The following is a 72,089-nucleotide window of genomic DNA, read 5'->3' as shown; positions in this document are numbered from 1 at the left end:
ATCTTGATTCCAGCTTATGCTTCATTCAGTCCAGCATTTCTCATGATGTACTCTGCATTTAAGTTAAATAAGCTGGGTGACAATATATAGCCTTGACATACTCCTTTCCTGATTTGGAGTCAGTGTTGTTCCATGTACAGTTCTAACTGTTGCTTCTTGACCTGCATATAGATTTCTCAGGAGGCAGGTCAGGTGGTCTGGTAATCTCATATCTTTCAGAATTTTCCGTAGTTTATTGTGATCCACACAATCACAGGCTTTGGTATAGTCAATAAAGAAGAAGTAGATGTTTTTCTGGAACTCTCTTGCTTTTTTGATGTGCCAGTGGATGTTGGTTATTTGCTCTCTGGTTCCTCTGCCTCTTCTAAATCCAGCTTGAACATCTGGAAGTTCATGGTTCATGTACTGTTGAAGCCTGGCTTGGAGAAATTTGAGCATTACTTTGCTAGTGTGTGAGATGAGTGTAATTGTGCGATAGTTTGAGCCTTCACTGGCATTGCCTTTCTTTGGGATTAGAATGAAAACTGACCTTTTCCAGTCTTGGGGCCACTGCTGAGTTTTCCAAATTTGCTGCCATATTGAATGCAGCATTTTCACAGCATCATCTTTTAGGATTTGAAATAGCTCAACTGGAATTCCATCACCTCTACTAGCTTTGTTCATAGCGATGCTTCATAAGGCCCACTTGACTTAGCATTCCAGGATGTCTCACTCTAGGTGAGTGATCACACCATCATGATTATCTGGGTCATGAAGATCTTTTTTGTATAGTTCTTCTGTGTATTCTTGTCACCTCCTCTTAATATCTTCTGCTTCTGTTAGGTCTATACCACTTCTGTACTTTATTGAGCCCATCTTTGCAGGAAATGTTCTCTTGGTATCTCTAATTTTCTTGAGGAGATTGCTAGCCTTTTCCATTCTATTGTTTTCCTCTAGTTCTTTGCATTGATCACTGAGGAAGGCTTTCTTATCTCTCCTTGCTATTCTTTGGAACTCGGCATTCAAATGGGTATATCTTTCCTTTTCTCCTTTGCCTTTAGCTTCTCTTCTTTTCTCAGCTCTTTGTAAGGCCTCTTCAAAAAATCATTTTGCCTTTTTGCATTTCTTTTTCTTGGGGATGATCTTAATCACTGCCTCAGAGTTCTTCTGGCATTCTGTTTATCAGGTTTAATCCCTTGAATCTATTTGTCACTTCCACTGTATAATCCTAAGGGATGTGATTTAGGTCATACCTGAATGGTCTAGTGCTTTTCCCTACTTTCTTCAATTTAAGTCTGAATTTGGCAATAAGGAGTTCATGATCTGGGACACAGTCAGCTCCCAGTCTTGTTTTTGCTGACTGTGTAGAGCGTCTTCCTCTTTGGCTGCAAAACATATAGTCAATCTGATATCGGTATTGACCATCTGGTGATGTCCACGTGTAGAGTCTTCTCTTGTGTTGTTGGAAGAGGGTGTTTACTATGACCAGTGTGTTCTCTTGGCAAAACTCTATTCACCTTTGCCTTGCTTCATTTTATACTCTAAATTTGCCTGTTACTCCAGGTATTTCTTGACTTCCTACTTTTGCATTCCAGTCCCCTATAATGAAAAGAACTTCTTTTTTGGGTGTCAGTTCTAGAAGGTCTTATAGGTGTTCATCAAACCGTTCAACGTCAGCTTCTTCAGCATTACTGGTCAGGACATAGACTTGGATTACTGTGATATTGATTGGTTTGCCTTGGAAACAAACAGAGATCCTTCCGTTGTTTTTGAGATTGCATCCAAGTACTGCATTTTGGACTCTTTTTTTTTTGACTATGATGGCTACTCCATTTCTTCTAAGGGATTCTTGCCTACAGTAGTAGATATAATGGTCATCTGAGTTAAATTCTCCCATTCCAGTCCATTTTAGTTCATTGCTTCCTAAAATGTCAATTTTTACTCTTGCCATCTCCTGTTTGACCACTTTCAATTTGCCTTGATTCATGAACCTAACATGCCAGGTTCCTATGTAATACCACTCTTTACAACATCAAATTTTACTTCCATCACCAGTCACATCCACCACTGGATGCTGTTTTTTCTTTGGCTCCATCTCTTCATTCTTTCTGGAGTTATTTCCCCACTGATCTCCAGTAGCATATTGGATAGCTACCGACCTGAGGAGTTCTTCTTTCAGTGTCTTGTCTTTTTGCCTTTTCATACGTTCATGGGGTTCTCAAGGCAAGAATACTGAAGTGGCTTGCCATTCCCTTCTCCAGTGGACCATGTTTTGTCAGAAGTGTCCAAGATTACCCACCCATGTTGGGTGGCCCTACAGGGCATGGCTTATAGTTTCAATGGGTTAGGCAAGGCTGTGGTGCTTGTGATCAGATTGGTTAGTTTTCTGTGACTGTGGTTTTCATTCTGTCTTCCCTCTGATGGATAAGGATAAGAGGCTTATGGAAGCTTCCTGATGGGAGAGACTGACTCAGGGGTAAACTGGGTCTTCTTCTGATGGGCAGGGCTTTACTCAGTAAGTCTTGAATCCGATTTTCTATTGATGGGTGGGGCTGTGTTCCCTCCCTCTTATTTGACCTGAGGCCAAACTATGGCGGAGATAATGAAGATAACGGGACCTCCTTCAGAAGGTCCCACGCATGCACTGCTGCACTCACTGCCCCCAGCCCTGTAGCAGGCCACCACTGACCCATGCCTCCACTGGAGACTCCTGGACCCTCATGGGCAAGTCTGGGTCAGTCTCTTATGGGATCACTGCTCCCTTCTCCTGGGTCCTGGTGCACACTAGGTTTTGTTTGTGCCCTCCAAGAGTCTGTTTCCCCAGTCCTGTGTAAGTTCTGGCAGGTCTATGATGGGGTTAATGGTGGCCTCCTTCAAGAGGGCTTATGCCATACCCAGATACCCAGAAGCCCTGTCCCTGCAGTAGTCCATTGCTGACCTATATCTTCACAGGAGACACTCAAACACAGTTCTTTGATAGTACTGTACAAAGTAACTATTAATACCTTATGACAAAAAATAACTTGGGGACACTGAATTAATTTGCTAGAGATCCAATGAAATACTCATGAATAACTCTTAATTTTAAAAATTAATAATAGTCCACTGAAATTCTATGGCCTTCCCCAGTGACTCAGCACTAAAGAATATTCTTGCAATTCAGGAGCCACAGGAGATGTGAGTTCAGTTCCTAGTCTGGAAGATCTCCTGGAGGAAGGCATGGCAACTCACTTCAGTATGCTTGCCTGGAGAATCCCATGGACAGAGGAGCCTGGTGGGCTACAGTCCATGGGGTCACAAAGAGTCGGACATCACTGAAGTGAATGAGCATGCAGTCATTGAAATGATGTGCCTAAATAATTTTTATATTAGCACTGTCTATAAGAGCAAAACATTGGAAACAGTGTAAATAGTCATCAGAAGAGGATCCCCATTAATTCAATTTTGATCCATCCACACACTGGGATATTATGCAGCCTTTAAAATGAGTAAGGACATTTTCTAAGTGTGTTACCAAAGTGAACAACTAATAGGGCAGATCAGTGTGGCTGACACATGCTACATTTGAATGTTTCTTCTATGCTGAGCTCTGGAAAAATGTAGAGTAACTGTTAATAGCTGTTGCCTCAGTCTGGGTAGTAAGAAGGATTAGGTGGTAGAGCCAGGAGAGTATGTCTTGATTTCCACTGTAAACTGTCTTGTACCTTTTGGAATTATATATCATGCATCAAACAAAACAAAATGAGAAAGCATCCTCAATAAAGATGATATTAATACCATCTTACATGTGGGACTCAAAAGGTGACATGTATACATTGCAAAACCTCTATTTCTTGTCTATCTTCTACTTCTTCTGTCTCCTTGACTCCCATACCTCAGTTCTCTTTTACCAAATTTTGCCCAGTGGGATTAAATTGAAACATGCAATATATATATATTAAAAAAAACAGATAAAAATATTCCTCCAAAACCAGAGAAATTGAAAAACAGAGCAAGAAAACATATTTTTCAGAATTAAGAAAAAGCTATACAGAAGTCAATCTGAATATGCTGGGCTTTAGGAAAAGATCTTATAACGAGGAAAACATTACTGTTTTGTCTCCATTGGCACAGATTTTTTTTTTCCTCTAAAATTTTGCACTGAATGCTTACACAGAGGCAGTTATGGGGTAGGTGATGCCCACAGAACATGTATTCTCAAGAATGGTGTGGAAGGAACTACCAAATAAAGATGATTTCTCTAAAACTAATGACAGTATAGAAAGAGGTTGGGGACATGCTTGCCCAGGAGAGGCTTATGTACTTACTTTTTAGTGGCGAGACAGAGCATTTTATGATTATCTTAGTTCATTCTGGTTGCTACAATAAAAATCTCATAGACTGGGTAGCTTATAAACAACACATTTATTTCTCAAGGTACTAGAGGTTGGAAGTCTGAAGTTACAGGCAGATTTGGTGTCTGGTGCAGTTCCATTCCCTGGTTCACAGACACTGTCTTCTCACTGTCACTTCCCATGGCAGAAGGGGTTAGGGAGCACTCTCAAATCTCTTTTACAAAGAGTGTTAGTCCCATTCATTATGACTCTGCCCTCACGACATTAAAAGAAAATGAAAATGTTGGTCGCTCAGTCATGTCCTACTCTTTGTGGACTGTAGCCAAGGATTGTAGCCCTCCAGGCTCCTCTGTTCACTGGACTGTCTGGGCAAGAGTATTGGAGTCAACTGCCATTCCCATCTTTAGGGGATCTTTTCAATCCAGGGATCGAATCCGGGTCTTTCACATTGCAAGCAGATTCTTTACCATCTGAGCCACCAGGAAAGCCCTCTCATGAATTTATCACCTCACAAAGGCCTCACTTTTTTTTTTTTTTACCATGCCATGTAGAACTAACACCCCACCCCCCAAAAATGTCCTTTTCATTATAGGGGAATGGAACGCATAAGTAGGAAGTCAAGAAACACCTGGAGTAACAGGCAAATTTGGCCATGGAGTATAGAATGAAGCAGAGCAAAGGCGAATAGGTTTCTTCCAAGAGAATGCACTGGTCATAGCAAACACCCTCTTCCAATAACACAAGAGAAGACTCTACACATGGACATCACAAGATGGTCAACACCAATATCAGATTTATTGATTATATGCTTTGGAGCCAAAGATGGAGAAGCTCTATACAGTCAGCAAAAACAAGACTGGGAGCTGACTGTGGCTCAGATCATGAACTCATATTGCCAAATTCAGACTTAAATTGAAGAAAGTAGGGAAAACCACTAGATCATTCAGGTATGACCTAAATCAAATCCCTTACAATTATACGGTGGAAGTGAGAAATAGATTTAAGGGACTAGATCTGATAGAGTGCCTGATGAACTATGGATGGAGGTTTGTAACACTGTACAGGAGACAGGTCTGTACTTGCAGACAGACCATCTGCAAGAAAAAGAAATGCAAGAAAGCAAAATGATTGCCTGAGGAGGCCTGTCAAATAGCTGAGAAAAGAAGAGAAGCTAAAGGCAAAGGAGAAAAGGAAAGATATATTCATTTGATTGCAGGATTTCAAAGAATAGCAAGGAGAAATAAGAAAGCCATCCTCAGTGATTAATGCAAAGAAATAGAGGAAAACAATAGGATAGGAAGACTAGAGGTCAGATTAGAGATACCAAGGGAACATTTCCTGCAAAGATGGGCTCAATAAAATACAGAAGTGGTATGGACCTAACAGAAGCAGAAGATATTAAGAAGAGGTGGCAGGAATACACAGAAGAACTATACAAAAATATCTTCATGACCCAGATAATTACCATGGTATGATCACTCACCTAGAGCCAGACATCCTGGAATGTGAATTCAAGTGGGCCTTATGAAGCATCACTATGAACAAAGCTAGTAGAGGTGATGGAATTCCAGTTGAGCTATTTCAAATCCTGAAAGATGATGCTGTGAAAGTGTTGCACTCAATATGCCAGCAAATTTGGAAAACTCAGCAGTGGTCCCAGGTTTCAGTTTTCATTCTAATCCCAAAGAAAGGCAATGCCAGTGAAGGCTCAAACTACTGCACAATTGCACTCATCTCACATACTAGTAAAGTAATGCTCAAATTTCTCCAAGCCAGGCTTCAACAGTACATGAACCGTGAACTTTCTGATGTTCAAGCTGGTTTTAGAAAAGGCAGAAGGATGAGATCAAAAGGCCAACATCTGCTGGATCAACAGAAAAGAAAGAGAGTTCCAGAAAAACATCTACTTCTGTTTTATTGACTATACCAAAGCCTGTGACTGTGTGGATCACAATAAACTGTGGAAAGTTCTGAAACAGATGGGAATACCAGACCACCTGACCTGCCTCCTGAGAAATCTGTATGCAGGTCAGGAAACAACAGTTAGAATTGGACATGGAACAACAGACTGGTTCCAAATAGGAAAAGGAGTACGTCAAGGCTGTATATTGTCATCCTGCTTAATTAACATATATGCAGAGTACATCATGAGAAATGCTGGGCTGGAGGAAGCATAAGCTAGAATCAAGATTGCTGAGAGAAATATCAATAACCTCAGATATGCAGATGACACCACCCTTATGGCAGAAAGTGTAGAAGAACTAAAGAGCCTCTTGATGAAAGTGAAAGAGGTGATTGGAAACGCTGGCTTAAAACTCAACATTCAGAAAACTAAAATCATGGCACCTGGTCCTATCACTTCATGGCAAATAAATGGGAAGCAGTGGCAGACTTTATTTCTTTGGGCTCCAAAATTACTGCAGATGGTGACTGCAGCCATGAAATTAAAAGATGCTTACTCCTTGGTAGAAAAGTTATGACTACCCTAGCCAGCATATTAAAAAGCAGAGACTTTACTTTGCCAACAAAGGTCCGTCTAGCCAAGGCTATGGTTTTTGCAGTAGTCATGTATGGATGTGAGAGTTAGACTATAAAGAAAGCTGAGCGCCGAAGAATTGATGTTTTTGAACTGTGGTGTTGGAGAAGACTCTTGAGAGTCCCTTGGACAGCACAGAGATCCAACCAGTCCATCCTAAAGCAGATCAGTCCTGAGTGTTCATTGGAAGGACTGATGTTGAACCCTAAACTCCAGTACTTTGGCCACCTGATGCGAAGAGCTGACTCATTTGAAAAGACCCTGATGCTGGGAAAGATATAAGGCAGGAAGAGAAGGGGCCGACAGAAGATGAGATGGTTGGATGGCATCACCCGCTCAATTGACATGAGTTTGGGCAAATTCCAGGAGTTGGTGATGGACAGGGAGGCCTGGCATGCTGCAGTCCATGGGGTTGTAAAGTATTGCACATGACTGAGTAACTGAACTGAACTGATGTAGCATATGGGATCAAATCCCCATATTTGATCCCCAACTAGGGATCAAACCTGCATCCTCTGCATAGGAAAGGCAGATTCTTAACTACTGGACCACCAGGAAAGTCCCAGGCCCCCTTCTTGATACCACCACACTGAGGGATGTAAACATTCAAATCATAGCAATGACCTTGGAGGGCTTCCCTGGTGTTCAGCTGGTAAAGAATCCACCTGCAATGCAGGAGACCTGGATTCAATCCCTGGGTTGGGAAGATCCCCTGGAGAAAGGAATGGCTACCTACTCCAGTGTTCTGGCCTGGAGAATTCCATGGACTGTATAACCCATGGGGTTACAAAGAATCGGGCATGACTGAGCGACTTTCATTTTCACTTTCAATGACCTTGGAATGAAAAGCTAGAAAAGGAATAAACACATCCATCAGGGCTTTTTTATGTTGACTATGCCTTTTTTCTTGGTGGTCTGACATTTTCTAGTATGAAAATAGCCATGTTTTTAGGGTAATCTTCAAGCTAGAAGAAATAAAGTAGACTAAACAGTGGCAAGCTTTCACTTTGAATAACGAAGTTGGTAATGATAGTGATGATGGTAGTGATGTTGAAGTTGATACTTGTGACAGTGATGCCTGAGGATGGGTGATAATTATGATGGTGATAATTAGTGATAACAGGTAATGATGATGGCTGTAGTGATAATGGTGCTTGTGATGGTGATGAGGTAATGATGAAGGTGATGGTGTTGGTGATGATGGTGACGGTTGGTGATGGTGATGGTAGTGAGGATATCTCCCATTTATTTCTTAACATGCACCAATAATTTCAGTTACTCAATTTCATGGCTACAGTCACCACTCACAGTGATTTTGGAGCCCAAGAAAATAAAATCTGTCACTGCTTCCACATTTTACCCTTCTATTTGCCATGAAGCGATGGGACCAGGTGCCATGATCTTAGTTTTTGAATGTTGAGTTTTAAGCCAGCTTTTCCACTCTCCTCTTTTACCCTCATCAAGAGGCCCTTTAGTTCCTCTTCACTTTCTGCCATTAGAGTGATATCATCTGCACAAAATTTAGCTGAAAACAAATGCCATAGCCTCTCTTAAGAAGTAATTCAATGGACTGGGACTGGGAATTGCCCACAACCCACAACGTATCTCATCATTGCCCATAGGGCTTAGAACATCTGGGTATACCTAAGTTACACCTGCAAACATCACCAAATCAATACATGTTAGCTTAGAAAAGACTGATAACCAGTTGTTTATTGTCAAGTTCACATAAGAGGAACCTCCCCCCACCCTATGTCTCTGGTCAATATATTGATGCCACACCGTTCCATTTATTCTTGTATCACACAGGGTCTTTTGACTCCAATCATAGTGTCAGGAACCCAACTCTTAGGTTCCTGGGCAGATCACACAATACATCTGGGCAAGGGTTAAAAGCAAAGAGGGGCTTCCCTGGTCATTCAGTTGGTAAAGCGTCTGCCTGCAATGCAGGAGACCTGGGTTCAATACCTGGGTTGTGAAGATTCCCTGGAGAAGAAAATAGCAATCCACTCCAGTACTCTTACGTGGAAAATTCCATGGACGGAGGAGCCTGGTAGGCTACAGTGCATGGGGTTGCAAATAGTCAGACACGACCGAGCGACTTCACTTTCTTTCTAAAAGCAAAGAGCACCACCCAGAATACTTTTTTCTTTTCATTATTGTTTGAAAAGAAGTGGATTTAAGGCATCAACTGATGAGTAGTTTAATAAGACTTTTGCTTTTGTTCACTATCTAGACAGCAGAGAAATCCAGCTAATCTTGTAGGTAGTCTCCATCAACAATCCAGTTCAAGATGTTCCCTTCATTCTTTATCATCCTTTTGAACATTTTCTTGGAAATCATGGTGCATAGTGATACTCACTCAGGTGCTTTGCCTGTTCTTAAACCCATCTAAACAACTCTGTAGGAAGAGGCAATAGATTTTGTATTATAAATAAGAGACTCCAGCTGTCATTTTCATGGTAGATCTCAAAGTACATTGAATCATCTTACAACACAACCTGCTCCCATCAAGTCTTCTTTGGCAACAGCTTATGTGGACCGTGACTTGCTTTTTGCCTTTTCATAGAGTCCCTTGGATCTCAAGGAGATCAAACCAGTCACTCTTAAAGGAAATCAGTCCTGAATATTCATTGGAAGGACTGATACTGAGGCTGAAGATCCAATACTTTGGCCACTTGAAGTGAAGAACTGACTTATTGGAAAAGACTCTGATGCTGGGAAAGATTGAAGGCAGCAGGAGGAGGGGAAAACAGAGGACGAGATGATTGGATGGCATCACTGACTCGATGGACATGAGTTTGAGCAAGCTCCAGGAGTTGGTGATGGACAGGGAAACCTGGCATGCTGCAGTCCATGTGGTTGCAGAGAGTTGGACACAAATGAGCAACTGAACTAAACTGAGATGACTTGTTTAGATGCCATCATTCAAGGAGGTTGGACTTGGTATTGGTTTCTGTTGTTGCATAATCAGTTACTAACAATGTTAATGGTTAAAACATTTATCATTTATTATTTCTCAGTTCCCAGATCTTAAACCTAGACACAGTGACTGGGTATAATCCTACAGGCTAAAATCAAGGTATCTACCAGGCTGCATTCTTAAGTGGAGCTTGGTGCCCTCCTCCAAGTTCACATCCAGTTCCTTGCAGTTGTAGGGCTGGGTTCCCAGTTTCATTGCTATCAACTGGGAGCTGCCCCCAGCTCCTGCAGGCTGCTCACAATCCTTGCCATATGGCCCCTCCTGTCTTCAAAGCCAGAAATGAAGACCCACTCTTCTGTCAAATCCCAGCTACACTTCACCAGGAAGAGTCTAATCGCTTTTGAAGGCCACCTGATTAGGTCAGGTACACAGAGAATAGTTTGCCTTTTTTATTGCCAATGGTGCCATCTATATAGCATAGCCCAATCATGGGGTGATTGTCTCAACATAATCGCAAGTTCCAGGGATGATATAGGACATGGCATCAGAGGACTAGGTGATTAGAATTCTGAATTTTATGTGTTACTGAGATACATTTGTTCTTCTGAGACCTAGAGGAGTAAGGTGAAATCTCTATGAGTAAAGAATCATCCTAATGATGAGGTCATTCACCCAGATAAAGACTGGACTCTTTAGACAGGAAACAAGAATGGGGAGATTGGGACTAAGATAGACAGAAGGGACAAAGTAGGCTCCTTCTCTTGGTTTTTACTTTGAGAAACTTGAATGTCTAGGATTTCACTCCTGGGTAGTGTTGGTTTGAGATGGTCTCTGTCATTGGGCAGAACCTGGGCTCTGGGCAGAAGGAGACCCCTGGGGGGCATCACAGGCTAAAGATGAGTGATCTCCATTTTATAAGCCAGAAATTGATAAGATACTGCCTACATGCTTTCTCTTTTGCTCTGTCCTTGCTTCAAGAAATCTTTTTGAGCATTATAGCTGTGCAACCACTTACAGAAGAACACACATGACTTAAAGGAAGAACAGTCACTCCTTGAAACTAACAGGCAATAACAGACATTTTCAGCCAGAATTGGCTTGTGCAGGTCCAGATTTCTTTTATGACCAGCACAATCTCTGCCCATATCTGACAAAGAAATTCTGGGTTCCATGCTATTAAAAAAACTGGACAGAGCCATGCACATGACTGGCACAGTCATGCAGATTAATATGCATTTGTGACTAAGGTGAAGCCATTGGTGGATTACGCAGAGGAGCTGAGGTGCACTACAGTTCATGATCTGCCTTCCACTCCCCTGCCCTCCACACACCATCAGAGTCAGTCCAAGTCATCAGATTTGGCATTTATTCAGTGGCTTTAAAGTGACCAGCTGTATTAATCATGATTTTCTTATTTCTGTATTTCTGATGCTTTGGCATCATGAGGCCTGACTGATACTGGTGGGACTGCCGCTTTGAGACAGTAAAGGATAAACCAGTGAGAATGCCTTTCAAAGGCAATTTAACCCATTCAGAGCCCATATCTACTCCCACGCCTGCCTTCACCTCCATCTTTACTAGATTCTCACACTCCAGGCCGCTATTTCCCTTCCCTGATCACACCAGAGCCAGGTTATGGACAACTAGAGATACTCCCTACACCCCTGTGTCCACTGAAGTTACTCAAACAAGCCAATCCTAAAGCTGCTTGTACTGCCTCGCCCATTCCTTCCTGCAGAAACCACAGTGAAGGCCTCGTCCACCTTTTCCTCCTGCTTCCCCTGCCCGCAGCCTGAGCCTGGGGCTTTCCCACATGGCCCTGGATAGTGTGGCATGCCCTCTCCTGTGGGGAACCGAGAGTAACTATCCATCCACTGATATTCATTATCTGATCTGTTGACCTCACCATTCCTGAAAGACAACCAAACCCACATTTTAAAATACCAGCTCCCAGATGGGCTGAAGTTTCCTGGACCAAGATAATGTAAGGACTTCCTTTTGGCAGTACCCTTGCAATTTTCCCCCAACAAAAGTGCATATATTTGTGTAACTTCAATCCATCTCAGAGCAGGGAGCTAGGGACATTTTCTAACATCAAAGTCTCCTCTGGTAAACGTTGTTCCACAAGCTCTGAAATCTGCCTTTGAACAGACTTGAGGGCAGTAGCACTAACACCAGGAGAGGGTCCAGCTGCCCTTCTCGGGTCAAATCCTTCTCCTGTTTGAAACTTCTGTTGTCTTCCCATTCACCTCTTCAGCAGCTCCAACTTTTGTCAAACAGAACACCTTTCATTCTAGTATGTAATCTAACAGAGCCTCTTAGAACATTTTTAATCATTACTTGATTTTTTTATGAAAGTGATAAAAGTGATCTCAAGTAAAATAATTATTTTATACATAAGTATATTTGCACAAACCATAAAATTCATTTCTAACATAAAAATTCAAAGCATCAGTAGCATGTTAAGATAAGGTTTGACTTTTCCCCAGTTAATATGACCCAAGTCCTCAGATGACTATAAATTAATTGTAAGGAAAAACATTGTGTGTTGATGAATACATTACTAAATGACATATTATATTTGATTTGGTTTAGGTAAAAATACATCTTATATTGCAGATTAAACTGAGCTAACGTCACAGCTTCACAATTGACATAAAAGTCTCTTAATGAAAAAGAAAAGTCTCTTAATGGCCTCATATTTGGAACTCTTGAATTTTGGAATTAAAATTATGATGGTGTTGATTTTTAAAATAATTTTTCTGCTTGGCTTCTAAGATATGAGAAGAGAAAAGGTCTCGGATCACTGTCTACAATCACTATATAAATGAAATGCTATGAGTGTCAGGAATCTTTAATATTAGTAAGTGTAAAGCTAACTTGGATATAAACACCAATGTCTTCTTTCCACAGTGTATTCTGAAGGAGTTTTTTCTTTTTGTCAGACCGAAAAAAACTGACACGGTGACGATCATCTGGAGGTGATTTTTGAGGATTATCTTCACATTTATGCTCCTCACTAGTCTGTCATGTTTTGATACCTTTGTTCCTTGTAATTCCTCCTCAAACCAACAATCCACAGACTTTGCATGACTAAAAGCCAAACAACTTCCAAACATCAGCACAGTCATTGGCCTCCACTAACTATCTGTCACGCTCACCACGCTCCTTTTAAGGGAATGAAAGCAACAGCACATTTGTTGATTATTTTTAATAAAACTTTAAATGTATCCTATAACGTCTTTAATGACTTGATCTCCAGGAACACTTTCCTGATTGCCTGGAGGAGTCTGTGGTCCAACTGTTAGAAAAGGGCTAAAGTTTGAGCTAAGTTATTTAATAAAGCATATGAAATCCTCATGCTCTGGCCCTCTCAAGCTCTCCCCTAGTCACATGTGCATTTGCTCCCCAAACAGGCTGCTTACAGTCCCCAGAATATACCTTGGTGTTTGATACCCCTCAGACTTGTGCAAATATGGGTCCACCACATTTCACCCAGTTGAGGGCATGTCTGCCTGTGTCTCATTCATTTTTGTAACTATATAGGTGAGCCCAGCTAGCACCCTGCAGAAAGCAAGTACCCACTAAATTTTGGTTGAGTGAATGAATGAATAAACAAGTGAATTAGTTGAAGGCCAAAAAAAAAAAAAAAATTAACTGCTGAAGTGGGATGCCTGCCCAATGCATCCAAGCCACTTTTTGAGAAATGGCTAAAGAGATAGCTTAAGTGGCTATGTTTATGCCTGGTGACATTCTTGGCCATATCAGATTAGACCAAAGCTATGTGTCTCTGTATGGAACCAGGCATCAAATCTTTATACCAAGAGCCTGAATTAAAAGGTCCAGAAGTTGTAGTCAGGGTGATGTTGGGTATTGGAGCTACAAAGTCTCATAAAAGTGGGTCCATAGCCATTGCCGTTGGAAACCACTGCTAAAGGCAAGCCAAGGTCATTGAGAATAGAGACCAAGAGATGCCAAGGAAGCGCTATCCCAGAGACACAAAAGGAGGTGGCTCAGAGGGGAGGCCAATATTAGAGATTCTAGGGCTCCTGGGACTGAAACAGTGCTCTGCCTCTTGATCCAGAAAAATCTGTGAAAATAGAGCTCCACGCCAAGTCTAAGATCTCTATGTAGCATGAGAAAATTCCAGAAAATCTGAAAGGAAAGGAAGAAACTTTCAATGCTTTTGATTACTATCTCCTCAACAGACAAGCCCTGTTATAGTGTAGCCCACATCTCCAGAGAAAAGACTTATTACAACCACTAGTCACATGTTTTTTTTTCTTGTTTTGTTTTTTCCATTTATTTTTATTAGTTGGAGGCTAATTACTTTACATCATTGCAGTGGTTTTTGTCATACATTGAAATGAATTAGCCGCATGTTTTTTTAATAAATACCTTGTGGTCCATTTCTAGTCTAGACAAATTCTGCCTTGATGCAAATTTACATGACTCAGTGACAGAGCACACATTCATGCATATTATAAAACAGCCTAAAGAGATAAACAAATATAAATATTAGCTACACACAAAAGTATATAGAAAACAATAGTATCTGCAAATAGAGCAAAATTTTACATTTATTCTATCATTACAATAAGTTAAATCCACATAGGTGCATAAAAATCCAGAGATCATAAAGAAATTTAAATTGTTGCTGTAAGACGGATTATAAAGTAAATGGAATTATTAATTACTTTGTGGTTGATGTGTAAAGTTGTTTGATAATAATTCAAATTGAAAACTTTTCAAAGAAAAAGCTCTTTCTATCTTTAGAGGGACCATTGTGAGTCCTCCAGCTGGAACACATCCCTTCAAAGCACACATGCCTGAGTCAGATGCAAAGCATCACATACTCTATGATTCCATTTCCATGAAATACTCAAACTAGGTATATCCACAGAGATAGAATGCAGACTGGTTGTTGCCAGGGGCTGGAGGGAGGTAGAAAGAGGAGAAGGTGCTTAATGGGACCTGGGTTCTATTTTGGAGTGATGGAGTATGTTGGAACTAGATATAGGTGGTGCTTACTAAATGTACTAAATGAACAACAGTTCATCTAACTTTAAAATGGTTAATGTTATGTTAATGTCACCTCAATACATTAAAAAATTTTTAAATGATGCTGCCTTGGCCCCACCCTAAATGAACAGACCCAGTGTGTCTAGATCAGGCAAGGCTCTTTATTTATAGTTTCTTGAGTAAGTCTTATTCTCCATCAGGAATAAAAACCTGTCATCAGAGATCTCCCTCACCCTGCCTGCCTAATTTGCAATGCAAACAGAATAACTATAAAATCTATATGAAGTGCATAAACTCTTCATCAAATGTTGCAATAGGACTGGAGCTTATAAATGCAAAATTGAAATCATTGAACCCTGACTGGTGGTGGACAGAAGGAAGTGCACCCCCACCCAAGACAGTCATCAGGAGATGTATCACCTTGCTGACAACTCAGAAGCATTAGGGCATGTCTGAGGATGCAAGGCTATGCTATCAGTGGTACCATGTTCGAGCATCCCACAAGAACAAGAGTTGTTGCTACTGCTTTTGTTCTCTCCCATCATCTTGGTGTATGAGTTTTAGAAGTCTGTTAACTGTGACCAAACTTTAAAATATGGACCAACACCATCTTTTAAGAGAAGAATAGTAGGGTGGGAAGTCATCCCTTTTCCAGGGGATCTTCCTGACCCAGAGATCAAACCCAGGTCTCCTGCATTGCAGGCAGATTCTTCACTATCTGAGCCACCAGAGAAGCCAGTGCCAGCACCAACTTTTAAGAAGGCTGTTTTTTCTAATCACTGTCTAGGGACGAGATACAACCTTTTCCCGACAATAAGGAGAACAGATTGGCTATCTGCTGTCCTCGAAGTTGTTTCAACCTGGATCTGATTTCTGCCAGCAGAAAAAGTTTTATGGAGGGGCAGATCATTTAGGAGCTAAGTAGTTTTCACTACATCAGAAGCCATTGGAAGGCAGTCAGTTGGTGAAATGGTAGACAGGCAAGAGGCTCCAAAATGTGTTAAAACACAACACTCCCTGACATAGAGAATAGGTAATAAGGTAACCCCCAAGTGGAATCCAGGGAGAGCATTGTGCAGAGTACTCACTGTAGGTCCCTTTGTCCTCTGCAGAGGTTATTCAGTAGCCCAGAGAAAACTCTAAGATTTGCAAAGGTGTTTTGAGGCAAAATGCAATACTTTGCTTGGTGATATCAAGTTAAAGAAAACCTCTGGTCTTGGGATTCTTTACTTGGACATTAGGGCTAATTATTGGAGGGTTGTCAGTTCTCCAAAAGGTCCCTTTTGGGGAAATACATCTTTGCTAGAACTTAACTAAGTGTATGCACATTGAGATGAGGTTTTTTACCCTCTGTTCTCGGAAATATGCAAAATGACGAGGATAAAGTGGGTCTGGTAATACTCCACTTTTCCTTTCAGCAGTTTAATCACACGGGAGGTCTCGCATTTCATCAGGGTGTGAAATGCCTTATATTTCTCCTGGTTTCTTTTTTCTTCTTGCACAATGAATGCAAGTCCAAGAACGTGAATAAGGCCTCTCCCCACCACACACATGCCCTCCTCCCACCCCCTGCCAGCTATCCCTGCTCTGACCTCCCAGCCTCCCAAGGACACTGTGTTCCTCCTTTGCAAGTTACATTGCCTGCAGCCCGGCTGTGCCCTGTCCCCTCGGCTTCCCTGGCCACCGCGGGGGCGCCAGTCTCCTCCCGGGAAGGCCACCACCGAGAAAATCCTCTCTTCCACTGCTTTCACCTCTGCAGCCTCGTATCACCTCCACCTATGCCATCACCGTCGCCACCTTCACCTCCCGCGGGGTGGAGGCGGACCGGCTCTCAAGGCCACTATGAGACACAGCACAGAGACCCCGATTTCTATGCACCCTGGAAAGGGTGATTAATTTAAAGTGAGTGGAGTCTGTTTCTTTAAGACAAGCTCATAAATCGTGAAAGATCACCACTTCTTTTCAAAAGCCTCTCCACGGTCTGAGTTTCCCTTCTGGGTCAGTAAAGTCATTGAAGCTTTAATGGCATGCCATGGCAGATTACACGATACAGCTGTCCCAGCACCGTGAAAATTAAGTTATGCCCCGTGTCAGCAAGGGGCTTTTCCCCTTTCTTTTCTCTCCCCTCCCCCACCCCTTTCTCTTTCTTTCTCCATTCCTTCCCACCCCTGCCCCTCTCACTACCCTTCTCTCTCTCTCTCTCTCTCTCTCTCCCTCTCTCTCTCATTTTCTCTCTGCCTCTCCTCCTCCCTCTTCCCTGCCTCTCCTCCTCTTTCCTCTTTGCTCTTTCAGGGTCCTCCTGAGAAGTGCACATCCCATACCCGGGAGAGACCCAAGTTGGCCTGCTATTGAGCCCCAGTAAATGGAGATGATGGGCCTTTCAGAGAAGAGCTATCGAAATGGTGCCCTTTGTTCTCCACCCCACCCCCACATTTTTTTTTTTTTTTGCTTCCGTCCCCCTCCTCTTTATCCTCTTCCTCCTCCTCTTCTCTCTCCTGCCTACCCTCTCAGTTGAACTCTCCAGTTTGCAGCAGCCCCGGAGCGCAAGCAGAGCCCCTCTTTAAAGGTACTAACTCACACTTTCTCTGGACAGCCCATGTGCTTGTGGATGACCCTCCCAGGTCAAGAGCAGTGGTCAAACTTTAGTTTGCTTCCAGAGTTAACCACTGCCCTGGCTGTGGCTGCTGCTCTTTTCTCTTCCCGGGAGAGGGGATGTAAAGAGAATTGGAGCAAACTCTGAGCATCACCTCCCCACTCACACTCCCTGATGTGTAAGCACAACACAAGGCACATACCAGGTACCTATAGGACCTCTCAATAGCACTCATGGCTTCTCAACAGTAGTACATATTCTTATCCAGAGGCACAAAATTACATCCTAACTTCATTTCAATACAGGCTCCTCTACTAAAAACAATTTTAAATGCTATCTGAATAAAGAAACCCATATTCACAGCATCTCCCTAGGAAGTGGGGAAAATGTTTACAATGTGAGAAATTAAATCTATCATGTTTGTCCTGTGAAGTGAAAGGCAGGAAGGAGTGGTCATTTTAGGGAGCATCTGGAGAGCAGTTTCTATGGGTTAAGGGCCCCCCTCCTCCATGGGACCCCTGTGCCCACACTCCTTAGTCTCCGTACCACCTGGGTCACACCTGAGGGAAAGCTTTCCCACTAAAGAGCCATGAATTAAATAAAGTTACCTCATGAAGCTGAAAGAAACTGTTGACATGGAAATAGTGATCACCTTACAATGAAAAACAAGAGAGTTTTATAGAAACTCAACTGTGATGGTAACATTTAAAGCTGTCACATTTTATATTGCTATTAGTGTTTAATTAGGTGCTTTTGAGGGAACATCTAAAACTAGAAGGAAGTTTTGATTTTCTTAGTCTATGAACCAAACATAAAACAATTATAATTGATTAGAAGCCTATATGAAGGTTGCAAAATGACTCTTTATTTCTTGGAGGACAGTGGCTGCCCTGGCATTGGAGAGTCCCCTGAAGCTCAGCCTTGTGGGTAGAGACATGGTCACCATGGGTGCAGACCAGGACCCCTACCCTTCATCTAAGTCTCAAGGGAGCAGGGGGCTACACAAGCTCTAACCTTCCTTCTCCTTTCCCCAAAGAACTAACTTTTATGCAAAGTACATCATGTGAAATGCCAGACTGGATGAATCACAAACTGGAATCAAGATTGCCAGGAGGAATATCAGCAGTTTCAGATATACAAATGATACCACTCTAATGGCAGAAAGTGAAGAGGAATTAAAGAGCCTCTTGATGAGGGTGAAAGAGGAGAGTGAAAAAGCTGGCTTGAAACTCAGCATTAGAAAAACTAAGATCATGGTATTTTGTCCCATCACGTCATGGCAAATAGAAGGGGGAAAAGTGGTAGCAGTGGCAGATTTTATTTTCTTGGGCTCAGAGATAACTGCAGATGGTGACTGCAGCCATGAAATTAAAAGACTCTTGTCCCTTGGAAGGAAAGCTATGACAAACCTTAGACAGTGTATTGAAAAGCAGAGACATCGCTTTGCCAACAAAGATTCATATAGTCAAAGCTAAGATTTTTCAAGTAGCCATGTATGGATGTGATAGTTGGACCATAAGGAAAGCTGTTGTTTTTGTTCAGTCACACGGTCGTGTCCAACTCTTTGCAAATCCATGGACTGGAGCACACCAGGCTTCCCTGTCCTTCATTATCTCCCTGATTTTGCTCAAACTCATGTTCATTGAGTCAGTGATGCCATCCAACCATCGCAACTTCTGTCGTCCCCTTCTCCTCCTGCCTTCAATCTTTCCTAGCATCAAGGTCTTTTCCAATGAGTCAACTTCTTGCATCTGGTGGCCAAAGTATTGGAGCTTCAGCTTTAGCATCAGTCCTTCCAATGAATATTCAGGACTGATTTCCTTTAGGATGGACTGGTTTGATCTCCTGGTAGTCCAAGGAACTCTCAAAAGTCTTCTCCAGCACCATAATTCAAAAGCATCAGTTCTTCAGTGCTGAGCCTTCTTTATGGTCCAACTATCACATCCATACATGACTGCTGGAAAATCCATAGCCTTGACTAGACAGAACTTTGTTGGCAAAGTAATGCCTCTGCTTTTTAATATGCTGGCTAGATTGGTCATAACTTTTCTTCCAAGGAGCAAGCGTCTTTTAATTTCAAGGTGGTAGTCACTACCTGCAATGATTTTAGAACCCAAGAAAATAAAGTCTGTCACTGTTTCCATTGTCTCCCCATTTATTTGCCTTGAAGTGATGGCACCACATGCCATGATCTTCATTTTTTGAATGTTGAGTTTTAAGCCAACTTTTTCACTCTCCTCTTTCACTTTCATCAAGAGGCTCTTTAATTCCTCTTTGCTTTCTGCCATTTGGGTGGTGTCATCTGCATATCTATGATTGATATTTCTCTCAGCTATCTTGATTTCAGCTTGAGCTTCATCCAGCCCAGCATTTCACATGATGTACACTGCATATAGGTTAAATAAGTAGGGTGACAATATACACTTTGAGTGTTTGAGGATCTCCTGAGGAGGCATGAGTCAGCAGTGGCCTGCTGCGGGGACAGGGGATCTGGCAGCAGTAGTCCTGGGAGGCTCAGCCTGTGGCATAAGTTCTCTTGAAGGAGGTCACCATTAGCCCCACTATAGACCCGCAGGGCAGATGACTCACAATTGGAGAACAATTATACAAAAGAAGTTCTACACTGCTATGAAAGTTCTAGGCCCCACAACAGACTTCCCAACCTGGGAATCTGGCACAGGGACTGAGTGTCCCCAGGGAATCTGACTTTGAAGGTGAGCAGGATTTGATTACAGAATTTACCCAGGACTGGGGAAATGAGACTCTCAGGCATGAACAAAGCACTGTATGAGCCCCAGGATCAGGAGAAAGGAGCAGTAATCCCAAAAGACACTGAGCCAGGCTCGCCTGTGTATGTCTGGGAGTCTCTGGTGGAGGCATGGGTTGATAGTGGCTTGCCGTGGGGTCAGGGCCACTGACTACAAAGAAGGCTGAGCACTGAAGAATTGATGCTTTCAAATTGTGGTTCCGGAGAAGACTCTTGAGGGTCCCTTGGACTGCAAGAAGATCAAACAAGTCAATCCTGAAGGAAAACCACCCTGAATACTCTTTGGAAGTACTGATGCTGAAGCTCCAATACTTTGGCCACCTGGTGTAAAGAACCGACTCATTGGAAAAGACCCCGATGTTGGAAAAGATTGAAGGCAAAAGGAGAAGAGGGTGGCAGAAGATAAGATGGTTAGATAGCATCACCAACTCAGTGGACACGAATCTGAGCAAACTCTGGGAGATAGTGAAGGACAGGGGAGCCTGGCATGCTGTATTCCATGGGGTTGCAAAGGGTTGGACATGAGTTAGTGACTGAACAATAGCAACTACGATCCTCAGGCTGCTGCAAAGTAGGTATGAAGGCTTTCCAAAGAGGGAATAGAACTAAAGAATGGTGTGAGTTGCCCAGAAGCACAGGCAGAGAAGGGGAACTTCTCAGGCAGCCACCATAGTGGTGCTCACATTCAAATGAATGTGGTCTCCCAGGATTTCATTGAAGTTTACTAATTGCATAGCAGTATCTTAAATATGATGCTACCTTAAAAAATTCCAACTCACCTGCATTAATGTGGATTCCCCCCAACAGAAGACACTAAAGGACATGGGTACAAGCAGATAATTTGGGGTGTGATCCTCAGAAGGAGGGCCAACCTAAGGATGAATTGTCAGGGTCACCACTGGGGGCAATGTAGATCAATTCCACCTTGACTTCCTGAGAAGTGTCCCAGGTACTTGTGCTTGAAGACAGGGGCATTGATTTGTGGGCTCCATATTTTCCACTGGTCAAGGGTGTCTCTCTGCTCTTCTGAGCTGGGCATTCACCAAGAAAGCTATCATGGACCAGAGGGAGCCCAGAGCAACTATCCAGATGTGCAGAGTGTGCTGGAGAAGGGGCATCAAGTATGGCACACCCGCTGGAAGTCACCCTCCCGGTAAACACATCTTTTCTAAGGACTCCCAAGCAGAAGCACTGTCTACACTTTAGAAAGGAGGCTCGGTAAAGGAGCTTTTTGCCCATGGTGTCTGCCTAGTAAGGAATACATGTGAGTTTTAGCTCAGGAAAGGTTTTTTCCCACAACCCCTACATGGTGTAACCCAGGCCTCCAGTCCCCAATTTGTTTCTAATCTTCTTCACTTTTTACCTTTCTTTCTTTCTTTACTTTTCTTTCTACCCCCTTTCAAGTTACCACTTAAGGACTAGGGAACCAAATGCCCCTTTGCCATGATTCTAAAAGGTTCTCAACTATTAGTTGGGTTCCTCTGAGAAGCAGAACCTGAGGTGTGGTTTAAGAGCATATAGTTTTTGTTTTTGACTTTTTTAGATGTAAGGAGATGCAGCAGGCATGGGGAGGTGACACAGGAACGGGAAGGAATCCACAAAAGTTTACATTAGTAAGCCAGCTGATACCAAAGATAACTGATTCATAACCTCATCAGAAGGCTCTAGAAATGGTATAAAACACCTACTGCAAAATGACTCCAACTAAGGGGAGAAAGGATAGCGTTACTCATGACCCACATTTTTGTGCCATGTTTAAAGGGCAGAAGCTCAGTGGGTTCCAGCAACTCCCCAGCAAGGTGCTGCCCTGGGTGTCAGACTGAAGTACTTTGACATGGAGGAGGCTGAGGAGACACTTGGTGGACTTGTCAAGTCAGCTGCAGTCTCCCACGCACCTTGACCTTCCAAGAGACAGACTTTTGGGGATTGAAGCTCACTGGGATAAAATTCCTCAGGGTTCTTCTCCTAATGAGAAAAACCTAAGCTGTCAAGTGCTCAGTGATATTCTTGATCACCCCTTTTTCTTCCCCACTTATTTGCTAAACTCTTCACTCTCCTCCATACTGTTGTGTTTAGCCCGCAAGTGACAAGGTTCTTCATTTCTAAGCCATGATATTTTTCATATATTGCCTGTTATGTGTAAGCTCCCACTGCCTGTTCATTCTAAAACACTAAATGTTTTAAATCTAGCATACATTTGCTTAAGCTTGAGATGATATTGGAAGAGACGCGTCTGTAAATGTCACAAATGACAACCTCCACCACCCGAGGGCTCCTTCTCACAGGTACTGTTTTGCTCACATCTCAGGAGTCACAAAACAGGCTCTGGAGAGGCAACTGGGCTGGTTACACAGATTCTGAGTGACTGCGATGCCGCCCACCTGCAACACCAGCCAGACTCCTCATGCCCATGGGTTTTGTTCCCAAGCCTAGATTATGTGGCTTTGTTTGTGTAGCACATAACTTCACAAATTACCTTATGGGTTGTAATTTGAATCAGAGAACATAAAGTACCACCTTTGTTCTCTGGCAAGTGCCTGCAGAAGAAAAGTGAAGTGACTTTGTGGAGTAAGTGGCAGCTACCAGAAATTTAACATCTTTTCAAGGTACCATTAGTAGGCTACTAATATCAAAGGCAAATTATATGACGAACGATATTTCTGTCTTGCTGAGAAAATGAACACAACGTAATTTTAGACAAAGCTTTTTTGAAATTCAGAATTTCACTAGCTATGGTTCAAGAAGCTTGCCATTTTCATTCTTTTATTCTCACATAAATGTTTTAAGTTATTACAAAAATACCTCTCATAATCTCAATCATCTAAAAAAAAAATTTGTCACCCCTCTCTGAAAGGCTTAGCTTCAGGCTTATTTTCAATAAACCCTGTTTTCATCTTTATTTGTTGATCCTGGTAGAGAAAGGCAGCGTTTTGTCACTAAAGTACACCGATAGTTACAGCAAGGCTGGTTTACAGAAAGCATTCTTTCCCTGATTTTGTTCAAATGCAAGTGCTGATACAATTTGATTAAAGTAGCTGTAAAATATGCTGGGTATGTGGGAGGTAAGAGTATGGGAAGAGTTTGAGAAATCCTAATCCTGCAGCTCTCAAGACTGTGAGAGTTGGACTCCATCTGGTGTAAATGGATTAAAAATCTTCTCTCATTTCAAAGGTTTGATCTCAACAAGGGCTTGATTTGATGAAATCAAAGTGGCAGCTTGGATTTGAAAACTATTTAGAGTGGAACTTCCTAAAGTTTACATGTGAGGGAAGAATTGGCAGAGGTATGAATGTGGAGTGACCATGTATTTATATGTGTGTTCACCGGAGGTCTGTTTGCAGAGAGGAGGAAAAAAAATAGTTGAGAATGAGGATAAGTGTAAGTATCAGGTTATTTGTTTAACAGAAGGATGCAGATGGATGTTTTTATAATTCTTAGCTTGGAAGGTGAAAGAGTGTGTATGCTTTTAAAGAAGAGTCTCCTCCTGCAAAAGCCATTTTTTTCTATTATCTCTCCGTTCTTCTCCTTATTCAAGCCCTGATATTTACTCTCAGGCTTTGTACTTCAAGTTGCCTTCCTCTTAACTGTGTGCTATCATTAGTGATTAATACCCCAAGTAGGCACAGGAGAGAAAACAAAAACAAAAAAATGATCCAATGAATGATGGTAAATGGAGTGTGGGACACGAAGACAGCCTACATATGTGGTCTTTAAAGCCTAAATCCTTAAAAATTGCAAGCAGTGATTTTTTTTTAGAAAGGGACTTCACCTTCTTCCATTGAGTTGGGGCAATTATGTCTCACTAATAATGTGCATGCAACCCTGTCTCTCTGGGATGGTGCAGAAGTATTTTACATAGTCTCCCATCCCCCACTAAACCATGCACAATATTAACAAAAACTCTGGCGATTTCTACTATTGCCAATAGTCAAATTCTACACAGTATTTGCAATGGAAAAGGTATTGGTAAAAAGTCTGGCTCAATATTCTGCATAAATTCTGAAATGATAATAGAGGAGAGCAAGATGGCAGTGGTGGGTATGATCCCTGGTGAAACAGAAAGCAGCGACCCAAGGTGGCCTTGCTTCTCAGAGTTAACAAGTGAATGCAGTAATCCCTGAGCAGGATTCTTACACATATGTAAGAATGTAAATGAAGTACCTCTATACATTTTATAAAACTGTCTTAGGCTCTAAGTTCATACTCTGTTCTATATATACCTTGAACAAATAGAGGTCATTGAAAGCATTACTCTCCCAGGGGAAAAAAAAATGCATTTAAAATCTACAATCTGCTTTCATCCTTGCTGCCTTTACAAGTCATTCAACTCTCTGCACACACTTTCATGCTTGCCTTCCCCTACAGTTATTTTATCACCAGCATATACGGGACAAAAACTATTGTAAAGCAGGTAAAGTTGCAATTTTCTGCATAAAGCAAATGACATAAATGTTCACAATTTGTCTTCTGTTGGTGCTACAACAAATTTTCACACATTTAATGGCTTAAAACAACACAAGCTTATTATCTTATGGTTCTGTAGGTCAGAAATCTGAAATGAAATCTCATGAAGTTAAATGATAAGATTTCATCTAGTTGTGAGAGGAGAGACTCTATTTCCTTCCCTTTTTCAGCTTCTAGAAACTGCAGGCATTCCTTGGCTCACAGCCCCACCTCCTTCTATCTTCAAAGCCAGCAACTGGATCATTTCAACCACCTTTTCAGACTCTCTTTCTCCTGCCTCCTCTCTCATAAAGACCATTGAGATTATATTGGACCCATCTGGGTAATCCTGGATAATCTCCCCATCTCAAAATCCTTAATTTAATCACATCTACAAAGTCCCTTTTGCCATCTAGAGTAAATAGTAACAAATTCTGGGGATTAGGATGAGAATATCTTGGATATCTTTTATGTATCTATCACAGGTACATAAAGTAAAACACACATCCTGACAAAGCACTGCTCTAAAAGACAGGTTTTAGTATGCTAAATTTATTCTTTGTTACCTGAATTTAATTAGTTCTACTCTCTAACTTGTTTTCAATGGAAGGAAAATAGGAATGTGCTAACTTTCAAGGCTGTTTAACGAGTTACCCAAGTGGCTCCAAAGTAATACTATGCTTTTCAAGGATTTAGAATTTTTTTTTTTTTTAGTTCACAGTGATAAGTGGACTGAAGGTGATATCCTTTGTAGTTATTTCCAATTTTGGTACATAAGAACAACGTGAACTATTTAACACTTTTGGAGAACTCTGATCAAAAAATGAGAATGTCAGTGCAAAGGAACTGGTTGATTATTACAGAAATTTGTCTCTGGCTCATCTATTTCCATTTAATTATGAAAAATCAACTTTCAGAAGTTCAGTGAATAGCGGGATTTACACAATATTCCTCCATAAAAGTAACAAGCACTGGCAAAATTTGTCAAAATCAACATATTCATAACTCTGGAGATTAACCAAAGGCTGCAAGAATCTAAAGAGGGTTTATTCAAGAAAAACTGAAAAACATTATTAAGAACAGCAGAGGTTGTATTATTTTTAATTTGACTTAGTCTCATTCCCTTCTCCCCAGGTCCACAGTAGCCTTAAAAACCAAGATTCACAACCATGGTGGCGGTTGTGAAGAGGCTGTGAATGAGACATCCACAGTGGACCTTGAAAAGCTCTGACATATTCCCAGGATCTACAAAGCTGTAAATATGTAGAGCCGGTAGGGTTGTGCTCATGACCAAGAAAGACCTGAAGGAGCCCTACACTCTCACTTCTGTCTGATCTTGAAGCTGTATGTAAGCAGGAAGTGAAGGCTAAGGCAGAGCTATGAAAATATTGGAACATAGTTGGTATACCCTAACACACACTTTGAAAAGAATGGAAGATTTATTAGTTAAAAGTCTCTAAGGAGTCTCTAGGGTAATCTCTAACCAATCATTATCCAACCACTAAGCTAACTGAGCAAAGACTTCAGTGACTGTACACTACAATGAATGCAAATTTTACAGAATTAGTCTAGGAAATCACTTACTTACTGAAGCGAGTAAGCAGCATCAGTAACAACAAAGCAATAAGCAAGTGTGGGTTAGAATGGGGGTAATCTGATTTTTAGAGTTGCCACATTATATTATTTAAAATGTTCAGGGGCTTCCCTGGTGGTCCAGTGGTTAAGAATCTACCTGCCAATGCAGGGGACACAAGTAGGATCCCTGCTCTAGGAAGGTCCCACATGTCATGGAGCAGCTAAGTCTGTTGCTCTGAGCTCGTGCTCTAGAACCTGCAAACTGCAGTTACTGAACTTGCCTTCTGCAACTATTGGCTTCTGTGAGATTGGAGTCAATTCTCTGTTACAAGAGAAGCCACCGCAATGAGAAGCCCGTCAGCCACAATGAAGACTGGCCCCTGCTCAGCACAACTAGAGGAAGCCTGTGGACAGCAACGAAAACCCACCATGATCATAAAATAAATTTTAAAAATAAAATAAAATGTTCAGTTTTCAACAAGTTATAAGGCATGCAAAGAAAGACAAAAGTTTGGTCTATATTGGAGGGTGGGGAGCAGGGGAAAACAATCCATAGAATGTGCATCTGAGGAGACCCAGATATTTGGCTCACTGGACAAAGACTTTATATGAACCATTATAATTATGTTCAAAGACCTAAAAGAAATCACGTCTAAAGAATTAAAGGAATGTTTGACAACAATGTCTCACAAAGCAGAAATATCAGCAAAGAGAAATTACATTAAAAAGTACCAAATAGAAATTCTTGTTTTGAAAACTAAATAACAGAAATGAAAAATGTCCTAAAGAGACTCAACAGCAAAGATAAACTGGAAAAAAAAGATCAGAGAACTTGAAGACAGGTCCATTGAGATTATCTTGTCTAATGAATAGAAATAAAAAGAATGAGCAAAAATGACAGAGCCTCAGAAACCTGTAGGATATCATTGAGCATACCAACATATGTATAATGGTAGTCCCAAAAGGAGATGAAAGAGAAGGAGAAATAGATGGAATATCTGAAGAAATATAGTCAAAAATTTCTCAAACTTGATAAAAAGAATAGCCTTTAAGAAGCTCAAAACCCCAAGGTAAGCACAAAGATATTTGTACCTACACACATCATGATCAAACGGCCAAAAGTAGAAGAGAAGCTTAAAAGCAGCAATTCCTTCTATGAGGTCAGTATTAAACTGATACTAAGGTTACACAAAGACATCAGAAGAAAACTATAGGCCAATATCTGTTATGAGTATAGATGCCAAAATCCTCAACAACTAGCAAACTGAATCCATGAACATATTAAAAAAGATTATACATTATGACTAAGTAAAATTTATCTCAGGATGCAAAGTTTGTTTGACAACTGAAAAATTAGTTTTATCAATAGAATAAAGAACAAAAGCCTCGTGATCATCAAAATAGATGAAGGACAAGCATTTGAGAAAAATCCAGCAGGTTTTCATGATAAAACATTGGACACACTGGAAATAGAAGCAAACTTCCTTAACCTGATAAAGGCCATCCATGAAAAATGCAGAATTACCGTCATATTTAATGTATATGTTCTGAATGTTTTCTTCTAAGATCAGGAGCAAGAGAAGAATATTGTTCTTACCACATGTAGTTAATATTGTAGTAGAGGTTCTAGCCAGGATAATTATGCCAGAAAAAGAAATGAAGTCCATCTAAATTGGAAAAAAGTAAACCTATTTATGTTGATAGAAAGTATAATCTTGAATATATAAAATCCTAAATAATCCACAAAAATAGCATTTCATTGGGGTTGCAAGATATAATATCAATGTTAAAAAAGTCAATTGTATTTTTCTTCAGTATCAATGAAAACTCTGAAAATGAAATATGAAGTTGAGAAAATAATTCCACTATACAATAGCATTAAAAGTAAAATCCTTAGTAATAAATTCAACAATAGAATTTACAACCAAAATATGCAAATTTATTAAAATAAATTAAGAGATCTAAATAACTAAAAAGACACACATGTTCATGGATCAGAAGACTTAATATTGTTAAAATGGGAATACTCCCCCAAACTGATCTACTGATTCAGTACAGTTCTTATCGAATACCAACTGACTTTGTTTTAAAAGAAATTGACAGACTTAAAATTTCATGGAAATGTAAGGGACCTGAAATAGCCAAAAACAATATTGAGAAGACAAAGGTTGAGAGATTCTAGAACTTAGCATTGTTGTTGTTTTAGTTACCAAGTCTTGTCTGATTCTTTTGCAACCCCATGGACTGCAGCCTGCCAGCTCCTCTGTCCATGGGGTTTCCCAGGCAAGAATACTGGAGTGGGTTGCCATTTCCTTCTCCACAGGATCTTCCTGACCCAGGGATTGAACCTGAGTCTCCTGCTTTGGCAAGCGGTTTCTTTATCACTGAGCCACCAGGGAAGCCTGGTGTAGTAATCTGTAGTAATCAAGACGTAACAAAGGACAATAGATTAATGGAATAGAATTGAAGGTCCAAAAATAATCTCATATATTTATAGTCAATTGATTTTCTACAAATGTTCCAAGATAACCCAATGGGGGAAATAATAGTCTTTCAACAAGTGGTACTGACACAACTGGATATCTTTGTGGAAGATTGGAGATAGATCCCTATCTCACACCATACACAGAACATAAATCAAAAAGGGACCATATACTAAACATCTAAAGTAATAGCTAAAACTATAAAACTTTTACAAGGAAACAAAGTTAATCTAATGAGTTTGGGTTCGGTAAGAATTTCTTAGATATTACAACAATATAAAAAAATGTACTTAAATTTTTAAAACGTTTGTGCTGTGAATGATAATACAAAAAAATTGAAAAGACTACTCACAGGTGGGAGAAAATATTTGTAAATCTAGGTACAAGGGACTTGTACTCAGAATATATAAAGAATTCATAGCTCAACAATGATAAATAATCCAATTTAAAAATAGGCAGAGGATTTGAATGGATATTTTCCAAAGAAGATACAGAAATGATCAATATACACAGGAAAAGATGCTTGATATCACTAGTCATTGGGGAAATTAAATTGAATCACAGTAAGATACCATATACCATTAGCATGACTAAAATAAAAAAGACATAATAGCAAGTGACAGCGAGGATGTACTGTAAGTGGAACTGTCTAAATAACTGGTATAAATGTTAAGTGGTACAACTAATGTTAAGTGATACAACTAATTTAGAAAACAATTTGGCAGTTCTTAAAAAAGCTAAGCATAGAGTTTTACCATTTGAGTTAAGCATAGAGTTACAATTTCTACTCCACTTATCACCCAAGACAAGTGAAATATATACTCACACAAAAATGGATCTTCCCAACCCAGGAATCGAACCGGGGTCTCCTGCATTGCAAGTGGATTCTTTACCAACTGAGCGATCAGGGAAACCTTTGTGAAAATTTCTATTCACACAAAAATGTGTATGTGAATGTTCATAGCAAGATTATTCATAAGAGCCAAAAAGTGAGCAGGAAACAACCCAAATGTCTAAATGATGAATGGGTAAACACAACTGGGTATATGTACATAAGGAAAGAAGTAGATAGACACAAAAGGTCGCATATAATATGATTCCATTTGTGTGAAAAGTCCATAGCATGTATCAGAAAGTATATTAGTGATTCCTTAGGACCAGATAGAAAGGGAGTGTTGGGGCAAATAAGGAATGACTGCTAATGGGTACTGGGTTCCTTTTTAGGGTAATGAAAGGTTCTAAAATGAGATAGTGATGATGGTTGCACAATTCAGTGAATACTAAAAGCCACTAAACTGTGCACTTTAAATAGATGAATTCATGATATGTAAATTGTCTTAATAAAGCTTTTTATACATATGTTTCATATATATACATATATATGACACAGTATATTTACTGAGAAATATATATACATATATATTGGGAAAATACCAGGTACAAGGAGCTTCTTAGCTTGAGTTTCAGTTCAACATCAATCTTACCTGAAACCTTAGGGCAATCACTTTTTCTCTCTTGGACTCAGTTTTCTCATCTGAAAAATGGGCTACTAGTAACACCCATTCTTCAGGTCATACAGAGTTGCTATGAGGCTTGAATGAGATCATTAGGATGGAAGCAATGGTCTACTGGGCAGAGTTGGACACCACATAATGTATTTAGGTGTATCAGACTGTAGTGTGTTGAGGTCAAGAACATGAAATCTAGGGCCAGGCCGCCTATGTTTATTGACTCACAATGACAAAGAGCAAATAACTTTACCTTTCAGTGTGTGGTCTCCTGTAAAATAGAATCACAGTAGGGCTGCTGTCACAAGCTTGTTACAACAATGAAATGAGTTAATAAAACATACAAAACTTACAGTGAAATTCAGTGGACTATGGGATGGATATGGATTCTGAGAATGCACTGCTCAATCTCTGATTGTTAGAAGAAAGAAGAAGGAGGGAGAGGAGAAGGTAAGAAGATATTGGAGGGACTGAGACAGAAAGCTATTGCATCAAATTGACATCATTTGAAATTATGAAACAAATTGTGATGGTGAGGAGTGACTTCAGTAAATTAATGTCATTCATTAATCAGCTATAGACATTTCTAGCAAAGAGAAGGAAAGTATTTCTTTGTCCATATCCTAGATTATTCCATGTTACCACATTGTTAAAAACAATGGAAAGAAGTATAAAAATCTAGTCAAACAGCTTTGTTCTCATGTGACTTTGCAAATGTCATTCCTGAGAAAATCTGGAGCTTACAAAGAAACCATTCACTCATTTGAAACTACTCATTGAGCACCTAGGTGGGATGCTGAGGAGTAAGATGACTTTAACTTGTGGGCCTAAGGCAGATGTCCAAAATAAAGGTTCTTGACTCTCCTCCTAGAAGAACACACTCATGAAAACCAGTTTAATGTTTCCTATGTTGTCTGGAATATAATGGAATGAATGAACACATTTTTCATCATTGCTGGGAAATTTACAATTTTGTATTGAACAGGCCCTTTGAGAACTCCGTTTCTGCACATTTCAAATTTTGAGCTAAGTGTTTGGTAAATGGGTCTTCAACAAAACAGCCTTTGCGAAGGAAGGCTAAAGCAGTCTCAGCCTCCACTTTGGAAGAGTGGAAGGTCCATTAGCAGATACACCCATCATGGCATAAGGTAGGACACCAAAACCAACCTGAGGGTCACAGACAGTCACGGAGAATTAGAAAGGAGAACAAACTAGAAGAAGGAACTAGGGAGAGACCCAATGAGATGGCAGTGCGGCTGGGGAGAGGCATTCCTGGCAAGCATGAGATGCATGCAGGCCCAAGACGTGGGGGGTAATTCTGTTTGCCTGAAATGCAAGGAACGTGTGAGGGAGGAATGAGAGGAAAGACTGAAAGATAACACAGTATTTAGCCATTCCCCCAAGCTCAGGTTGCAGTCTAAGAAGTTTGGAATTCATTTTTCAATTTATGGGAGGATGGTTTTTAAAGTCTTAAACAGAAAAATATTATGATTGGAGCTATGCTTTAGAAAAAGTTCCCTTTAAGGAACTTTCATTTGGAAATGTTATTCTCAAATGAAGTGCCAGACACATTGTTGCTTCTGAAAAACTATTCAGTTTTGTCTTTATAGAAAAGGGAATCATCTAATTGTTTTCTTTTTCTATTTGGCTCCCAGGACACAAAGTGCAAACTGCCATTTGATTTTTACTAGGTTAAACGCATGGCCTGTATTTCTGCAACGGATTTCTCCTAGATCTTGATCTTCCATTCTCATGTCTGTTTGCCATGATTCTGACTTTTATCCTTTACATTTTCTCTTTTATGTTATGGATTCAGGAAACATACTGCAAATCCTCTGGTTAAAATGAGGTAGAGATGTCTCATTTTACATCTGCATCTACCAGTACATACATCGTCATGTAGTTTGTGGGAAGGATTGGATAAGCATGCATTTGAATCCAGTACACCAGTGACGCTATAGCAATGTGTGATGAGGTCAGAGTTGGAATCACAGCAACAAAAGTGGATGATGTACAGTGTGAGTCCTTAGAAATGTCAGTGTTAGTGAGAGTTAGTGAAATGTCCATGTTAGTGAGAGTCTTAGACGTGTGGTGTGGGCAGACCAAAAAGTCAAAGCTGATCCATGTCATGAATCAAAGACCAAGTGACTAGATTTCTTTGAGAATGGTGGCAGCCTTAATATAAGCAAAAAATATAGGAGAAAGAAAAGTTTTTTATGTGAGGGTGATGAGGAAGATTCTAGAAATGTTGGCTCAGTTGGACACACCCAGTGGGCAGATAGAAGTGGTGGTGGGGGGCGGGGCCAGTCAGAAGGGAGTCTGAGCTTGTGGCGCGGCTTGGGAAATCGCTTGCATAGAGGTGGGAGTTGAGGGAATGCAAGGCAGTGAAATTTCTGAAGAGGAGTGAATAATGAGTCAAAAGCAAAAAGCTAAAATTGGGGTCTTGGTCAATATTTACACTACAGGATGAGAAAACTGAGAAGAATCAGAATAGTAGTAGAGAACCAAAATGAACCTGTGACAAGACAGGCAAGAGTGGAGACAGTAACAAGGAGGAATCTGTGATCAGGAAGTAAAAACCACTGGATTTCATGAGCGAATCACTGATAACTTTTAAGAAAACTATTTCAGGTGAGTGATGAGGTAGGTAGAAGTCAGCTTCCAGGATTTAAGAAGTGACTGGATGTTGAGAAAGTAAAGTGTGTAGGTATAGACCAGTAGCTCTCAAATACAACCAGCAGGCTTGATTGAGTATGTAAGACACATGGGTAGTTAAGTGACAAGGGTACTGAATCTTACAGCACAAAAGCCACAGTGAGACAACCAGAATTCTGGATCTGCAACGGGAACATGTTTTGTGTGTGCATATGTCAGTGCACATGTGGGAGTATTTTGTGTGTGCATGCTTGCACATGTGTGTCTGGTGGAAGGCAAAAGTTCTTTATTCACCTGCTGTCCTGCAGTTCATGGGTGTGCAAAGAGTCAGACACAACTTAGCCACTAAACAACATCAAAATGCATACATGGTCTCACTTTTATTAAGATGGAATGCTATTTATAAAAGGTTACCTTATAATTTCAAATGATACTGACTTTCTTGTTTGTTTTGAATGGACTTTATTTTTAGAACAATTTTAGATTTGTACAAAAATTAAACAGAATTTAATTTTACTCATATACCCACTCTCATAGTTTCCCTTTTTACTGACATCTTACATTTGTATTACTTTTGTTGTAATCAATGAACCAACATGGATAAATTATTAACCATAGTACATGGTTTATTTGAGCTTCCCAGGTGGCGCTAATGGTAAAGAACCCACCTGCCGGGGCAGGGTAGATGAAAGAGACGTGGATTCAATCTTTGGGTCGGGAAGATCCCATGAGGAGGGCGTGCAACCCACTCCAATATTTTTACTTGGAGAATCCTAGGGACAGAGGAGCTTGGCGGGCTACAGTCCATAGGGTTGCAAAGAGTCGGACATGACTTAGAAACTAAACAACAACAACAGTTTATTCAGATTTCCTTAGTTTTTGCCTAATGTTTTCTGTCTCAGGATCCCATCCAGGATGTATTACATGTACTTGTCATGTATCCCTAGCCTCCCATTGGCTGTGACAGTTTGTCAGAGTCTCCTTGGTTTTGATGACCTTGGCAGTTCTGAGGGAGTACTGGTCAAGTATTTTGATGTTTTACTTTTAACATGGCAAAAAAAAAAACAAAAACAAAAAACATTCTAACAGATAATACTTGCTGAACATTTTTTCTGTGTGATATCTCTTAGTACTCACAGAACTTCCTGTCTGTGTAGCATTATATTGTCATGATTCTTCAGGTGGGGAAACTGAGGCTTTTTCTTTCTCATGAAACATTTAACAAAGCTGAGTTGGGATAGGAAGTTGAGGACAGAAATGTACAATTTTAAAACCAGTGAACAAACCTTTACTACCCATCACTGCTTTTCTGGGTGTTTCCAATTCTTCCCAATCCAGGAAGGCAACTGAACTTTTTCTGATAGATTCGCACTTTTAAAAGTTGGTAGGTTGTATGATGGCTGATCATTAGACATCTGCTTCTCGCTTCTCCAAACAGGTCATTCAAAGGCCACGTTGTAACAGAAAGTATTCTGCAAAGACCTGGGAAAGCTGTTACCATGTCAGATCCTAGGGCATCTGCAGAATTCTAGCCTCTCTCTGCAGGCTGAATCTGGGCTCAACACCCTTCTGTCCACCCTCTTACCCAGCATCATAGTCAACTCAAGGTTTGACCATTTTTTCATCAGCGAGCATATAATCATTCAATGGCCCAGCCCAAAGCAACCTCTCTGAAAAGATCTTATGAAATCATTTCTTTCTGCAAATCCATAAAAATCACCTCGGATTCCTTATCAATAGGGAAGCTTAGAGGGAGAGCAGAAGTCATTGGATTATGATGTGCTCGTTTTAATGAAATTCCTCTCCTGCTGAGATGTTCCCTGCAGATTTTCCATATTTCAGCCTGGGAAAGGTTTGATGCTTTCCTGCCAGTGCCAAGAGTTAATTGAAAACATTTCAGCATAAATTCTACTCGGGGGCCAATGCTTCCAGTCCATCATTATTCCTAGCAATAATAGAGGAGTAATACAATTATTAATAAGCTTGCTGTATCCTCTTAAAATGGCATGGTTTAGGAATCGTGTCTTCAATATTCTTTCTAAAACTCCACACAAAACCCTGAAATAAGAGGCTGGGAACTTAGAAGAAAAGCAAGCTCGGCTGCTAAATTATATGTAGTTTGGATCTTCCTGTTTGGAGTGGATGCCTGGTGGTAGATGGTTGCTGTTTTATTCTCAGAGTTCTATTTTCAAGTCTAGTATTGGGTTTTGTGCAATACATACTTATGGATATTAAAAGAAAATGCCTGTAAACATTGACAAAACAATTTATGCTCTTTGTAATTGTGTGAGATTTTGTGACAGTGCTGGTCTGGGCAGCTTACATTTTGTTAATCTCTATCAGAATTGAATTAGATTTAAATTGAAAATACAGCCTGTTTTATTCTCTACCTGCTATTTGATGGTCTCCTAAACTTTATTGAATAACACGGAAAACTAATAGTTAGTAATTGTTGTGAACAGAAATTTTTATTTTCTTTACTTTTCCATATGGTTTGAAATGTTAATTCTTTTATTAACACCTTTCCATCTTGTTTGAAAAACCAATGGCCAAATCTTTTTTTTGAAACTTGATCTTTGTGGCCCTTGTAGAAATGTCAGGATAACTGAGCAAATTAGAAACACATCTCTGCCCTTGGTGTTGCCTGTTAAAAGGAGCTATTAACACCATCCAATCTTCAAATCTTTTCCTTCTTTAGTTAGGATTCACAGACAAAATGTCTATGAAAGAATTGGTAAATCACAGAGTATTAGCAGCACAATTTTTCAGAGTAACACTATAGCTTTAAATCTATAATAGGACATTGAATCAATCAATCATTGTGCCATCTTTTTGTTCTCAAAAAATGTATGAATTTTACACATATTCATAAATTTAAGAAATCTTTTAAAATATTCTCATGTAACCATTTTCTATGCAGGGAAAATTGAAACTCACCGTATAAGAGAGTGAGAGACAGGAGCTAGAATTCTTGTCTGCTCTTAGATATTCTTGTTTGCCTTCCCTTCTAGAGTATAAGCTTAGTGGAGGCAGGGACAGTTCAATCGCTGCTTTTTTCTCCTATGCCTAGAAGGGAGCCGAGTATTTATTGAATTAGTGAAATAATTTTCTGGCTCTTCTTGACTCTTGCCTTTACTTGGGGAAATAAACCCAATTAGAAGTAATTTTCTCCTTCATTAAATTATGATGGTGTGGTTTTTGTGGAGACGAGGTCTACAACAAGATCATTTTAACTAATGATGCATAATAAGTACTTTGGGGATATTCTCTTAGATGCTAGCTAGAAATGTTATTGCTTCTACAGTGAGAATTTTAGGACTCGTCATAAAACTACACCAAAAGATGCCTCTACCTCATTCAGTAGATTTTGCATGAAATCCTATCACTCCTTCAACTCATACTGATGTTCCTCAAAATGTAATCAAGAGATGCCTGTCAAAAGCACAGACTGTCATTCTTCTGCCTTCTGTGATTCTGGTTGGGTCAGTATAAGAGTGAAGCCCAGGAATATGCACTTTGAACAAGTTCCCCCAGGTAATTGTTATGCATGTAAAGGTTTGGGGAACACCAGACAAGTCTTGATATCCACTTATGTCAAAACTTTGGAAGGAGCTGCTGTTATGCCTAATGTATGCATAATGCATTATGTGATATGATATTTGTGTTAGAGGAAATAGACTTTCTCTAAAATGAAGCCTAACTAAAGAGTTTACCAACTGTACCAGGATTCTCAACAAAAGAAATAAAAAATGTAACCACAACCCTGTCGCCCCTCCAAATGCTTTTCCTTTCTTTTAAAATTTCAGTTTTATTAAGATATAATTGATAATTAAAATTATAAAGTATTGCAATGTTCATAGTGGTGATTTGATATACAGACACATTTTTAAAGAATTCCCTTCCCTCAGTTAATTAACATATCCACTACCTCATGGATATACCTTTATGTATACGTATATAAGAAAACATTGGAGTTCTATTCTTTTATCAAATTTCAATTATACCATAAAAGTGTTGTCAGTTCTAATCACCATTACATTAGATGCTCAGGCCTTATTCATCTCATAGCTGGAAGTTTGCATCTTCTTATTAAATTCTACTCCTTTTCAAATACCCTGTATTAGTTCGCTAGGACTATCATAACAAAGACCACAAAATAAGTGGCTTAAACAGCAAATTGTCTCAGGGTTCTGGAAGTTGGAAGGTGAAAGTCTGAGAAGGAAGAGTCTTCAGGCTTGTTCCTTCTCAGGGCTGTGAGGAAAAGTCTGTTCCATGCCTCTCCCCTGACTTCTGGTGGTTTGCTGGCAATCTTCAATTTCCTTAGCTTGTGGTAGCATGACTTCAATCTCTGGCTTCAACTTCCCATGCTCTCCCTGTATTTGTGTGCCTGTATCTAAATTTCCCATTTCTATAAGGACACCAGGTATGTCAGTCCATTCCAGTATGATCTCATTTTAATGTCACTACATCTGCAACAACATTTTTTTAGCATTATTTCTAAATAAGCTTTACATCCTGAGGTACTTGGAGTTAGGATTTCAACATATGAATTTACGGAAAAAGCAATTCAACTATAACACCTCCTATCCTGGACAAATAAGCCCCAGGAACACTTAAACTTAGGGCGGGGGGGCCATCTCAGGCCAGGCCAGCTTGTCACCTTCCGCAGCCTGGATGCACAGAAGTGTCCCCGCAATGGGAACCATATCAAGAGTGGGGCGGACTGTCCAACAGCATCACAGACTGAATAGGTGGGTGAGAGCCATCACTGGCGAGTGGAGTCAATGGAAGAGGAATTAGGGAGAGCAGAGAAGCAAAGGCTGAACCAGAGGAGCTAAGGAGGAGGTCGGAGAAATTGCTGCTACCAGTGACGTCTCCGAATTTCTGGATCTAGAACTTTAGGGGTGCCAATGATGAGGGAGATGGGGAAATTTGCCTCGAAATTGTGGTGAATTAGCAAGCACATTTTCATTGTCATGTAGCTCATATTAATATTTCTTTAGACAGCTGGGAGAGAACTGTGGGGTAACTCACACCACCTCCTGGCCATCCAGGAGTCCATCTAGTCTGCTATTTTTTGCTGACCAATGATGAGGCTATGAATGATAATTGTGACATTGTGTTCATAATATGTAATATAGTTCCTGGCACATAGAGACACTTAATATTTATTGATTGCATAAATAGCCCAGAAGGGCTAAGACTTCACTTAAGACCAAGTATGTTTGTTTCCTGGGGAAAACATTCTCACTGGTGGCATCACAAACAAATTAAAGTCAGATGGCATGTCTAGAATGTGCTTAGTTGACAAAAAGAATGTATTCCAAAATGTTTGGCTTCGTTCTGGGATGTTTTATACAACCCCAAATGAAAAAGGAATGTTTAAAATGAAACTCACCAAGGGAGACTAAATGTCAGAGCCATATATAAAGAATCCTTCAACTTTATCACTAAAGCTACATCTCCTTCACAGTGGGCAATGTTTATATCCGAAGGTGGGAAAGAGAAGTTCTAGAGACCTGATACATTTGAGATGGCCTCTATTCCTACCACTGGGTAGCCTGGTTTGTGAGTCCAATAATCATAATATAGCACTTCAGATTTGATAGGCATCTATAGTACAGTATTAACTTTGTAGGATGAACTAATTTGGTTTGCATTTTTCCCTTCAGCAGAGATAGGGTTCAAATTGTCCCCATTTCCCAGTAATAGTAACAGTTGCCATTTGACCATCTGCCCCGTGTTCTTGTACATTAAGATATGGAACCTCCATTCCTGTTTCTATAGGGAGTCCCTGGGTTTTCTATAAGAATCCATCAATTCTCATGGCCTCATTTTTTTTTTTCTAGTCCCCTTGAAGTCTAATTTCCTATGTTTTCTGTATTCTCATCCCCCTCTCTGCATCTTGGATCTGTTTATTTACTCCAAGGCTAACCTGCAGTGACAAAAATCTCTTTCTTCCTGAATCACATTTCCATCACTTAACAAAAACCAGGAGGATCAAGGAGAGTATATTTTTATGGGAGTTTTATAAATAACAGCAAAGAATATGTATGTAAGTTCCATGTGCTGAGCTGTGCTTAGTCACACAGTTGTGTCTGAGTCTCTGCGACCCCAGGACTGTAGCCCATTAGGCTCCTCTGTCCACGGGGATTCTCCAGGCAAGAACACTGGAGTAAGTTGCCATGCCCTCCTCCAGGGGATCTTCCCAACCCAGGAATCGAACTGGGGTTTCCTGCATTACAGGCGGATTCTTTACCAGCTGAGCTACCATGAAATTTAAAACGAATATTAGATATTCCTTGTTGTCTGTAAGTCCATCCACTGTTTCTATGACACCACGTTCCATCTTTTGCCATGCTGTGTGTCTTACCTCAGTCTCCACTTTCTTATTCTCTTCTCCTCTAACTTCTGATTTCCTCACTACACATTATGGTTACTTCTCATAAAAAACACTTGAATCACCTTTTTATGTTCTCAAGTCAAGATTTCCATTCTGAAGCCTCTTTTTCTACCCAACAGCTTATCCCAGTTCTCCCTAAATAGGCCATTTCTTCCCTAAGAGGAACTTTGGCTCTAGCTGGAAAAATAAGTTTTCTTACTTTGCCTTTATCTCATAGCAATTCACTAATGGTACGTATAATTGATAACCTCAGTTTTTCTACTTTCCCCCAAAAGCCTGTGGTATGTATTGTTAATTCTAAGAAAAGATAGGTTGAAAAGAAAGATATGAGTAGCAAAACAGAGCAAATGATTTATGACACAGCTTGGAAGTGGTGGAAGGAAGGAAGTCTTAGGAAAAGTGATTTTTTTTTTTCTTTAGGAGGATAATGTAGACTAACTTTAAACATTGAGAAAAACTAATGAATATGTGAGTTAAATTTTAAGATAAACAGTAGGAAAAATAGAAATGAAAGGTATAACTTTCAAACAATTAGGAGAGTTAGGGCGGGAGGCGGGGCACACAGCAAAATGACAGAAACATGGAAAATTTAAAACATAGGGCTCCCCTGGTGTCTCAGAGTTAAAGAATCCACCTGCCAATGCAGAAGACACAGGTTCAATCCCTAATCCAGGAAGATCCCACATGCTGCCGAGCAGCTAAGCCCATGAGCCACACTAATGAGTCTGTGCCCTAGAACACAAGAGCCGCAACTACTAAAGCCCAAGTGCCCTGAAGTTGTGCAACATGAGCAGTCATCACAATGAGAAGCCAGTGCACTGCAGAGAGAGAGTAGACCCACTGTCCACAACTAGGGAAAAGTTAACATAGCAATGACCACCCAGCAGAGAGAAAAACAATTTTTTTTAAAAAAGTGAGCTAAGAATTTAGTTCAAGAACCCAGAAGAGTAAGAAAGAAAAATGAAGTAGAAATAAGAAACCAATAATGATACAGCAAAAATTAACAATAGAGGAAACAATCCCAGCGTGAATTTCATAGATGAAACTCAAGAAAACATTGTTTGAAAAAAATAACAGTATGAGCAAAACATCAAAAGAAAGAAGGTACATAGAATGTTAAGAAAGAAGGAAGACATAAACATAAAATTTAGAGACTAAAAATCTGAAAGGGACTTATTTATACAATGCAATATTAATGTTTTAGAAATCTAGGTTAAATTGATCTTATTTTGTAAAATTATAAATCACCAACAATAGCTCAAGAAGTATAATTGCTCAGTAGACCAATAAACAAAAAACAAAGTGAAAAAACTTTTCCTGAATTTCATAAAGCATGTACTAGAAACCTACATCAAGCATCATAATAGAAACAGAATTATTTCTCCTAATATCAGGAAACAAGGAGAAGGGCCACCTCTTACCATGCCTTCCTATTTAACATTATACTGGCAATTCTAGCCAGGGAAATATGACATAAAAATTAATTATGAGGCATAAATACTATAAACATTAGAAGGGCTTCCCTGGTGGCTCAGACGGTAAAGAATCCACCTGCAATGTGGGAGACCTGGGTTCGATCCCTGGGTTGGAAAGATCCCCTGGAGGAGGGCATGGCAACCCACTCCATTCTTGCCCAGAGAATACCCAGGGACAGAGGAGCCTGGTGCTACTGTCCATGGGGTCGCAAAGAGTTGGACACCACCAAGTGCCTCAACACAGCACCGTGCAGAAAGAAAAAAATTGTATTAGAAGTTTTCACAAGTAGTATATGAATTCCTGGAGGGCCCTCAATAACTTTCAAGGTTGCCATGAGGTAAAAATTGTTTTCATGATAATCCCTAGGCACTATTTTCTTTTTTCACTGTATTGACATTTGACTGTTGGAGCAAAAGCAATGGTCACTAAAACTGATATCGATTTAGCACACATCAAGGCAATAGTACCAAACTAAACTAGTAGTCATACTCCTCACTGCCTTGCACTACTACTAAAAAAATTCGACAGCGCCACCTAAGAATCTCTGTAGTGAAACAATAGAAATTTGGTTTAAACACTAGAGTACATGTCTTTTTAACATTCTGTATGACAAAATGGGGAGAACATGTATTTTTGCCTTCATTAAATGTTTTCAGTTCAGTTCAGTTTAGTTACTCAGTCATGTCCAACTCTTTGCAACCCCATGAACCGCAGCACGCCAGGCCTCCCTGTCCATCACCAAATCCCTGGGTCCACCCAAACCCATGTCCATCGAGTCAAGGAAAAACACCTGTATGTTTGTGTGATTGTTTGAGATGTGAACTGAAGTAGCCATTTTCCATTAAATACTGCTTTTATGTGAAAGAATGAAAGAGAAACTATTTTATTCAAACTTGAATATTTGGTAAATATTTTTGTTAGAAATAAATACAATCAAAGGAAAGTAACAGGATTTGTTGTCAACACAACATTAGATCTTGCAAGAAAAATGAGAATTTTTGGAAAACTTGTATCTCTCACTATGCACCTAATATATTTCCAATAATTAGAGAATTTTATAATGAGATTGGTGGTGATATTAATAAGCACTGTTTATTTTATATTATAAATTAGTATGTGTTGATATTTGAATTATCGTCATAATTCAGTAACAAATATTTTTCAAAAGGGGCTTCCCTGATAGCTCAGTTGGTAAAGAATCTGCCTGCAATGCAGGAGACCTGGGTTCGATCCCTGGGTTAGGAAGATCCCCTGGAGAAGGGAAAGGCTACCCACTCCAGTATTCTAGCCTGGAGAATTCCATGGACTATACAATCCAAAGAATTGCAAAGAGTCAGACACGACTAAGCAACTTTCACTCTCATTTTTCAAAACCCAAACAGATTTAAAATCATGCATAAATGAAAGTTTCATTAAAATGGCAAGATAGAAAAATCAACATCGTAGATTATGAAATATTTATTGATATGGTTTCAGATCCTGCCTAACAACTAAGCTTTAAAAATCTACCACTTACTGAGTATTGTAGTATATCAAAGAAGAATGTCCATAATTATCTGAAAAGAATTAAATTATCCCTGCTTTACATATATATATACACATATACATATATATATATAGTGTATCTCTTATATCACATAAGAATAGATTGAACGTAGAAGAAGATATGGAAATTTAGCTACCTTTTCACTACTTTTTAAAAAAAAGACATTTTCCACTAAAATATTTATCTTAACATGTGTAAGTTTCTTATTCTTAATTACTTATTTTACATTTTTAAAATGCATTTGTTTTTATTTATAATATGGTAAATATGAGTAGGGGGCTTCCCAGGTGGCTCAGTGGTAAAGAATCTGCCTGCCGATGCAGGAGACACAAGTTCGATCTCTGGGTCAGAAAGATCCTCTGGAGAAGGAAATAGTGGCTCACTCCAATATTCTTGCTGGGACAATCCCATGGATAGAGGGACCTGTCAGGCTACAGTTCATGGTGTTGCAAAGAGTCAGACAGGATTGAGCTACTGAGAACAGCACAACAGCAAATATGGATGAACAGAACCCACTGGGTTAACCTTGCCCAGAAAAGGTCTGGCCTTTGCCCTCAGCTTCTGGAGGTAATTTTTATTTGCTTGGAGGCCTTGGATTAAACAGGTAGTAAGGAAGTTATTTAAGATGGGGATCTGGCCACATCTTATAGTAGGAGCTGGTTTTACAAGAAAGGCCAATAATGTGATTCATGGGTCACATGTTATCAGTCAACCTGGAGACTGAGATCAACCATTTGGGCAATCAATCAAGCAACCATGTATACATAATGGAGCCCCAGTAAAAACTCTGCACACGGGGCTCAGGCACGCTTCCCTGGTTGGCAGTAATCTACATGTATTTTCACTTATACCCTGACTCCATCAAGAGACAGCATGGAAGCTCTGCTGACAACTTGCCCTGTTTCTGCTCTGTAAACTTTTTCCCAGTGGGAAACTGTGAGTATAACAGCTCTCAGTGAGCTCTGTGAGTCCTTCTGGTGAATTACTGAACCTCAAAGTTGCAACTGGTATCAGAAATCATAGCAGGCTTAGAAACTGTGCCCCTCTTACTCTTCACACCCATATAGGCAAAAATCTCAGTAATTTTTAAAAGTATAAATCTTCCTTAGACCAAAAAGTTTGATAATCATTAATACAGGTTTATATTTCTAAAATATCAAGAATCATCTCCTCCCAATAACTAAAGCCCATAAGAGCTCAACAGGTGATTAGAAACAAGATGAACATTCAAAACTCAAGTTATCTACATGCCAGCAATAATGAATTAGGCAATGTCATCATCATCAGCACCATCATCCAACAAAAACTACGAAGTGCCTAGAAATAAATCAAAAAAGAAAGAAGTAAAACCTGAATAAAAAAAGAAGATAAAAATGCATAGTAAAATCTTTTTATGGATCTGTATAATATTTATCTAACTGGAAAGATGAAAAGACTATTATAGAGCTACCAGTTGTCTCTATATCAATCTATGAATTACATGCAATCCCAATCAGAGTTTCAATGAAAGTTTTTGAAAGAAATATCAGAAACTAATTCCAAATTTCCTCTGGAAAGCAAAAAGTACAGAATTATGCAAAGTAAAACATTTTGAAGCAGAAAAAAGTGAAATAATGGTCCTACTATGTACAATATCACACTGTAAATTTTTTGCGAATAAAAGAGTAGACTGATATTTCAGGTCTTTTTTTGCCTTGTGGATCTAACATTCCATAAATTCTGAGAATTAAAGCTATAAACTACTCTCTAACCTTTCTTTCTTCCTATCATCCCTGCAGAAGTCAAGGGCCACATTTATGACTATGGGAGTGTTTACAAATTGGCTTCCATAATTCTTCCCATCTCTGACTTCATGCTCCTTGGCAATTGGACTTTGCCTTTCTTCTCATCAAGATGCAGAGCCTGTCTCTCTACCATTGAAGCTGGGCCTGGTCTTGTGACTTGCTTTGTCCAATGGGACACCGGCAAATGTGATGCAAGTGGCATCTTGAAAAGCGCTTGCACTTTGGTGCTTTCTTCTCTTGCTGCTTTTGGAGTACAGCTGTCATAATAAGAAACCTGGGCCAACCTGCTAGATGTAAGGAACACATGTCTCAGCTGCCTCCATCACACCAGCCAATTCCAAGTCATGTGAATGAGGCCATCAGAAACATACCCTCCCGCTACCTGACCCCCAGCTAACCACAGCCAAGAGAGCCCAGAAAAGGTCAGCAAAGAACCTGTTGAGTCCACCATCTAAATTGCCTACCAACAAAATCATGAGCAAATAAATAATAACAGCTTTAAGTCACTAAGTTTTGGGGTGGTCTATTGTGAACAGAAGCCGAATAATAACCAGTTTCCTGCGAGCACCCTAAATAGCAGTCCTTTCAAAAAAATACTATTTGTTACACTAGATTAATTTTTGCAAAAATAAAAAAATTTCAATTGACAATGAACAAGGGGCTTCATTTGACCATTTAAGCAGTGTATATCTGTTGTCTATTTCTAGAGCTTACTAATGGTTATTTAAAAAATAATATGTAATGTGCAAGTTTGTGATTGATTAATTTACTTGCAGATAATTTGTTCTGCCAGAATATAATCGTATGTTTTAATTTAGGCACATGTCAAGAATTAAGGTATGTTTTAGTTCCTAAAAGTGCTGTAATAAATTTTGGCTTAACTATTCTATCAGAACTTTGCTAGAAGAAGACAACCATACAATGAACTGAAAATTATGGGATTTAATTCTTCCACTTGTAAAACACATAAAAAACCCCAGAATGATTAGTCATACATATAAAAGTTTATATTTTCCCACATATATCTGTGAGGCATGAACACATTTTGAGAAAGGAAAGATAAACAAAGCGCCTAGTGAACGGGTATAGAGAAAGAAGAGGGTGTGGTTGTTCCTTAATACAGGAAGAATGATCTTGTTACAAGACCGCACAGCACAAGGGAACAAGATTCAGAAAACAGGTTTATATCATGGTCCACACTCCTTGTGGGCAGGAAGGTTTACTTTTTAGTTCGTTGCCCTATACCTTGTATCTAGAGTGTCACTTGGCACATTGTAAGCACTCAATAAACACTGATTGAATGAATGGATGAATGAATCAGTGAATGAGTTGATGAATCAAAGATCTCTTGAGACAGTTCTTATTCTAATAAGAGGCAATGTTTTTATGATTTATTTTCATTTGTTATGTTGCTTTTTGAAACAGAGTAATTTTACAGTTTGAATTATTGTAGCCTTAGAAAAAGATCACTTCATGAGAATTTGAGGTAGACTGAGGTAGATTGAGGTAGGGAGGTCATAGTCCTCTGAAACATAGGTAACGGTGGTAGCTATCAAAGGTGTGAGACTACTCTTTCCTATTTCTTCTTTAGGGTTCTGAATATTACTAAACAACATTGAAATTTGACAAGAAGTAATATATATTCATTGGTAAAATTTCAGAAACATATAATTATATTGTTCTTTACAGCATTGGACTTTAACCACCAGACATATCCACAACTGAGCATCATTTCTGCTTTGGCCCAGCTGCTTCATTCTTTCTGCAGCTGTTAGTAATTACCCTCTGCTCTTCCTTAGAAGTGTATCAACTTCCAACCTGGGTCGGGGAGTTCATCTTCCAGTGTCATTTCTTTTTGCCTTATCATACTAAGGAACAAGAGGAACTAAAGAGCCTCTTGATGAGGGTGAAAGAGAGTGAAAAAGCTGGCTTAAAACTCAACATTCAAAAAAATAAGATCATGGCATCTAATCCCATCACTTCGTGGCAAATAGAAGGGGAAAAAGTGGAAATGGTGACAGATTTTATTTTCTTGGGCTCCAAAATCACCGCAGATGGTGACTGCAGCCATGAAATTAAATGACTCTTGCTCCTTGGAAGAGAAGCTATGGCCAACCTAGACAGCATATTAAAAAGCAGAGATATTACTTCGCTGACAAAGGCCCATCTAGTTAAAGCTATGGTTTTTCCAGTAGTCACGCATGGGTATGAGATTTGGACCATAAAGAAGGCTGAGTGCTGAAGAATTGATGCTTTCAAACTGTGGTGTTGGAGAAGATTCTTGAGAGTCCCTTGGACTACAAGGAGGTCAGACTAATCAATCCTAAAGAAAATCAACCCTGAATATTCATTTCAAGGACTGATACTAAAGCTTAAGCTCCAAAACTTTGGCCACCTGAGGCGAAGAACCGACTCATTGGAAAAGACTCTGATCCTGGGAAAAATTGAAGGCCAGAGGAGAAGCAGGGGCAGAGTATGAGATGGTTAAATAGCATCACTGACTCAGTGGACATGAACCTGAGCAAACTCCGGGAGACAGTGAAGGACAGGGAAGCTTGCTGCAGACCATATGGTCACAAAGGATTGGACATGTCTTAGTGATTGCACAAGAACAACAATAATTATATAAGAAGGAAAATAATAATTACCTGCAATGCGACATTTTGAGAATCAATGTGGTACAAAAAGTATGACTTCAATCTCTTGACACAAGCAGACCTAGATTGTATATACTCAGCACACACACATGCACTGGTCTCAAGCATTTTCATATTTAGGTGTCCATGTCCAGAAGCTTTATCATTCCACGCTTCTGCTTCTCTTACAATGCCTCTGCCCTTCTATTCTCCCTTTTTGGATTCCTTTCCTGGGCACTTGTTCCTCTGCCCACTGCCCTCTTCTCTCTGCACTTTCTTTGAGTGCATCACTCTTAGAGTCTTAACCATGACCACTCTACAAGTCTGACTCCTGCCTCAAGCTTCATCCCTGAAGCTGGTTTTCTGCAGTGTGCTGCCAAATGGATATTCCTTTTATCCCCAAACACAGCTAGCCCCTGAATCTCTTTCCTGAGGACTGCTAACCTGAAACCTAGTAGTCCAGTGGTTGACCTTTTCCTTCCCTGAATGCTCCATGTTTGACCCATCAGAGTGATCTGACTTTTTTTTAACTGAACCTAGCAGTAACTGTTGTCCCTGTCTCTGGTCTTCATGCTTTAAAACCACCATGTACTCTATTCAAGAAGGTGAACTTCTGGAGCCTTCAGCTGGGAGTTTGCAGAGGTTTCCTATCATGGACACGGCAGGATAAAGTCAATGCCTAGAATGACTTTCAAGGCTTCTGTGACGTGGTGTTAGCCCTTCTTTCAAGCCCTATCCTTGTTACTTTCCACTTTACATTTTGTTGGTGACTCAATCACACATATAAACATATGCAATCGTGCGCACACTTGTGCATGCTATGCTGCTCAGTCCCTCCATGCCTTAGGACATGTGGCTCCCTCTGATGGAAATGTCTTCCCCACCATTCTTGTTAATATCCATTCCTGGCTTGGAGCTGTTATTCCTAGCTCCAAGCTTGTCTTTCTCTCCAAGCATTCCTTAAACCCAGGCTAAGTCATCTGATCCTCCTCCTCTGTGCTCACCATGTGATGTTGAAACGACATGGGTGTCTGTATCTCCATCCTGACTGCCAGCTTGTCCAGGGATGAAAGTACATCATACACACAATGGTAGCTCCTCAACAGATATCTGTATAATTGAAGCAGATTCTTTTTGTTCACCCTCCACTCCCCTCCCTTGTTCAGGATTACAGGCATAGGTCTCGGTCATCCTAGGAGCTTACATCAATGTTCACTATAGAAGGATGCTCCAAACAGGCATAACTACTTGACAGGTAAGAGGAGACAAGGGTTAAAATTAAAGGTTAGATGACTGGCACTTTCATAAAAGAGGTATCTGTCAAAAAGTCCTCAAATCTCACTGAAATGTTCCTTATTATGGTACTTGGTAGTTGTGAGAAAATGACTCCATTCTAGTGCCTGAGAACATACAAATATCCTATATTTAAATATAGAAATAAACAGAAAAATTCATACTGATAACCAGAAAATATAAAGGTGTCCATAAAGTCTGGAAATAGATAATAGGACTTATTTTTTTGTTATAGATTGAAGATGTCCTTGATGACGTGTGTTTTCACCTGTTTGCAGACTTAACCCTGCTTGCTTAAGGGGAACTCAGTAAAGCTACTGCAGTATATATCAACACCATCGAGAGAAACTGGCTTTGATCCACATTCTAAAACTGGACTTGCAGCACTACCAAATCACCCAAATATAATTTTGACAAATGCCATGTCAAAAAAATGTAGACATATGATTTTCTTAAGGAACCCAAGCTCCCGAAATAAGGTAAGGAAACTTTCAATATGTCAGCAGCCTTTCTTGCTTCTATTGCATGCATATTACACACGGTTTGGAGGTAGCCCTCCAAAATATTAGCTGAAAGCCTTCTCGCAAAGCAAATCTTTCCCACATCCTTCCCTGCAGTTCCTCTTTAAGAGGTGTCAGCATGGCTGAAAGAATGAAGTGGCTGCACATTGTTTGGCAGTGCTATTATGTGCTTAACATTTCCATAACAAAAGTGCCACTCGACTTCTCCCCGATTAATGCGGCTGGAGGGTTCTTGTCGTCCTTTAATAAAACATTGTTGAAATCATTTATTTAGAGCCCCTGGTTACTAGTGGGAGAATGACCATCTTTGTGCCAAAATATAGTGTATACAGTCCACTATTTTGTAGTAGATCATTCTGTTATTTAAGAAATTGATTAAATGGATGCCTTAGAAGGTATTTATGCTAATAGCACATTACTTATGTCATTCAAATAGTCAAGGGTGAAGCTTTTCAACTGTCCAGCAGAAGCAATCTCTCCAATAGAATACAGTAACTTCTGACTTTACTCAACTCACAAAGCTGCAAGACCCACTGGAAGCCCAAGCCTCCTGGAACTGCTCCTGGGCCATGGGCACTGTAACAAGATGCTTCCCAACAACCTTGCTTTGGGGAGCTGGGAGAGACTGGGTCAGCTGACCCTGTTTCCGAAGGTCCTTGGTGTAAGATGTCAGAAACCAAATCATGTGTGCTTTTCTTTTTTACGGGATCAAAAAGGGTCACATGAGGAAGTTGGAGAACTTCCACTGTTGAAACCTGTGAGCTAATCATGCAAAGGTAAAGTTGAAAGTGGGAAGATTTTCAGTGCTGAGTCTGCAGTCTTGGAAAGTTCTCAGGGCACGTTCCTCTCTTTTCATTTTATACAACACAGCATTGCTGGGAGGAATCGGGGCACAAATGCTGGAGTGGTGAGGAAGGAACCTTCCACTCTACATGATTTCTCATGACTCTTCAGTCCGGAGAGACTGCTGGTTCTGAGTTGTCTCCACCCTACTCCCCTAGGAGAGCTGCAGTGTACCCTGACATGTTCTGACATGTGGTGGTCCCTGACATGGGGGCCCCTGAAGCGTGTGGTTTCCTTCCTTAAGGACGTTTGTCAGGACCCTGCCCACGCTAAAGGATGTCTTGCTACTTAGTGCAAGAATTTAGTTCCCTCCGGCCATTTCCCACTTGACACACGTGTATTGCCCGCGTACATTGCTAGATATTGTTGAAAATAAACAGAGACCTTATGTTATGTCCATTGTGGTCATACACAAAAGCGTTGCCGTGTGCTTGGGTGAGCAGTGAAGCCTGAACCTCCTTCCATTTACTGTATGGTCACTGTCAGCTCAATGAACTGCCTCCTTGTTCTCCACCATTGTCCCACACTCCCTTAAACATTTGTCACTGAAGTGCCTCCAAAGACAAATAAACTGTCACAGAGAATGCAAACCTGCTAACAGGGAAATAGGAACGGCCGGGAGGACACAGATTTTCCATGAACTCCAAAAAGGAGTTGCTCTCACCCTGGAAGACTTCTGTTAGAAGTCGGGTGCTTTTTAATACTACCCTGGAAAAGCCAAGGCTCCCTTGCCTTCAGTAATGGTACTTCCAGGCATTCTCCATGAGACATTTGGCCTTCTCAAATGTCCAAAATTCCAAAGGCTCCCCTGAGAGCGTGAGATATTACAGATGTCAACATCTGTAAAAATCTTTTCTGCCCAGGAGCAGATGGCAACCTATAATCCAGGAACCTAACATCTCAGAAACCTGTTCTGGAATTCACTAGGTCTGCACAGGGCTGACGGGGGCTTAGGCTCTAGCGTAGCACTGTTTAAATTAAAATGGACCACCGATCAATGTTCACTTTCTCCAAAGAAGAAAGCAGAAAGCCTCGAGTCCTTGCGCTCCCCAAGAGCGAGTTGTGTTGATTTACTCCAGGCAGATGCTTTTGACAGGACCCTGTAAAATCAAGTCGTGAGTTTATTGTAGCAGTTAATTATCAGGCCTTTTCTAGTGCTAATGCCTTTTACTTCGTACTGGGGAAAACTGGGCCTTTTACTGGGACAAAGACTTAACTTTTAGTCAAGAATGTGTTAAAATAACAGAAGGAGATGATTTAAATATATTTAAGGACAAATGCAGAAGCATTTGCTAACTCTTGGTTTTGTAAAGAAAGCTGATTTCATTTACAAGTCTCTTGGAATACTCTTTGTTCACTTACCAAAGAAACAAAGCTTTCAGCTTTATTTTAACAATATGTTTACTCAACCATTCAGGTGACCCGGTTCTAGCCACACACCACTCTCCTGGGCTGACCTGACACCACAACTATCTCAGGCTTTCTGATGCTATGCATGTATGAATCTTGGTTTTAGATGCACCAAGAAGTGCCTGGAAGCCGAGCAAGTTAGAGGCAAAAGAAACTTCCAATGTAGGGGTGGGAGCGACTGGGAGGAAGTTGGAAGGGGGCATAGCTTTGTTAATTACTTCAGGCAGCAGAGAAATCTGGTTATGTTTTCTCAGCACATGTTAATATCATATAAAGAGACACGAGATCTTGCTAATCTGTCGACCCCTCAGACAAAGTTTATTTGTGGTGACTTTTAAACTCCTGACTTGCCTTCCAATCACCGAGTTTAAAATGAAAAGCTTTAAATAAACACCAGGAATAGAAGATAAATAAACTTTTTTTCCCCCTTGCAAGTGCCTAGCTTGGCGAGGTTCAGACTCAAATCCCCAGAGGACAGAGCGCTCTCTTTTGTGTTAATGTTTAAAAGATTTTCCAATGCCGGAGTTTATTCCTACTGCAAACATTTCTATTTACAAGGTCAAGTGTATCAGCACTCGACACAGCTTAAGAGTGTAATTATTTATCTAAGGGCGTTTGAGTGTAGATCAGTAGCTCTGGCAGGAACCCAGCCTTCAGCCCACTGCTAAACAACTCCTCACAACAATATTACAAGTTCTGGTAATTGTTCCTCTCTCCAGTATGTTTACTTTTGCCAGCGGAATGTTTTGTAACAAAATTTTGTACTTTTTCACCCAAAGTGTGAAAATGACTTTGAAGTTGAGTCTCCCAGGTTTCCTAAGACCTATTGGTAACAGATGTTATTGGCATGTTTGATTGTAGGACAAGGTCTTCTAGTAGCCAGAGAGGAGACTCCAGAGGGTGGGGGTGGGGGGGTCCCCAGTGGAAAGGAGGGAGGGTAAAGAGACGTGTGGGTTAGCCCCAAACTATGCCAAGCCTCTCCACAAATGTAAATACCAATGGAGACCAGTCAAATTATATCTTTTTAGCTGCCTCATTTACAGATGTTTAATTGTTCATTAAATTGAAGGCAGAAATAATAGCCCTCATTTCTAGTCTTGAACTGTATTTTAATTTCAGTTGATGGTTGATAGATTCCCACTGGCCCCTCCATCCTGCTTCTCACCCATTATTGGGTTAACCACAATGTGACTCTGGAAAGTAACTACACCATATTCATTATTTAAAACTCTTTACTGATGTACACATTTTAATAAAATCAAATAACCAAAAAAAAAAAAAAATACACAAAACCACAGTTACTTAAAACATAGGATTTTTTTTTAAGTCTATAAAAATACAATGTTTAAGGCAGTTTGGAAATGCATTTATACATTTCTACAATGTTCATAAATTCTCTTGAAAATAAGAATGTTAACTTCAAATCTATAAAATACACTGTACATTTTTAAACTGTTCTAGATAGAGCACACTTCACAATTGATGGTGGTTCTGGATCCCTGGTGACAATTGGATTCTTTACATTTCAGGCAAGAAAGGTGTACCATGGATGTAGATTTAAATTTTTTAATTTCTTTTTAAAAAATAAATTATTCTGAAGCATACAATTTATAAAAATTCTATATACAAAATACAGCAACTGGTAACAAATCCCAGTTTTAATACATTTTATATACGAAGTACCAGGGGTGAGCGCCCTGATAAAAGCAGAGGCAATATATGTTCTCTGCACTTTTGTACATACAATTTCTTGGTGTAAAGAACAAAAATGACAACAAAACAAACATCATAAAGAGGCTTTCATAAATGGCAGTGCAGAGCTCTTTTAAATAAAAACTTGCATTGTTCAACACCACTAGAAACTCTCTAGATAGCATTTTTGGATCCTTAATCCTAAGCAATGTGCTAAGAGATCAGAGTGGTGGCAATGGAATTAAAGTCAAGGGCTCAAAACTATCCAAACTCAGGAAAATTAACCCTTCTCATGACCGCCACCCTTACCTCCCGCACCCCACCCCCCCTACAAAAACAATTCTGGGCGCGGAAACCAAGAGTAAATCAGTTACGATTGCAATGTCCTCACTGGCCACAATAAAAGTCGATACCGGCACCCCCCTCCCTCCAGGAGAAATACTAATAAACAGTCCCTATGCAAATATAAATCCTTCTTCAAAACTCCCGCTCCAAACCCAGTCCCTTGAAACTCCTAAGGCCCCTCTGGTCATCATCCTCTCTTCGGAGTCCAGAAACACGGTTCTGTCCCCCTGCCAGGCCTGTCTCATGCCGGGGGTCTGGAGCTAGGCAGGCTTCTGCGGGGAGTTTCTGGAGCCACGAATGGGGGCAGGGAAGGATGTCCAAAAAGTCCTGCTCCGGAGAGGAGGCGAGGATCGTGCGACAAGTCGAGGGCGCGATATCGGCTAGGCAGAAGCCACCTAAAACACGTTTTGGAAAAAAATCCCCGACCACCCCTGTCCCCGAGCCACAGGTGCCCCGTCGCCGACCCTCCGGTGGCCGACGGCGGGGGGCGCGAGGGCTAAAAGAGCAGCGGGAGCAGCAAGATGGAGGCGAGCAGGGTCCAGGCGCTTCGGGGTGCCGAGTGGCAGCCGCCGCCGCTGCTGCTCCTGCGCCCGGGCCCGTAGGGCAAGTCCCCGCGGCCGCCTGCCGCAGCAGCGCCGCCGCCCGGGCGCGGCGGGTGCGGGACCCCGTCCTCGTCGTCCAGCGGCTGATCGCCGCCCGTGCCCCCGGGGCGCTGCTCGTCGTCGTATTCCTCGTCGTAGTAGTCGTCCAGGCCCCCGTCCGAGCCGCTGCTGCCCGGGCCATTGCCCAGTTCGGCGCCGAAGCACAGGCGGGCCATGTTCTCCTTGACCGACTCGCAGATGGGCCGTTCCAGGCCGTCGCACACGCAGTCGTTGAGCAGTGCCGCCTTGGGCATGGCCAGCATGTCCTCTATGACCGTGCGGCACTCGTCGGTACAGCGCAGCCCGTTGAAGAGCTTGCCGCAGTAGGTCAGGTAGCGGCTGAGCGCCAGGTTGCAGCGGCTGTCGCGGTCACAGCGCCTCCGGGCCTCGGTGCAGCCCAAGACCCCGCCCGCGCCCGCGCCGGGGCCGCCTGCGCCGCCGCCGCTCGTCCGGGGCAGGCACGGCTCAATGGCGCGCTTGGTGGACTTGCAGTTCTCGTCCTGCGCACAGTCACAGTCCTCCAAGGCGGGCCCGCGACGCGTGTGGTTGAGCTGAATGAGGGCCGAGATGCAGTGGCTCGGGCAGCGCCAGCGCGAAGAGAAGGAGGCGGCCGAGGCCGGGAAGGCGGCAGCTGCGGCGGCGGCCCCCGGCACGTCGCTCCCGCCGCGCTGCGCCAGCACCGGCGCGCACGCCTCGGCGTACTGGTTGTAGGCGTAGCTGCACTCCGGCTCCCCCTGGCACTGCAGCAGCGCCTGCCAGCAGATGAGGCGGCGGCCGTGCGCCAGCCCCGAGCCCCGCGGCGCCGAGCCCAGCAGCTGCAGCAGCGCCATCAGGCACAGCCAGGCGCCCGGCACGGTTCCCCTGCGGGCCCCGCCGCCGCCGCCCAGCAGCCCTGTGACCATCGCGGGCAGCGGCGGCCGCCGGGCGAGGAGCGGAAAGGAGACGAGGCGCGGGGAGCGGCGGACGGAGAGCCGGCGGAAAAGTTTGCCCCAGTCCTGCCAACTTCTTGCATGAGTGTTTTCATAAATCCATTCGCGCCGCCGGCTGTTGCCCCGCTGCTTGCAGAAGGTCGGCTCTCGCTTGGGCTGCGGGGGCTTCCTAGAAGTGCACGGCCGTGGAGAGCCCCTCCGGTCGGCCCCCGGCAGTGGCGGGAGGCGTTCACTGCCGCCCTCGGAGGTTGCGGGCCGCGGGGCCGCGGCGGGGCTGCGGGACCGCGCGGCGCCGCGGGTGCATTTTGCTCTGCGCCTGCAGATCCGTTGTGCGGCCGCGGCAGTTCCTTCCTCCCGGACTCAGCGCCGCGCCGCCGCCGCGGGTTCTTGCATCGCGCCGCTTCCTGGCTGGCGTCCGGGCGCTGCCCGCCTTCCCGCGGCCCGGCCGTCCGCGTCCCCTCCCCCTCCGCCCGCGGCGACCCCGGCCTCGGCTCCGGGGAGCTCTTTCCGGGCGGCACGGTGAAAACGGGAAACTCGGCGCGGCGGGAGAGCGGCGGCTCCCGGGCTTCCCTCGGCGGCGGCTTCTCGGGTGACAAGAAGCCCGGGGAGCGGATCCGCTGAGCCCGGCTGCGGACTCGCTCGCTGCGAGGCTTTAAATACAAAAGTGGGCCGGGAGCCCCCGCGTGGTGCCGCGGTGCCCCCTCATTATGCATGCATGGAAAAGCAAACAAACAAAAACATTAGCAACGCTCCTCCGGCTCGCCGAGCCCCGGCCCCGCGCGCTCCGAGCCTGCCCGCTTTCTCCTTTCTCCACTCTCCTTCGCCCTTTGCTCGGCCCCCTTTCCCGGCTTTTCGAGATGCTATTGGTCCCGCCTGTTGTTGTTGAAACTTTTTTTTTTTTTTTTTTTTTTTACGAGCCGCTGGAGTGGGGTTGCGGAGTGGGGGAGGGCGGGGAGGGTGGTGGGCAGCTCACATTCAGGCATTCAGGGCTTGAAAGGAACGGCTTAAGGAGCCTGACAGAGGCCCGGGAGCGCCTCCTACTCTTAAGGAGGCTCGGATGTGGAACCCTTGCCCGCGCACGGAACCAGCGGGCCGGGCGCAGGGGCAGCTGTTTGCATCCGGCTTGGCCGCGGTCCTTTTTGTTTGGTTCTTCTTTTTTTCCTTTCTTCTTCTTCTGTTTTATTTCTTTATTTGGTACTTTTATTAATTCTGCCTGGCCCTCATCTGTGCTTTCGACTGAATTCAAAATTCAGTTTGTTTTCCGAGTTCCCCATCTTTGCCGGATCATCACGGCGGGATGGGCGGGGGGGGGGGGGCGGGGGTGGAGAAGAGAACCCAGAGAATTTAATGTGGAACGCTGAAACTTAAAAAAAAAAAAAAAATCCAGACACACATAAGAAAGAGGCAAATGCTTTAGCTAGGGAGATATCGATATTTACCACTCTTTTCAGCCCCCACCCAGCACCCTGGTCCCCATTTACCGATCTGGCAGGTATGGCCCTGGAGCCAGGCATTGTCATTTTCAAGACAGAAATCCAATAAGTCAAATTATTTTTTTTTTAAGAAGGAAAGTTTCTAACGGACGGTGATGAAAGAAACAATACATTAAAAGTATTTAGGGGTGTTACGCAGTACCTTCTGGCCGCAGTCAGAACATAAGAGGAGGGGGATAACTTGGCATCCTGCAAGGTTTCTATTCAAGCGTATGTTTCAGTCTCCCTCGGTTTAAGGGAAACCGCCCGCCTACAGCAGCCTCTGCGATCCAGGCGCGGGAGTTTGCGAACTACCTTAACTGCGGCGCAACGCAGCCTTCGACCACCAGAGGCACCGGGCGTCTGCAGCCTGTCAAAAACTGGCGCTTTTTTCCTCCCCTTTCCGTGGAGAGACTATCAACTCCATCTGTCACAAAACTTCAGGCTAAATCTCCTCTGGTGAAGCCGAGGCAGCCGCGGCTCCAGTACGCACTGCGTTCGGCTGTCCGCCTCTCCCCAGGGGCCCGGTGAGTTGGAAATGGCAAAACTTAGAATAGAGACACAACGTCTGCAGACTTATCAGGCTGCAGAAAAGCCTCCTGTTCCTGCGGAGCCTGCTGCATTCCTCAGAGGCTCAGGGTCTGCATTAGGAATTGCATTTCAGCAATTCCCCAAAACAAAACGAAACCAAATAAACCTTGAAGAGCCAGGGTGAAGTAAGACAGACCTCGTTGCTCTGGCTTGATTAATGGAGAACGCACAAACAACAATAGCAATCTATATTTAAATATATTAAGTCTGCAACTGGATGGCCCTTTGGAACAACCATTTCCCAGATTCTGGGGTGTTTTTTGTTTGTTTTTCCTTTTATTTTTTTGGTTATTTGGAATTGTAATCTCCGCCCTGCCGGGAGGGCTTAGACAAGTCACATTCCCTTCTATGACTTGGACCTTGCACATGTAATGTACAAGGCCAGATTGGATCCTTGAAAAAGTCCTTTCACGTTTAATACGCCGTGGCTTTAGGCTCATAAGAACAAGGTCGGCAGTCAGCTGCATTTTAAGCTGACGTTTGGTTTGTTGAGTTCCTTTAGAATAGTGGGTCTCAAACCTTAGTGAGCTTGAGACTTGCCTGGTGGCCTAGTTTAAAGCCACACTGCTGGGTCCTCTCTTGGAGTTCCTTATGCTGTAGGACTGGGGTTGGGGTGGGGAGCAATACTGCATTTCTAACAAATTCTCAGGGAAAGCTGCTGCTGCCTGTTGGGAACCAACGTTTGAGAACACCCTTTCTAGAGGTGCACATGTTTTGTTGTTTTCTTGTGACACTAGCCCCCATCCTGGCCTTGGTAGAGCTCAATGGGATTTCAGAAAGGCAAAGAGCTGTGAGAATTTTAAGGGAGTCACCTCAGCACCCCTGCCTCATGGCATTTCAGGCCTGCATGGCTTTCAGCAGCTGGAGAGACCAAACTTTTGAAAAGAAGGCTATGATGATGAGATAGAAGGAGGAATGAGCCCACTCCTGCATCAGCCCCAGAGACTGGGTATCACCTTGCCTTACATCCAGGTTTTCATTGATAGCCACCAGACCTCCAAGCCCTCTCTCATCACCCCCACACTAATCCCCATATCACTCTGTACATCCCTTAAGCTGACTTAAGCTTAAGTCATGATTCCCATCTTGAGCTTTCCCCCCCTCAACCCCACCCCCTCAAATCCCACTTCAACTGGAGTCTCAATTTGTTCTTAGCAAAATCTTGCATATTCCCAAGCTGCTTTCTGAGCTGATGCTCCACCTTCTTGCTCTAATTAAAACCAGCTGGAACATATAGAATAGGAGAAAATATTTGCAAACCCCATATCTGATAAAGGATTAATATGCCTAATATAACAGGAACTCATACCATTCAATAACAAAAAAAATTAACAATTTGATTAAAAAATGGAGAGAGAACTCAAATAGACATTTTTCCAAAGACATACAAATGGCCAACAAATACATGAAAAGATGCTCAATGTCACTAATGATTGGGGAAATGCAAATCATACCACAATGATATATCACCTGACACTTACTAGAATGGCTGTCCTCAAAAAGAGATAACAAATGCTGGTGAGAATATAGAGGAGAGGGAACCCTCATGCACTGTTACTAGGAATATAAATTTGTGCAGCCACTATGGAAACCAGAATGGAGGTTCCTCAAAAAATTAAAAATAGAACTACCATATGATCTAGCAATTGCATTTCAGAATACTTTATCCAAAGGAGATGAAATCACTATCTTGAAAAGATATCTGCACGCCCATGGTCATTGCAGCATTTTTCACAGTAGCCAAGATAGAAAACTACCTAAGTATACATCAACAGGCTAAGAAAGGATCAGTAAAATGTGGTTTTATATGTATATATACACATACATATAATGGAACATGATTTAGCCATAGGAAAAGAAAGAAAAAAGAAGGAAATCTTGTCATTTGCATCAACATGAATGTCCCTTGAAGGCATTATGCTAAGTGAAATAAGTCAGACAGAGAAAGATAAATATTGTCTGGTTTCACCTATATGTGGAGTCTTAACCAAGTTCATAGAAACAGTGTAGAATGGTGGTTGACAGAGGCTGAGGGTTGGGGGAAATGAGATGTTGGTCAAGGGGTACAAACTTTCAGTTATGAGATGAGTAAGTTCCAGGGATGTAATTAATGTATAGCATGGTGACTGTAGTTAACACTACTGTGTTGTATACTTGAAAGTTGCTGTAAGAGTAGAACTTTAATATTCTCACCTTAAAAACAACAACAAAAAAATGGTAATTATGTGAGGTGAAGGATGTGCTAACCAACCTTATTGTGGTATGCATTTCACGGTACACGTTTATTAAATTGTCAAACTGTAAACTTTCAACTTATACAATGTTATACATTAATTATATCTCAACAAAGCTGGAAAAATACATCCCAGCTAGCCTTTTGAGGCAGCCTTCCTTAAAAATGTTCTTCATTTCTGGCTGATTTTTCTTCCATAACCCACTTCCCACCAGCCCTGGAAATGGAGTAGATGGGCTGTTGTTCCTCCCTTGTTCCCACTTTCCCTGGAAACCTTGAGCTTCCTTGAGCGACTGTCTGCTACTCCAGTAGTCACCTACTGACTTTTCCTCCATCAACAGTGCCTCTCGGGTTTCCCTGGTGGCTCAGCTGGTAAAGAATCTGCCTGCAATGCAGGAGACCTGGGTTTGATCCCTGGGTTGGGAAGATCCCCTGGAGAAGGGAAAGGCTACCCTCTCCAGTATTCTGGCCTGGAGAGTCCTATGGACTGTATAGTCCATGGGGTCACAAAGAGTCGGACACAACTGAGTGACTTTCACTTCACTCACAGCTCTTTTCAACCAGGACTGCTCCTGGAAACCACAGAAGACAGAGAATGAGTTGAGTGGCTATTTCCTCCTCAAGTATGGTATATAACCAGTACTGAAACTGAGGGTCATCAGTAACCAGTTAGCCCCAATAAACCTGTAACCCGCCTTCACTGACCCAGCTTGATTTAATTTTTGCTACAGAAAACTTACATGTCCTCCAGGTGTCATGTGCCATTCTAAGGTGCTTCAGACTTGTCCGACTCTGTGAGACCCTATGAACTGTAGTTTGACAGGCTCCTCTGTCCATGGGATTCTCCAGGAAAGAGTACTGGGGTGGGTTACCATGTCTTTCTCCAGGTGATCTTCCTGACCCAGGGATTGAACCGGTGTCTTTTACATCTCTTGCATTGGCAGTCGGGTTCTTTACGACTAGCACCACTTGGGAAGCCCCCAAGTGTCATGTAACCTAAACAATAAGGTGTTTGCCCAAGTTGTTTTATAGGAACTTGTAGTCAGCTGTGCACAGTTGGAGCTGTAGCCGGTTAAGACCACCCAAGCATCAACTGAGCAAGCTCGGTTGTCTGCCTGGTGACCTCTTGACATCAGAGAACCGAAAACTCTACCCTAAGAACATACTAATGTGCCATTTTCTAAACACTTGTCTCATGAAGACACCTGTAACTTAGATGTGTCTGGGTAGAATGATGATTCCTCCCCCTTTTCTTACTTCCAATCCCCTTTCCCCATGCTCCCCACACCTCAGCTTTATCCCTTAAGTACCCTGAACCCTTCACCTTCAGAGAGGCACATGAGAAGTGTTCTTGGGTCTCCTCATTCGACTGCCTTGAGAATACACACTTTGCTGTAAACCTTGGCCTGTCAGCGTCTGCCTTGCCGCGCGTCAGGCAGATGAACCTGGTTCTGCAATCGTACCACCCTCGGCACAGAGGAGAAGGTGGTCCATCACAGTGGATGCTATGTCAGCCAGAAGTTGACCAGGGCAGGATCTGTGAGCAAGACAGACAGATTTATTATGGAGAGGGGAATTCCCACTGGGGTGGTAGCTGGGCAGTGGGCAGTGTGGCCTGTTGTTGCTGTCTGGTGTTCAGCCTGAATTCACTGGGGTTGGCCAGATTGGTGGTTGGAAAGGAAAACTGGGACCTCAACTTGTGAGGAAAGCTGGAACCAGTTGGGGTGAACTGGAACTAGCATCTTCCTCATCACTTCCAGGCTTGGTACCTCAGGGGGTAACTTGTAGGGAAAGCTGGTGCCTTCAAACCTGGAGCTGATATGCACTTTGTCCAGGTCTCAGAGAAGCCGAAGTAAGAGAGTGGCGGGAGCTTGGGAAGCTCAGGTCAGGTGCTGACCCATCCCAACCAAGGGGAGGTTTAAATCAGCAAGGAAGGGTGCCAGCTGCCACAGAGACTACAAACAATGTGGTGCTGCCGCTTCACTTCCTTCTTCCAGATCTGGGGCAAAATTCCCCTCATGGCTGACACCAACAGGGAACCACGTGGGGAGAGGAATTCTGGGAACACAGCTGCATCTCAGCTCAGTGGACAGGGTATGAAACCATTGCTGGTGCAGTTGGGCATTCAGGCTTAATATCCTCAGGGTACATTTCCTCATGGTTTCAGCATCTGACTCACTGGTTTCTCTCCAGTCTACTCTTCATGACAAACTTGACCTCTGGGTTCCTTGACTCCCTCACATTCATGCAACAGCTCTGAACGGTACCCTAGGCCTAACCATTGTCATAACTGTGTCACCCCCAAAGTTTCCAGTTCCAAATCTCTAACTGGAATGTCATCTCACTGGCTACCAACTCCTGTCTTTCCAGTCCGGCTCAGTGTTGTCACCTGTTCAAAATGCTCTTTGTAATGACTTCTGCTGCTTTCTTAATGCACTTTCTACTGTATCATGCCCATCCACTTGCAATAGGCTGTACTTTATTCCATCATAAAACAAAACAAACCCTTCCTAGACCACAACTCCCGACTCAGTAACTACTCCATTTCTATTAAAACTTCCTGTAAAAGTTGCCTTTACTCACTTTCTCTGCTGTCTCCTCAATTCACTATAATCAAGATTCATCCCAGTATTTTTCTCATCAAGGATGACTGAAATCTTGCTCTACCCAACGATCACTGCTCAGTCCTCATTCTGTCTGACTTTTCAGTACCACATGACAGGACGATAAGCCTCCTCTTCAACGTACTTTTTTGTTTGGCTTCTGAGACGATGCATTCTCCTTTTCCCCATTGTACTGGCTGGGGGCGCCTTCTCTCTCGAAACTCACTCCTTAGGTGATCTCATCCAGTGCCTAGATGCTGAGTTACATCCCTTGATTTGATCATTTCAATTCCAGTCTTTCTCTGTTTTCCATGTATATTTATTCACTTGGTTGCTTAATGAGCATCACAAACTTAGCTTGCTCCAGGAGCACTTCTGTTTTCCCATCCCCAAAACATGTTTGTTGCCTGGTCTTTCAGTGGCTTGTATTCTCCAAAATTCGTCTCCATCAATGTCCTCCATCCTTTTATATCTAGTGCTACTTATATCAAGAGGCAGAGTCTAATTTCTTTTCCCTTAAATCTTGGGCAGACATTAATGACTTTGAATGTAACATTGGTGACTGACATTCTAGGACCATCCAGTGAGGGCACAAAAAACTTTGCAGCTTCTACCTGGGCCTCTCAGAATGCTTGCTCTGGAGAAGCCAGTTACTGTGTAGGAATTCTGAATGCTTTCAGACCACCATGCTGTGAGGAGGGCCAGGCTTGCCATGTGGAGAAGATGTGTGGCGAGACAAAGAGATGGCTGGGGAGCTCCCAGCTTTTTCAGCCATGTGAGTGAGAAGGTACAAGATGTGTAAGTGAAAAGGCCATCTTGGATATCTAGCCCTGTAGAATCTTTAGATGACGCTAGCTGCAACTGCCGTGTGATGGAAAGCATATAAGAGAAACCCCAACCCAAGGTCAGGACTAGGATGAGGGGAGGTGAAGCAGCCAGATATAAAATTTAAGGAAGTGTTTGCTTTCATAGTGATGCTCCAGGGACTTAGAGAGAGTGACCTTTACATCCTGTACACTAGACACTTCATTCACCTCATCCTAATTCCGATCTTGCCCCATGAATGGACAGCACAGCTTACCCTGGTCAACCCAAAGAATCATAAGAAAAAACCCAAGATGTTGTTTCAAGCCACTAAATTTTGAGGTAGTTTGTTATTCACCAATAGTTAATCATATATACACTTGCCATCATACTCAGTTGCTTGGGTCAAAGATTTACCTGGATCCTTCCCTTTTCTTTACATCCCACATCCAATTAATGGCCCATCAAAGGCAGTCAATAAAATATTTGATGGGCTTAATGTGTGAAAATCAGAAACTTATTGCTTGTCTTCTAAATTAGCCAACTTCAGAACTTCTAAACCACTTATACTATAGAAAAGAGAATAGAGGCCCCGAGAAGTTAAAAGAATCTGTTCTGAAGTCTTGAAATATAAAGTGATATTCCCAGAGTGCTGTGTGGTTTGGTGTAAGAAAAAAAGGCTCAATGTTAAGCATCACCTGCCTGTTGGTGTTTAGCAATATGGCAGAGAGAAGGCCATGAGAAGCAGAACTCTGCCCTTTCAGGGACTTAGCAATATGTCATTGGGGAGTGTCTAGGATGCATACCACTTAGCTGAAGGCTTAAGTCATAGGTGCCCACTCACCTGTTGTAATTTATTTTTGTTTTTATAAGTAGAGAATGTGAATACATCCAGTAGAAACCAGCAACATCTACTCTAGAATTCTGTATGCTACCTTACATCCTGAATGTCTATCCCTTTCTTCCTAAAAGTCTTCTTTGTCTCTCTCCATTGCTTTCTTAAGAAGAATGAATTCTTGGGAACAAAATAGGATGGGAATCTCATAGGGATGGGCACCCCATTCATGCACAATAAAACTGGGTTATTCCCACAGCTGAAGATGTGGGGCCTTCTCCAAAACTCCATCTTTTCTTAAAAGATGGTCCCTCAAGGACCATCCCAAGTCTTACTGATTTCATTTAAGAAAAAGTCTCTCTCATCCAACCTTTCTGTATTCCCATTACCCTGGCTTCTTAGAGGTTTTCACCATTGCTGACCACTAGGTGTTTCCCGACTCTTTCTCTAAATCAGAGGTTCTTAACCAGGGAAGTGTCTCAGAATCACTTGGGAGGTTTCTTAAAAACACATATACCCATATAAGTTCCATTATACTTGAATTCTTCCCTAAGGGCCCAGGAGTATGCATTTTGAGAAAAAAATTACAAAGGTTTATTTCTGGTCAAATAATCCTGCAAGTGGTCCCCAGATGTGGGAATTTCATAGATCAGTTCACTTTTTAAAAAATTGGATTGTCTTTGAATAAAAGATACCAACTTTTGAATTCTGTCAAATATTAACAAATAAAAAAATCCTTACTACCAATTATTAACATTAGTGTTTTATTAAATAAAGACAACTTTGAAACCCCCAAAGCAGTGTGGGAATAACTTGAGAATAGAAGCTTTTAAAATTGAATGCATTTAGGTTTTTAAAAATTTTAATACATTGTTCTATTTTTTTCTTATTTTACCAGAAAGTTATGACACAAGGGAAACTTCAGAAGTTTTTGCGACTTCAGTCAGCATTTTGGAATCACCACTCTAAAGTAAGCTTCCATGCTGCTGCTAAGTCCGACCAAATCACTACTCCACTTAAGGACTTCCAGTACTTCTTTGGGCTTTCCTGGTGGCTCAGGAAGAAAAGAATCTGCCTGCAGTGTGGGAGATCTGGGTCTGATCTCTGGGTTGGGAAGGTCCCCTGGAAGATGGCATGGCAACCCTTTCCAGTATGCTTGCCTGGAGAATCCCCACGAACAGAGGAGCCTGGTGGGCTACAGTCTATGGGGTTACAGAGAGTCGGATATGAGCAACTAAACACAGAACAGCAACTCTTTGGGAAAATGCCCAAGGTCATCACCATCACTATGATTATAATAGTTTGGAAAAATATATTCGTGTATATTTGTGCAAAAGATATAAAATATTTAGGAATAAATTTTATAAGGAAGATTTGGATGCATGAGTAGTTATCTTACAATGAGAATGAAAATAAGATCTGACTATATAGATAAAGTATTCACAAAATAAAATGGTAATTTTTCTAAATAATATGTAAATTTAATGTAATTCCAGTTGAAATCTCAACAGGGTTTTTCTGAGAACTAGATGAAACTATATTAAAATTCATATAGGAAAGTTGATTACAAATACCTAAAAAAATTACAAAACTCAAATGAGAGGTATTATAACATATGATACCTCCTTAATAATTAAAGCAATATGGTGCTGATTAGACCATAACCTTTGTCATATATTTATTTCACAAAGGTTATGATTTAATCAGTGGAAAAAATTTGGTCCCTTAAATAAATGATGCTTGGAAAACTGGCCATCCATTTAAGAGGAAATGTAAAAACTAAAAAAAATTGAATAGAAGCTTAAATATTAAAAGTAAAATAAAAACCAAATGTGAAAATCTAGGCTATGACATATATCCTAGAATTTAGTAAGATCTTATAACCAAGACTGGAAAATCAGAAGACATGAAACAAAAACATACATGTTTGACTATATAAAAAATTAAGAAGTTGTGTATAGAAAGGATAACGAGAGACTAAGTCAATAGACATACCACAGATCTACAAAGAATGTTTATGACGGAGCTGACAAAAGGCCAATTTTTTAATAAGCAAAGAGCTCTTACAAGCAAAAGATAGTCTAAGAGAAAAGAGGGAAAAGATGTAAATAGACAGTTAAGTAGACAAATTAACAGTTAAATAGACAGTTAAATAGACAGTAAATAGACAAATAGAAGTGCAAATCCAAATGTAAACAAACAAGTGAAAAGATATTTAAATTAATTAGTAGTTAGATTAAAGGAAGTGAGAAAACAATGAGATATTACTTTAACAGCCAGGAGACAGGCTAAACATTGTGGAAGCCCTGTGACAGTCATCTCCTTAGGATACCTCTGATGGAAACGCGCCATCAACGGTGCTGAAGGAAATGCAAATTCTCTTTGCAAGCAGATCTAGCTACACCTTTAAAATGTTAAATAAATGTAAAATACAACCTCTCGGCCCAGCCCAATTCTGAGAATCTTACCCTACACCCCTTCTCCGAAAAAAAAACTACATAAGAAAGAATGCTGTGTTTATCCTAGCAATCTCATTAGAAATAATTACTTTTTCTCCCAAAGTTCTAGACAAAGTGCTAGAACCTCATTTGGTCTAGGTAATGCACCCACATACCTTAGGAGTGAGAGAGAGTTGGCTCCCTGAAGGAAAACCAAGGGTGTCATTAGAAGGAAAGTTTTCCTTGTACCAGGGCTCCACCAATGTGTTCCATAAGTCAGCCCTGGTCCACAAGCCCTGTGAGAAGGTAGGAACAAGCATTTGGATTCTTTTATAATAATTTGGAAGGATAATTCTATGTGTGTTGAGTTGACCAATAAAAATTGGGGGCTTCCATTTTGTAGGTATCATTTCACTTGGGTGATATGGCATCTTCTCTGCAGATAGGAACTTTTCCAAGCTAGAGTATATGGAGACCAAAAGAAGTCACCTTGAGCAGATAAGTGTCTGCCAGCAGTACAGTATGCTGGGGAACCTGATATCCGTGGTGCTTGTACTTATGAAGTGACTCTTCCACCCCTGAATAGAAGCAATCAATTTGTTGCAATAAAGGTTGAATGCACTTCTGTCATTTCACATTGTCTTTACAAAACCCTCTTGGTAAAGAGAGGATAGAGCTCACTTCGCCCCACCCCTTCAGGAAAATATCCACAAAGACACTGCGACCTTAAGATTCTGGTTTAAAGCATGCTTCTGTATTTATTTTTATTCATATTCATATATTTTTATTTATTTATTTTTAAGTGATAGATGGAAAAATAACCAAGTCTTTCACCACAAACTGTTGGAGAAGTTCTGTGCTATATGTTGATGCTAGCTGTTTTCTCTTGTTTTAGAGGCAAATAAGTTGTTAGGTGTAGGAACTTAAGGGCTCACCACTGTCTGAAGATTAATAAAAATGTAGGAAGCAAACTTCTGATTCTTCAAAGAATGTCATTAACAGCTACAAGATGCCAAGTGGCAGCATGACCCAGATTTTCTGATTCTCCATAGTGCAGACAAGAGCAGCTGTTCTCCGGGGGTGGGAAGTGTAACCCACACTATTGCTTTGTGAGATCAAGATACTGGCTGGATGTCAACAAGAGGAAATCCCACTGAATCAGCAGGCACTTCAATTCTCACGAAACTTAACTTTCAAAGTTTATGAAAGAGAGATATTAATGAAACAGAAATTTAAAGTCCAAATAGACCATTTGAGGCATAATCTGCTTTACCTTCCCAGGCTTGCAGTTGGCAGTCAGTCAGTTCAGTTGTGTTCGACTCTTTGCGACCCTATGGACTGCAGCACGCCAGGTTTCCCTGTCCATCACCAACTCCCAGAGCCTACTCAAACTCATGTTCATCAAGTCGGTGATGCCATCCAGCCATCTCATCCTCAATTGTCCCCTTCTCCTCCTGCCTTCAATTTTCGCAGCATCAGGGTCTTTTCTGGTGAGTCAGTTCTTCACATCAGGTGGCCCAAGTACTGGAGTTTCAGCTTCAACATCAGTCCTTCCAATGAATATTCAGGACTGATTTCCTTTAGGATGGACTGGTTGGATCTCCTTGCAGTCGAAGGGACTCTTAAAAGTCTTATCCAACACCACAGTTCAAAAGCATCAATTCTTTGGTGCTCAGCTTTCTTTATAGTCCAACTCTCACATCCATACACGACTACTGGAAAAACCATAGCTTTGACTAGACAGAACTTTGTTGGGAAAGTAATGTCTCTGCTTTTTAATATGCTTTCTCGGTTGGTCATAGCTTTTCTTCCAAGGAACAAGTGTCTTTTAATTTCATGGCTGCAGTCACCATCTGCAGTGATTTTGGAGCCGCCCAAAATAAAGTTTTTCACTGTTTCCATTGTTTCCCCATCTATTTGCCATGAAGTGATGGGACTGGATTCCATGATCTTAGTTTTCTGAATGTTGAATTGAGTTCTTAATGTGCAGTCAGTATAGTTTTCTACAAAGAGTAATTTTTCCAAGATAGCACCTTATGCACATTTGGACATGACATCTTAAGCTCTTCAATAATTAGAGCCAATTCTTTAGTGGACATGGTAGGATGTTTGAAAGCTGTTCCAAGCCTTGTTTTAAAATCTTGTTTTTCACTATTGATATCAAGAAGAAACTTTTTTGTAAATGTGTCATAAATATGGATAAACTGTTCTCTAAACATTAAAACATAATTTGTGAGAGAGCTTCTCAGTTATTTTAAAATTTTACTTTTTTTTCCTTGTAAAAGTCTAAACAAAGGCAATAGGCTTCCTCTCCGCATTCCATCCTCCCCCGTCAAGAAAACCTTGACAACAACAAAATTATATATCAACAAGTTAATGTAAAATTTATGAGTGTGTGGTTAATGTTTCTCAAAGAATTTGGGAGAGAGGCATTAGAATTGCTTCTATCTTTATTGCTAAATATATGTAATTATCATAAAGTATCTTGGGGGAAAAAAATCTATGATCTTATTGACTGATAGTTGACAAACTGTCTAAGGCTCTTTTGAAATGTGAATCCCAGGACTGTATCAAATTTATCACAAATAAGTTGATAGTCATCCTACATTTTAAAGCTGCTTTCATACTTATCTGCTCCTTTTTTACTGACTTTGATTCAGTTGAAGCCAACAGGTATTCATGGAATGCTTAATTATATATGTCAGAAAGCTGAAGCATTTTTAAAAAGAATCTTCCTACGTTCTACTTTGTTCTCTTATTGTTATTATTAATAGACTTTATTTTTATAAGCACTGCTAGGTTTACAGAAGAACTGATTGGAAAGTTTCAAGTTCCCACATATCTCCTGCCCTCTTCTCCCTGGGTTGTTCCCCTTTTTATTTACATGTTTTATTAATATGGTACATTTGGTACAATCAATAAACAAATATCAACACTTATTATTAACTAAAGCCTATAGTTTACCTTAGGGTTCACTCTTTGTGTTATACTTTTTATGGGTTTTGACAAATGTATAATGTATATTGACCAGTCTATATCATACTATTATACAGAATAGTTTGACTGTACTGACAACCCCCTTGAAACTTTCTGTTTTAACCTAAAACTGATGTTAAATTGAATCATGGATGTTAAATTGAATCTTTTCATCTATAGCTTTATTATAAAAACTCCTTATTTAAAATAAAACTCCTTACTAAAATGGCAAGATCAATGAATTCTAAAGAATCCACCCCAAATTCCTTTAAAATCTTAGGTATTCACCCTCACCTCTGCCCTGAGATAGATCTGAATCAATATTAAGAAACTTGATACTTTCCAATCAATTTTACTCAGATTATCCTGAGTCTGAGTAACCACAATGATTGACATAAAATTCATGTTCTAGACTTCTAGTAGAGGTGAATTTATCCTAATACTGATGAGACGTATTTGAAAAAACGCGCTTTTTTTCTTACTTCCCACTCTGAAACACTAGTTTCCTCTCTGTATGTGGCTTCAGAGCTGGACCTTTGGGTTCTTTATTATCTGAGACCCTGAGAACCTGTGGTTTCTGAGTAGCAGTTAAAGACTTTGCCTTCATTCGTGACTTATATGCATATATCGTTGGAGTTTGTTGGCAGGTGGAGGCTGTCCCTGACTCGTGCTGTCTCTTGACACTCCTGTCCCAGTTTGCTGCTGAAGGAGCGTTATCCACTCTGATCATCATTTGCCTGAAGTCAGGGTCTTGGAATATGAGGGAAGAGAGCCATGTGGGGAGGAGTGGGTTTCCCAGGGCAGAGCAGCTCGTGGTAATTTGACAATTGTTAAGCAAATCAACAAAAAGACTGAATGAAGCAAACTCTATTTTCACAGTTATTATCCTTTATTTACCAAATATCGAGCACCTACTATGTATCAAGTACTGTTCTAGGTTTTAAAGATCTAGCAAATGACTAACATGGGACACACACCTGCATATAGGGTTGTTTTGGGGTTCCCAGGTGACACTAGTGGTAAAGGACCCCCTTGCCAATGCAGGAGACGTAAGAGTAGTGGGTTCGATTCACAGGTCAGGAAGATGCCCTGGAGGAGGACATGGCAACCCACTCCAGTATTCTTGCCTGGAGAATTCCATGGACAGGGGAGCCTGACAGGCTACAGTCCATGGGTCGCAAAGACTCAGACACGACTAAGTGACTAAGCACAGCACCAACGCAGAGATGTTTTATCCAAAGGTCATTGTAATTATTGTAATTGTCTTTCCCCATTCTTATGGTGGATCTGAGGACCTAGTAGTGAATCATACCTAGAAAAGAGGCATCCATTTCTGGTAAACCACAGCTTCCCTTAGACTCAGCCTTATCTCTTTGCTACAAACAAAAAGAAGCAAGCTGAATTCTTTCCTAACACAGAGCACATCGTCTAGATCCCGGGAAGAAAAGTCTTTAAGACTCTCAAGTCCTTAAAAAGCATCTGGGGGAAGCATAAATGACAAGGAGAAAAAGCACCGGTTTGAAAGCTGGTCAGCCACTTTTCTGCCAAGGGCTTGTCAAAATTGCTCAAGAGAAAGAAAAAAAGAGAAACAAGTGCACATATACATTTTTTAAGTAGCCAGCAACCAAGACAACACCAATTATTCAACCACAGTAAAGAAACCAGCAGCCAAACCACACTGATTATTTAACCGCGTATCCAAGTGCTGAACACAGCCATAGCCAGCCACGTTAATTTAATGTAAATATCCTGAGTAACCAGCCCCCGTGGAGGCAAGCGTTGCAGCAAAGGACAGCGCCTCACCTTTCCTTGTCTTGGCTCCAGATGTTTGGAGCTGGAAAACTGGCTATAATCCAACTAATATCCCACCTCCTCTTTTTCTCCATTTTGCATTTTTGTTTCTCTAAAACCCCGATTCATTTTTTTTTCTTACTGATCCACTGATCTCATACTCACACACAAACTCAGGGAAACATTTCATTTGGTGAGTTCTGTTCTTTTCCTCTTGATTTGCACCTTTTCTTTCCTTTCCTTTTCATTTCAGTCGTCTTTCTTCTTTTCAACCTCAATGCTTTCATTCCTATGTATTTGATTCCTGTTTATTTAGTTTTTACTTATCATCATATATAAAGTGTATTCTTAGTAAGTGTTTATAAGGAAAACATAAACTTTCTTCTTTGCAACTTGCAACTGCACAAATTTCCACTAGGTTGAGTTTTACTATAAAATAGTTCCTTTCACTGGGAAATACCCAGACTTGTGAGCCCAGATGTCCAAGTTTGAAAACATAGTCCTATTCTCACTGGCCACAAATATAAACATCTGACTCCAGGTCAGCCAACCCATTGATGTCTATCTTCTGCCTTGCTCACTGGTGTCCAGAACTGCCAAGTAAGAAGATCAAGTCTGCTGTGTTGTAAGGACCCTCAAGCTCCAAGGAGACATTACGCGAATGGGGGTCCCAGTCCATAGTTCCACCTGAGTCAGTCTTCCAGTCATCCCAGACCAGCTGTCCGATGCATAGGAAACAGCATCAGGTACTTCCAGCCCCCAGCTCTCTGTTCATGCCCCCTCCAGCTGCTTAAGTTTTCCCCACCCAGATCTCAGATACTGTGGAGCGGAAACCTAGTCTTCCCTGTCTGAATTCTTGTGCCCCATCTGATTTCTTGACCCACAGAATCTTTGAACATAGAAAAATGGTTATTCTTTAATGCCACTAAATTTAAGCTAGTTAGTTACATAGTGATCGATAACTTGAACCCCAGCTCAAAGGCCATTCTGAGAACTAAAGAAATGATTGTATGTAAAACTGCTTAAAACTAGACCAGTGCCAGCCACATCGTAAATTGACCTTCCTCAGTGTTAGCTTTTATCATTATTGTGATCAAATTTCCACTGATAAATATAGGAAATTTGAAGAATTATTTAATAAAAATGCTCTTCTCTCATTCATCTTTAAAACTTCATAAGAAAATTTGGAGCAGAATGAAGCAGTTTGTGAGTAGTATTGTACCCCCCAAGATCAATGTCCTTACAAGCTCGGATAGAGAGGGACTGCACAATGATTTTCTAATGAATTGATAATTTTTTAATCATAACTTGATTTTTTAATAATAATTACAGTATGATGTGATAAAGGTCTGGGAAATCCTGCTCACTTTTATGTTCCTCTGAGCACACAGCCACAGAGCAGTCACCCGACCAATGTTTGCCTCGCTGACTTGATCAATGCAGTTGTGTTCATTATCTTACATAAACTTCTGGGAAAACATTGCTTTATTTAGTATTTTCTCTATTTTTGCTTTTAAATTTGTAATATTTTCTGAGACGCTGATTGGTAATCTCATAAAATTTAAATCGATGTTTATGGATTAAATAGCCAGTATTGTTAAGAATGTACAGTGCAGTGTAAACACAAAAGTCTTGCACAATCTTTTCCTGGACTTGTGCTTTTTTGAACTGGGTTCAAATCTAAACTGAGCAAGGCCACACAGGGCGTTAGAGCAAAAATGTAAAGCTGGAATGCACTGAACCCCTTGACTGGGGAAGATAGACCTTGGAGGAGGGAATTTTAAGGACATGCTTTTTATTTCTGGTCACCTGGCAAGCCAATCTACGAAAACATACCGCACAAATGTGTTTTTCAAGCCACACACACTGTCTTAGTTAGAAAAACAACTTCAAACATCACATAGTGTTTTGGAAATTATTTGCTGAATATGTCAACATACCCCCTGAAAGAAAAGCAGTTGCCTAGTTTTTGGACAGTTCTCATGTGCAGATTTCTTAAATTTGAAATA

The 72,089-nt window shown here is 41.3% G+C and overlaps 1 protein-coding gene and 1 long non-coding RNA gene across 6 annotated transcripts; one reads left to right on the top strand and one right to left on the bottom strand.

The window, feature by feature from the left end:
- The first annotated feature begins 30,322 nt into the window (after positions 1 to 30,322).
- Positions 30,323 to 49,645, top strand: LOC110136799 (uncharacterized). 5 transcript variants are annotated; one of them, XR_011484874.1, is made up of 5 exons: positions 30,323 to 30,613; positions 31,980 to 32,181; positions 32,629 to 32,794; positions 48,235 to 48,435; positions 48,914 to 49,645. It is a non-coding gene; the product is annotated as an uncharacterized lncRNA (long non-coding RNA). The 5 variants fall into 5 exon arrangements; XR_011484873.1 differs by lacking the exon at positions 31,980 to 32,181 and having other exon boundaries at positions 30,325 to 31,311; positions 48,192 to 48,435; XR_011484875.1 differs by lacking the exon at positions 31,980 to 32,181 and having other exon boundaries at positions 30,328 to 30,613.
- Positions 49,646 to 52,028: 2,383 nt separating this feature from the next.
- On the bottom strand, positions 52,029 to 54,396 carry GAS1 (growth arrest specific 1). The gene has a single exon (XM_020892720.2). The coding sequence runs from the start codon at positions 54,308 to 54,310 to the stop codon at positions 53,264 to 53,266; it is 1,047 nt and encodes a 348-aa protein (XP_020748379.1). The 5' UTR covers positions 54,311 to 54,396; the 3' UTR covers positions 52,029 to 53,263.
- Between the last annotated feature and the right edge of the window lie 17,693 nt (positions 54,397 to 72,089).

This window comes from Odocoileus virginianus, chromosome 31, assembly GCF_023699985.2.
Source record: "Odocoileus virginianus isolate 20LAN1187 ecotype Illinois chromosome 31, Ovbor_1.2, whole genome shotgun sequence".
Taxonomy (NCBI): Eukaryota; Metazoa; Chordata; class Mammalia; order Artiodactyla; family Cervidae; genus Odocoileus; species Odocoileus virginianus.
This window is presented reverse-complemented; position numbering and strand designations above follow the sequence as displayed.

Bases quoted from the DNA above. Each gene is read 5' to 3' on its own strand.
- GAS1 (XM_020892720.2), bottom strand. From the start codon at position 54,310: ATGGTCACAGGGCTGCTGGGCGGCGGCGGCGGGGCCCGCAGGGGAACC.